Raw genomic sequence first — 72,089 nt, 5'->3', positions numbered from 1 at the left:
AGCATCTAACCAGAGGAACATCATTCAGCACATCTGAAAGGCAACTGTGATGCTTTCATATGGGTTCTTGGGTCAGGAGACCTGGCAATGAAAGGGTGGTTCTTTTCTGCACTGTGTGACCTCCAGGAGCAGGAGTGCTGCCCCATTCCCTCAAGCACGTCTTTGAGGTTTTGCTCTTCGATTGTGGCTTCTCTGTGCATTTGCCAGTAGGCTTCAATAGCCACTCCTAACCCAGATATTTTCTCCAGATTATTGTTAAATGTATCACAAGCCTATGTTGTGGACCAAGAATGATGAAACACAGATCTCATCTGACATGGGCAGGTAGGTGTGTGGAGTGTTTTTAAATGCAGACAAGAGAATAGTTACAGATTTGGTCAAATCACCCAAAATCTCAATGAACCTGTCTTTTTGGCCTTTTGCAAACTTCTCTTCCTCACCTCAGTTGCACAGCACTTTTAGAATCCCCTGAAGAACACCCATCACTATAACTTCAAAGTCAACACCAATTATAATTAAGCTATGTACCATTGAGGACAAAAAAGGTTTTATTAACAGGGGGTTGGAGTTTAAGAGCCGTGGGGTGATGCTGCAACTGTACAGGACCTTGGTGAGACCACATTTGGAATATTGTGTGCAGTTCTGGTCACCTCACTATAAGAAGGATGTGGAAGCGCTGGAAAGAGTGCAGAGGAGATTTACCAGGATGCTGCCTGGTTTGGAGGGTAGATCTTATGAGGAAAGGTTGAGGGAGCTAGGGCTGTTCTCTCTGGAGCGGAGGAGGCTGAGGGGAGACTTAATAGAGGTTTATAAAATGATGAAGGGGATAGATAGAGTGAACGTTCAAAGACTATTTCCTCGGGTGGATGGAGCTATTACAAGGGGGCATAACTATAGGGTTCGTGGTGGGAGATCAGAGGTAGGTTCTTTACGCAGAGAGTGGTTGGGGTGTGGAATGGACTGCCTACAGTGATAGTGGAGTCAGACACACTAGGAACATTTAAGCGGTTATTGGATAGGCACATGGAGCACACCAGGATGATAGGGAGTGGGATAGCTTGATCTCGGTTTCAGATAAAGCTCGGCACAACATCGTGGGCCGAAGGGCCTGTTCTGTGCTGTACTGTTCTATGTTCTATTAATAGATGAAGGAGAAAAGAATATTTCATCAAAATCATACCTTTAAGAAGCCTGACTCAAGAGCAAAATCCTGGAATTACTGGTGCCCATCCTTGGATTTCAAGGGGCAATAATAGCTGAAAAGATTCCTGAAAGATCTTATTTTCATTTGGTGTATTGATGCAAGATAATATTCTAAAGTTCCTGCACAAGTGAAAGGAGAAGAAATATTGGATGACTGAGAAACTGATGGTGACTTTGCTAAAAGTACTCAGAATTGACCTACGAACTGTGATGTGAAAACTAGTACTTTGCCCCTCTGCAAACATCTTGCTTCTATTGAGAAAAGTGCAAATAATTGTATAACGGTTTGCACTTATTACGTAAAGCGCATGACACCTGCAAATGAGCCCTCCATGCCGTATAGTGTGAAGCATCAGTGCAATAAAGGTAATATATGTTTGTATATTGTATTTCTGAAAGTGCAAGGTATTTACCAAGGTGTCATGCCTTTTAAGTGCAGACGTTTATTATGGCACTTTTCCTGGTGGAAGCAAGATGTTCCATATTGCAATGACTTGCTCATGGACCTTCACCTAGATTGCTTGTGCCTCTGATGGGTAGCATCCTCTATTGGTGGGTTTTGTGGGAATCATGTCTAAATACCATAACCTTCCCTAATTTCATTGGTGCACTCTTGAAATCTCATTTAAGCTCTTAGGCTGACCCATTTTGTACTTCCCACCTGACTGTTACACAGACCTGCTTCCGTGTGTGTGTTTTCACGAATACGAGAAAACATGGAAATGGAAAGAAATTTGGCAGTTTCCCCGAAACCCACCCAACTGTTTTGTATCCCCGCACCAGATAAGTGCAATACTAATTGTGTTACACTTGTAAAATCTAGGCTGAATAGAAGTTGAGGCATATCCTCTTGCTGCTCGCTGTTAACTGAGCACAATTAACCACAACGTCCCCAGGGTAGGGAGAAAAAGAATCATCCAGCAGTTATGTCACAGATGACTATCCAGTGACCGCTACTGAAAGTGCATAGACTATGTTGGGTGAGAGCAGGACAAGGTTCAGAAAAACATCACCACTTCGGCAAGTGACTACAGGAATTCAATTGAAGCATGATTCACTACTTACGTATCAAATTAATGGACTGAAAATCATGTCATGCTAAATTTCGAACATGCACTTCTGATGTTTGAAGCTCTGTGCAGGAAACACTGAAGATGAAAAATAACCTCAGGAAATGTTGAAAGTAATCGTGAAGGTCTCTCTGATTATGTGACAAAATTAGATGAATATAGTTCTCCTCTATGTCACTTGCCTTTAGCAAAACACCATTTGGCAGTGTATACAGTACTGCTTCAATTCACATATGTGGTATCATTGACAGAAAGGATGTACAGCTTTGTGGATATAGTTAATCCCCTTCAGCATATTTTCAATAACTCCATGAATCACTTTGTCTGTCTATCTTTCACTGAGAATCTTCCTGAGATGGAGATTTAATAAAATAGACTGGCAAGTGCATTGCAAAAAGTACTAACTTTCCAACCACTAGATTCTAGAAGATTAAGAATGCAATGTCACCTCTCCCTGAAAAATCCCTAAATGTTAAAAAAAAGACTTAGCAGCTGGTATAATTCAGACTTCTGCTCTGCTATTTTTTTTCCAATGGACAAGACAGACTGTGTTCCAGGAAAGGTTGGTAATGTTTCCTTTTAAAAAAAGAATCATCTCAATGCTGAGGGCATAGGTAATTAGACAGGCAGCAAGGGTCCTTCACCTTTCTGGTAGTGATGCATTCTTCATTAATCCTTTTATAATTGACTACCTCTATAAAGATGAATCCTCATAACTAAATATTAAATATAACTGGACCTTTTCTTCCAAAGTTTCCTGTTTCTTCTCATTCGTCATTGGAGCACTGTAGAAACAACAAATGTAACCCTTCCTATCAGTTAAGCAACCCTGCAAACTGAGGGAGAATGAACAGGTGCCTAAGATTATAATGGGAAATTTGCAAGAAAAAGTCTCACTAAAATATACTTGACTTTCAATTCCATATTTATCAAAGCTTACTGAATTCATCAAATTTAGATGGATAAGCTGTATTATTTCATAGAGATCAGTTATCCTAACTAAACGTGCTTCCCTGAAGAGCATTCCTACTGGCATTTTAGCAATTGTATTAGCTCACATATTATAATCCAAAATGAGTTTCATTTTGCTGCATATAGGCTAGGCCATAGCAGATTCTGTATTCAGAATCTATCCTTTTATTTGAATGGGCTGATGACATAGTTCAGTTACTGGGCAAAACACAAAACCTGGTAAGGCAGCAACTTTAAAGGCATGCAGTTTGCCATTTAAGGGAAACGTGGTATTGGTCTAATAGTTCACAATCACATTATGAAGATGCATAGGCACCACTGTCATGAATGTGCCAGCAGGTTAGAAGCCACGAGCATTTCAAAAGGTATTCCACAGGATGCAACAAGGTTAGCAGTTATAGACAGCCTAAAACAAAATACATGATCCTACTAAAAGGAAATACTTTGAGGTAGACAATGGTAACATTCAAGGAAGACATACATATGTTAATGTTGGGAATCTTAGCAAAAAATGGCACAGTGTTGTTTCCAGCAAGAAACCGGCATGTTTCTCTCCAGAGAAACCAGTCAGATTTCTCTCCAGATCTTAAGACACTCTGCCATAAAAAAGAGGGGCAAGTTTCACACTGTCATGGGGTTGAGGCCTAAACAGACCAACAAAACTCAACTGCACAGAGATCAGGGCGCCATCTTTAAAGGGCACCCTGATCAGAACCTGGGTAAACTCCTCCCCACAGAGGTATCAGAGGCTCCCCTCCCATTAGAGTTGGCATTCTCTAACCTCCTTCCCCAAATGCCCCCATCGTCAGCCCCTCCATTCTACCCCCCCCCCCCCCCCCCCCCAAACAGTCAGAGCCAGCACCCCCCAATCGCTGGCATTCCTGCTCCTCCATCCATTTCTGGCCCACAACCAAATGTGAATGAATCACAGCCCCCCCCCCCCCCCCCTCATATGATGCTCCCAATGGGTTGACAAAGACAATCTCTTCAAAGGCAAACAATGATGTAGAGTCAGAGTCAGATGTTTACAGCATGGAAACAGGCCCTTCAGCCCAACTTGTCCATGCCGTCCTTTTTTTTAAACCCCTAAGCTAATCCCAATTGCCTGCATTTGGCCCATATCCCTCTTTACCCATCTTACCTATGTAACTGTCTAAATGCTTTTTAAAAAACAAAATTGTACCCATCTCTAGCAGCTTGTTCCAGACATTCACCACCCTCTGTGCGAAAAAAGTGTCCCTCTGGACCCTTTTGTATCTCTCCCCTTAAACCTATGCCCTCTAGTTTTAGACTCCTTTGGGCAAAGATATTGACTATCTAGCTGATCTGTGCCCCTCATTATTTTATAGACCTCTATAAGATCACCCCTCAGCCTTCTACGCCAGGAAAAAAAAGTCCCAGTCTATCCAGCCTCTCATAACTCAAACCATCAAGTCCCAGAAGTAAATCTTTTCTGCACTCTTTCCAGTTTAATAATATCCTTTCTATAATAGGGTGACCAGAACTGTTCACAGTATTCCAAGTACGGCCTTACCAATGTCTTGTACAACTTCAACAAGACGTCCTAACTGAAATCCAGGTGTTATTAAGGATTGATAAATCTTTTGGGTTGCTCACAATTTTACTGCTTTCACTGTGCTGAGGTAGCAGATGGAAAGAGAGCAACACTCAACTGCAATTAGAAGCCAGTTAAAACATCGCAAATAGCTCTGGGAAGTCAAAACCAACCGCTTCCTCCACATTCTTGTAAAATTAGTCGCTGTTTTGCAGGTCACATTCTGTGAAATCTTACTGAGGACTCGGGGGGTGGGGGGTCATCAAAGAGACTAAAGGCTGAAAGGAGAGAGCGTCATCTCCAGGTGAGAGAAGGTGATAGGACAGGTTAATCACTGCAGGATATAAAACTCGAAGCAGCTAACAGCAGCCAGGCTGTACACATCCACTCATTAGCAAATGTCAGGTTGTACTTTAAACTCCACCAGTCATCCACTAGCACAAAGTGAGAAACAGCAAGGCAAGACAACGCACAAATATCACTCACACATCACAATGAATCCGAGAGTCGGCAAGAGTTAACCTGTACATTCAACTAAAAATGTCTTTGTGCTGATGAACACTGATGGCGGTGAAGGAAGAGGTTTGGACCATATTCTTGGGTACGAGTGCATTTGTTAAAGGGCGAACCTGTGCGACAGCTCCTTCCTGTTTGCTGAGACAGATTGAGGCCAGGATTGCGTCAAGCTGTGTGTTGTGTACATCAGGAAACTCAAAGTGAATGTGCAGTTTACTGATGTCATGTCAGGATACCCAGGCAAGAGAGAGTGGAGTTCATGAAGGGTTAAGATACAGGGAATGACTCCCAATACATCAGGCACATGCTGCCACCCACCTCCTTGGAGATCAGAGGGCTAACCCGGCGACACGGCTGTTTCTGTGCATTTGGATACCTGGAGTTGAAGTTAACCATTCCTGTGCAAGTTTTCTGGGAGTCAGAAAGCTCAGGAAAGGGAGGCAGGAGCTGTTTCCACACTCCTTGTGGGTCAGGGGAGTGGGAATGTTGACCCCCACCATCACCAATTACCCCCCAAGTCTCAATTGCCAGGGACTTGTCCGCAAGGGCCCTTGACTGCAGCCGTGTGCCGCTGCTGTATCTTCCTGACCATTGGCTAAGTTGTCCATTTGCCAGATGGAAACATCTGCCTGCCCTTGGTCCATATCCCTCTATCACTTGCATATTCATGTGCTTATCTAAAAGCCCCTTGAATGCCCCGATCGTATCTGCCTCCACCACTACCCCTGGCAGTGTGTTCCAGACACCTACTACTCTGTGTAAAACACTTGTCCCGCACATCTCCTCTGAACTTCCCCCTCTCACCTTAAGTGCATGGCCCCTAGTATTAGACATTTCAACTCTGGGAAAAGGATTCTGACTGCCAGCCCTATCTATGCCTCTCATAATTTTATAGACTTCTATCAGGTTTCCCCCCAGCCTCCGCTGCTCCAGAGAAAACAACCCTAGTTTGTCCAGTCTCTCCTTTATAGCTCATACTCTCTAATGATATTTGGCAACCTTTTTGTGGAAGGCAGTGTCCATCTAGTACCTTGAGACGGAATACAGCTCGCAGCCTGTAAGCCGGGCTGGTTAGCAGACCAGAAGCAAGTGTGCAGATTACCATCGTGAAGACAGTTAAAACCCATATCTTCGCTGAACCAAAAAGAGATTTTCCCCAGAATAACTGCTCGATCGTATACAGGGTGGTAACTATAAGCTGGCCTTTACTTTTAGAACGATTGGATTTGATGTTGTTTGGGAAGAAGGAAGCCCTATAAGAGTTCAGATCTCGTAAATGTACTTTGGATCAGTAGAGTAATTCCTACATAAACTGTATGTATATGGGAAGGTGACTGTTCATGTATATTTGTCTTTTCTTTACTGTAATAAATAGTCTTTAATAAATGTTATACTATGACTGGGCTGGTTACTGTTCTCACTGGTTATCACACAGTTCCTGTAGACAAAACTATACATCACCACAAACTAAACTCGTGTTTCCAACTTGAGACACCCTTGCAGTTAATATCTGCAGGTCTGTGACAGAAAATTGGGGGCTCAAGTCTGGGATTTGAAAAAGCTAAAATCTCTTGGGTGTAGGAGATTTTTGACTTTGAACTCGATGAGGGTGAGGACCACATGCAACCAAGTGAGAACATGCTATTTAAAATAGGAAGGCTGCACAATGGCTGTGGAGGTAGTTTGAGCTTACCTGGAAGTGAACAATGTAACCGTAGCAAGTTTAAAGTGTCAAAAACTAAACTGATGGAGTTGGCAAATAAAAGGGGTGGTACAATGGTTAGCACTGCTGCCTCAGCGCCTGGGTTCAATTCCCGGCTTGGGTCACTGTGTGGAGTCTGCATGTTCTCTGTGTCTGCGTGGGTTTCCTCCTGGTGCTCCGGTTTCCTCCCACAGTCCAAAAGGCATGCTGGTTAGATGCATTGGCCGTGCTACATTCTCCCTCAGCGTACCCGAACAGATGCCAGAGTGTGGCCACTAAGCGATTTTCATAATAACTTCATTGCAGTGTTAATGTAAGCCTACTTATGACATTAATAAGTAAATACACTTTTAATAAACTTAAAATTGGACATGGCTTATCTACAATGGCTAAGGCTGAGAAAATTGAAAGTCTAGCAATGCATTTAAATATACAAGAGGGGTTAGCCAGAACCAACATTGAGAGAGAGAAAAAAATTAAAATGCAACAAAGGGTAGCAGGTACAGAGCTGAACGAGAAAGAAAGTGGTTCTCGACAGGAAACCTGTGGGGAAATGTTGAGATATGCACAAGCTCTTCCAACATTCGATGAAAAGGAAGCCAACACTTTTTTTTGTGCTTCTGAAAAAAAAGTTAAACAAATGAGATGGCCACAAGACATTTGGACCCTGCTCATACAGACTAAATTTGTAGGTCAGGCTATAAAAGTATATGCGTCTCTGTCTGAGGATAGGTCTGGAGACAGCGAAGGCGGCTATACCGAGTGCTTATGAATGACCAGACAATAGTTCACAATTGTAAGAGGAGAGTCTGGGGAGACACCTTGAATTTGAAAGGATCATACAAAATCAGTTTGATAAATGGATACAGCACTGAAAATAGTCGAAAGCTATGAAGCACTGAGAGGGATAATTCTGCTGGAGGAAATTCATGCTGGAATCTCACTGCCACACAGTCCATGCTGGAATCTGCTCACCTCTTCCAAACAAACAGTCAGCCTTCAAAGATCATGGTTGTTGGTGACTGGGTCCCACTTGTCAGTCCATCATCTTCATGTTTCACTTTCAGGTGTCCTTGTAGCAGATATATAGATACCCAGCAGGTTGTGACTCAGTGGCCAGTTAACTGAAGGTTTACAGAAGGTCTTTGGGTCATCCATCCAAAGAACATGGCCAAGTCAATATAGATTGTTGCATGCTGATGGAGTTAGCATGAATTTGTCCTGTCAAGAGATGTTGAGGATTCGTCTGAGACAATGAAGTTAGAAACTGTTCAGCCTTTTCTCTTGCCTAACAAACATTGTCCAGGTCTAACTACTGTAGAGAAATGGACGCAGGCTTGGTACACACTCAGTTTAATGTTATCAGTCATGTTGCTGTTGTTGCACACACACTTAACTTGGACAAAACTGCTGCAACTTTTGCTGTTGAGTTTGGCATCGGGGATTGATGGCATAGTGGTAATGTCAGTGGGTTAATAATTCTGGGGATGTGTTCAAATCCCACCATGGCCAGCTGGTGGAATTTCAATTCAACTAATAAAAATCTGGAATATGAAGCTAATGATCATCAATTGTTGTAAAAACCTTTCTGGTTCAATGCTCTCCGTTTGGGAAGGAAATTTGCCATCCTTACCCATTATGGGCTACATGTGATTTCAAACCCACAACAATATAGTTGACTCTTAATTGCTAAGTGCAATTAGCGATAGGCAACAAATGCTGGCCGTCCCAGTGACACTTGCACCCCATGAAAGAGAATCTACAAAAGTGACTGCTTGCTGCTGATTGTGGAGCATAAATATTTGAAGCTATCAACAACCTCCAGCAGTGCCATATCCTAGACCATGGCATTTGTCTTCCTGTGCTGATGATAAAGCCAAACTCTCTGCAGTCATGGGAGTCCATCCATTTGCTCAAGGTGTTGTGTGTTACAGAATGTATTTTGAATGTCTTGAAAGCGATTCATGCATTTTAGGATTTAACATTTAGTTGGAGGTTAAAAGTATCAAATATAAAATTCTGATTGAGAAACTGGTATTAACCTTGAAGTAAATGCAATTCCAACAAGCTTGGAGTTCATTCCACTTAAAAGGCTAGGGCCATGTTAACTTAAGAGTTTATCAGCCAGAAAGATTATATTATAAAACAGCAGTTGGGCTTACTTAGCTCAAGAAGTGGAGACATGACACTTGCAATTCCATAAAGGATATTATTCATGTGGGTTGCCCAGAATTAAGGGAAGCTTTGGAATTTCTACCTTGGAACTGAGAATGTGTGTCACATTGCCAAGGAAATAGGTGGAACTTAGATCCTGTGCGGGTCAGCTGGTGGAGGTATTCACAGACATCTTCAACCTCTCTTTACAACAATCTGAGGTCCCTATCTGCTTCAAGATGACGACCATCATCCCGCTACCTAAGAAAAACTAAACAGTGTGCCTTAATGACTATCGGCTGGTGGCTCTGACATCCATCAGTATGAAGTGCTTCGAAAGGTTAGTCGTGGCATGAATCAATTCCAGCCTCCCGGACTACCTGGATTCACTACAGTTTGCCTACTGCCGCAACAGGTCCACAGCAGATGCTATTTCCCTGGCCCGGCACTCAACTCTGGAACACCTAGATGAAAAGGACACCTATGTCAGACTCCTATTTATTAACTACAGCTCAGCTTTCAACACTATTATTCCCACAAAACTCATCTCCAAACTCTGTGACCTGGACCTCGGCACCTCCCTCTGCGACTGGATCCTGAACTTCCTAACTCACCGACCTAAGGATAGGCAACAATATCTCCTCCATGATCATCCTCAACACTGGTGCCCCACAGACTGTGTTCTCAGCCCCCTACCATACTCCTTATACACGTATGACTGTGTGGACAAATTCCCCTCCAATTCGATTTTCAAGTTTGCTGACGACACCACCGTAGTGGGTCGGATCTCAAACAAACAATGATGAGACAGAGTACAGGAATGAGATAGAGAATCTGGTGAACTGGTGCAGCAACAATAATCTCTCCCTCAATGTCAACAAAATGAAAGAGATTGTCATCGACTTCAGGAAGCGTAAAGGAGAACATGCTCCTGTCTACATCAATGGGGACGAAGTGGAAAGGGTCGAGAGCTTCAAGTTTTTAGGTGTCCAGATCACCAACAACCTGTCCTGGTCCCTCCATGCTGACACTATAGTTATGAAAGCCCACCAATCCCTCCACTTTCTCAGAAGACTAAGGAAATTTGGCAAGTCAGCTACGAATCTCACCAACTTTTACAGATAGAAAGCATTCTTTCTGGTTGTATCACAGCTTGGTATGACTCCTGCTCTGCCCAAGACCGCAAGAAACTACAAAAGGTTGTGCATGTAGCCCAATCCATCACGCAAACCAGCCTCCCATCCATTGACTCCGTTTACAGTTCCCGCTGCGTCGACAAAGCAGCCAGCATAATTAAGGACCCACACACCCCGGACATTCTCTCTTCCACCTTCTTCTTTCGGGAAAAAGATACAGAAGTCTGAGGTCACGTACCAACCGACTCGAGAACAGCTTCTTCCCTGCTACTGTCAGACTTTTGAATGGACCTTGCATTAAGTTGATCTTTCTCTGCACCCTAGCTATGACTGTAACATGTTTCCTTCTCTATGAACAGTATGTTTTGTCTGTATAGCACGCAAGAAACAATACTTTTCACTGTATGTTAATACATGTGACAATAATAAAGCAAATTTTTAAAAATCAAAACTTAGTGAGATTTTTTATTGTTGAGTTGATCTCTGGGAATTCAGATAGGGCATAACCATCTAGGGAAGATTGGTTGAGAGAAGAAGCTAAGAGACTGTGTCACCTTTGGGTCTTATGTAGCTCATAGTTCCTTGTAAGTGATAAAATAAAACCTAGTAAATGCTACATCTATCATCCATAAGGCAGCCTGCAATTGGGAGCTATTATTCAGTGGAAGACAAGTTGGAAGCAGAAAAATAACTGGAAAATTCACTTAGCTGGAAGTTAAAGGAAGAAGTCTGCAACAATCTGCAATAAAAGGCAGTCAGTCTTGGTGTCCAATCAAGTTGGTCGCAGTTTCAAACCATAGCAGCAGGCTCTTGAAAATCAAAGTGTTTTCTGATGTTTTAACACAGTACACAGTGGTCACAGAGAGGCTCGAGCTGTGGAATTCAGACTCATGGAGTGGAATTTTATGGCCTTGCTCATCCCAAAACCGTAAAATCCTGCCCGAGGTCAATAGACTTTTCCGTGGTCCGCCCCTCACCTACTCAGATTCCTGTGCCAGGCAAGACGGCAAAATTCCAGCGCTGAAGTATGGAAAGAAAGTTGGAGCTTCACTTTGCTAAAAGCTAATGGAAAGACCCCACCCCTCCATGAAATCATGTACTTGGAGAATAGCTGTAGAGAAATCATAGTGAATTCTAGAGAGTGGTGATCTAACTTTTGAGTTGATCCCAGGAAAATAAATGAACCTTAAAGGTTTCATAACACAAAGGAACTCTTGCTGGAGAGTGGGGAAAGAGCGGTGGGGAGTGAACAGTAGAACTGAATTTATAACATATGTCTTTATAAGCTATAGTTTAAAGTTAATAATGCTTAATTATGTATCAAAAGGATTAAATGAAGTATGTTTTTGGTTTAAAAAGATGAACTCCAGTGGTGTAGTTTTGTCAGTTAATTGCTAATTGCACCGATTTCTTCATTAAATGTTAACAGTCCCTAATGAATATACCAAAGTGTGGCATCATCAGTGTAAGATGAGGACTTGGCACACCTTTGTCTTGAATATCTGGCATGCATTGCCAAACAGCTTCCCTTCAGTTCTAATATCCAAGTAGACAACAACTGAAGGCATGTAAAAATAAAGGGAAGAATATAATCAGCTGTTGATGACAGAACACACCATGTTTGACCCCACTGAGGATCTTAAAGGGTTCTGATGTTGCCCCATCATTGCTGATTTTATCAATCATGTTGTTACTGAAAGAGAAAAATCATATTGAACAACTTATTGGGCAGATAATTTTCTCCGGCAGCTTATGTAGACCACCTCTGCTCAAATGGCTGAATGCCTTGGATCAAATCAATGAAGGCAGTTTATACTGCTCTCCTTTGTTTCATGACATTTCTCTTGCAGCTGCTGATCTGAAGATTATGTCAGTTGTGAATCTTCCAGTTCTGAAATTAGACTGGGATTTGACATAGATGCATTCAGCCAAGATCTGCAGTCTGACCAGGGCAACACGGGCTAATGCTTTTGCAATGATGCTTAGCAGGGAGATGGCTTGGTTTGCTCTCATTGGATGTGGTCACAATCTTTGCACCATGCATATCCTGGGGCTCTACGCCTCTACCAGCAGAGACAGAGAAGTTTGTGTATATTCTGCAGGAATACTGGTTTCCTATTCTTGATGCATTCAGGTGGTATTGCATTAGCTCTTGGAATTTTGCCTACGACAAGCAGGTCAATAGCATTGCTTAGCTCCTCCACAGTGTTCCTCTAGGACAGAAAGCTCTCTATGATGTCTAAGCGTCCTCTGTGACAGGGTTTCCCCTAGAATACAACTCAAGATAGTGCTCCTATCCATCTCTCCAATTGTTTATTGGTGTTGACGTCCCCTATCTTTGTTTTCAATGGTTCTGGTTTCTTTGCTGATGGACCTGTTGCCTTTTAATCCCATCATACATGCCTCTAGCATTCCTTATTGTGAAGGACATGCAGAGACTCTGGAAAAAATGTAACCAAGAGTGATTGATGCACTGCCAGCAATTTGTTGGACATCAAGGATTCATAATCTCTTTTGTAATTGAAAACAGACTGCTTGGCTTTAATGAAAAGTTTGAGTTATGTTAGCCTTAAATCAGCCAGCATTTTTCTGCTCTCACTTCCCACATGTTGGGTGTGCAGTATTGTAGATGTAGTTTCTCCCATTTTATTTCTGCGAGATAAACCTGTTCAATGGTTTTTATCTGGGTACTCAGTATGGTTGATGATGATATGAGAATGGCATTTCTGCTTTGAATGAAAAAGCTTTAAGGATTACATCCTAACTCTGGTGCACACCGGGGAGTGATTGATATCATAGTCAGCCCTGTGGTAGCTGTTTGTGTTGAGGGAATTAAGTCTGCTGATAATCAAGTCCAGCTAATGCCAATGTCCCAATCTTGGATATCTCCACGACACCTTGTGGCATAGTTTTGTTCTGAAGGTACGTGTTAATTACACAAAGCTTGCGGTAGCAACAAAGCTCAAGTAGTCTCTGCCCATTCTCATTTATCTTTCCCAGGCCATGATGTCTGAAGCAGCAGTGCCAGGCTTCCTGGTCCACATTCACTCTTGCTTTGAAATCTCTCAATAGGTAAAGGTGTTTTGACTTCTGCTGATAAGAGTGTCAAGCTCCTCGTAGTATTGGTCTTTCACCTCTGTAATAGAACAATGTTAAACCATGGATACTCACGTGGACAACTGCCCTGTTTGAGTTGAGAGACAGATGGAGAGAACATCTGAACCATTTGCGGGAGTTTCAATCATTGCAGAGTTCCTTCCAGCAAAACCTAAGCTTTGCTCACACGATTCATCTGAACTCTTTCCCCACCAGATGAACATGCAATGTTTTAATTTCAGTGATTCACTGAGTAAGCCTCGTCTCTCAAAGGAAGCTATGTCAATGTTCAGGCTATCAATTTCAATGTTGATCACAGCCATCTTGTTTGCATTATCGACCATCTGCTGTCAGCTGTCAAACCTGTGCAATGATTCTAATGTTCCAGCTTGCAAACTGAAATATTGGCAGCATCTCCTTTTTTGTTCCTTTGTTTGCCTGGTGCGATAGATTGGGTCTGTTTTGTTGAGCTCCAAGCATCCGCTGAAGTAGATGGACCATGACAGGTCAGCTCCTTACTAATTGAAGGCTCCCTGTCTTGAAGTATATGGTGGCTGACCACTGTGACACAATGGTTCCCCCTCATCTTCAGACACTGGCTGTAGGACCCATTCTCGATGTTAATCAAGTAATAACTTAAATTGCTGTCTTCATGTAGTGTTATCTCTGTGGCAAAACTGGAGTGCCCTTTCCAGGGTGCAAGACTGCCCAAATATCAGGGTACCCTTTTTGACTTCCTTAGTTAGATCCAAATGAATGCACAGCATTTAATTTGGCTCCATTCAAAATCTTTTTCTTTGTCAGGATTGACCCTCAGTCTTCAATCTCCCAAGGTAACCACAAGGCAGCTGAGCTATTCACCCATAGCTATTCACCCATAGCTGGTACTTTGATTCATAAGTGTCAGAGTGTGACCACATGCCAATGGACCCGCACACTGCATGTCTGGGGGCCAAACCTCCTTTGAGTTCTTCTGAAGTTTTAGCCTGGAGCTGTAAGGGACCCAGTTGCCTTGTGTCACCATGAGCAGGCACAGTAGAGGCCTTTGGAAAGGCTTACAGGGAGACTTACACTTTTGGCTCTGTTTATTGCGTTGCTGCTAGCCAGCTGTGTTAGTTAAAATGAGAATCAAACTAACAAACAAAAAAGTGGGAAACATGCTAACCCTCTTCATCCATACACACCAGATGCATCACATCGACCTGCTGGATGCATAAGTCAGAGACCTCCCATTGCTGAATTGATGCATGCTGCTTTTGCCATTACAAGAGATGTGTCAAGATAAATGACGCTGTTTTAGATAATAATACAGCCAAGAGAAATAGTATGAAACATTGTTAATAGTTGGATAAAGTTTTTTGGACTGTTAATTTTAGTAATCTCTGCTGTTTGATGCTTTCACTCTGACCTCTTCAGGGCTAAGCTTTCTTCTAGTACTATTTTGGGAATTCTCACTCCAAGCATTAGGTGATGATCTGGTAAATTGATGGCCAGCACATTGAGAAAGATCAACCAGACCAGCCCCTCTCATGGAACCTCATTATTGTAAGACTTAGCAAGCAGCCTGGACCATTGAACTGGGCCAATCTCTTAAAAACAAAATTTCCTGGTTTGGCCTCAGGGGCTAACTGGAATTGTGTTGAAGGCAAACAATAAGGGGTATTTCTGCCCTCCTGCACCATGCAAGTAAGCTCCTTTGTCTGACCCACAAACTGACAGGGAGGGAACAGTTTTGGAAGGTACCGATAGCTGTAACCACATGGCCTGCAACTTGCGGGATTCCTGCATGCTGAAAAGGGGCAGCTCGCCCTCCCTCACCTCACAGGCAATTCGAATAGTGTGAAAAAAAATCGCAAATTTTAGTTACAATAATTGCAGTGCAACTTGTGCACCTAATACATTGGCCAGAAGTGTTTTGGCACAGGATGAGGAAATGCTAGAACAGGCATAACAGTTTCCAAATCTCCTCACCGCATTTTAAATGAAGCCCAGGGCTTATGCCAATTTGATATTTTTGTAAATAGATTTTGCAAATTACACCATCACTCTGCAAATCACCAGCTTGTCCATAGAATAAACTAACAATGTAAAATAAACCACGTCAAATCAAGAATGCAAACGTTACAATCACATCTGGATGCCTACCTCTTTTAAAGAGGGGGAAACAACCTTTCGAGGAGGGCTGCAAACTTTACATTGTGTGTGTTTGCTAATTGTGTTTCCGGGGTTGCCGCCCACCATTGTTCTGCACTTGCTCCGGTTCTGGTGTCACGGTGAAGGAAATCTGACTCATCCGCTGGAAGCAGAAGCTTTGTGCTGAGCCTCCCTCAGAATCATTAACGTGGAGCTGTAATGCCCTGACCAATTGCACTATGTGGAGAGCCTGACTGACCTGTAGATCTAACCAGTTGCACCGCGAAGAGAGACTGACTGACTTGACCAGTTGCACTCTGTGGCAAACCTGACTGACCTGTGACCCTGACCAGTTGCCCCGCGAGGGGAGGCTGACTGATTGACTGACCAGCTGCTAGTGGTGGGGCGGTTGACAACGCGAGGAACACCTGTCGCATCGAGACATGGAGTTCGGGCTCCGCTGATAACTCCCTGCAAATCGCTGAGGAACATCGCAGGGCAATGGCGCAAAGTCTGGAGAGCTTTATCGACTTGCTCGACCCCACCACTCTTCCAAGAGTCATTCAGATCCAGTCTGGAATTTACTTCCAAGGTAAATGTTAGATTTTAGGCGCTGTGATTTATCGCTTCACTGAGACTCATTCTTAAGCACACCTTTATTGATTTCTGTTTTATTCATTGTACAATACTTCTGAGTTGACCTTTTTTTTCTGGTGTGTTTGACAGGATGGCGCGTTCCAGTGCCACAGACTTTGCAGTGCAACAAACTCCACTCTACACTGGAGTTTTGCAGACTTGAAAAAGTTTACAACAATCTCAAAGTAGCTTAAAGCTAAACTAAATTCAGTCTGAATGCTCTTTTGTATTTCTAAACTTGTCTCCTTCAGATAGAGTTAATAGGAGAAATTCATGAAAGTTGAGTGAAATGTTACAATACTCAGAACAATTTTACACAAACACGCCTTGTATGATAGACACTATAAGACACGACTTTTTTTTGCAATGCAGTATTTAATTCGATTCCACGTGTTTAACCAGAAAAGCTTTGATCTGAAGTTCAAATGTTTGCTAACTTCTACGGACTTTTATTTAGCAATCAGGTAAACAGTTGGAAAGAGAGCGGCATTGACTTTTATTGTTGTTTTAACTTCTATTATTTGTAAATGCCCGATAATTTCGGTAAATAGTTGAAGAGGGCGATTGTAACATTGAAGCCACATTCACTCACGTTAATGTAATGCGGTCAACGCTGGTTTCAATAGTGGTGTTTTTGCAGCGTCCAGTACAGTTCGATTCAGAAAATCATTCTCTCAAACCCCCAATTCATTTCAATAATGTCACAGAATTTCATTTAACCGAAAATACACACGAATCTCTCGATCCTGAGAGATGTGTCAGTAAGTATTGCTATGCACTACGTATACTGTAAGAAGACTCACAACACCAGGTCTTCTTACTGTGCCCACCCCAGTCCAACGCGGGCATCGCCACATCATACGTATACTGTACATTGGGAGAATGGTTGCCTTGATGTTTTATGTGTAACAAAATTAGAAATCCATGCTCTTTGAGGATCTCGTTAGCCTTTTGTCCAGGGAAATCTCCCTGTATTTATACCTTCACATGTGGATACTATAGTCAACTGGTGTGACCAACCCAGCAGCTCTGAAACTGCCCGGTTTTGCAATTGAGATGCTGCTCTTTCAGGTTCCTGGCTCCTCGCTGTTTCTGTGGGGTGTACTCTGCTAGGAGCCAATATTTATCTGGAGCTGAACCTCAGCTTCTTGAAGATTCCCTGCAGCACTTTGATATTTCCCAGCAGCTGACCTCCAAGCTCTTGATGCAACCATTCTCTTGAGCCGCCAGTATTTCCGTGCAACCCATTTTCCTGGTACAATACGGCATCCAATCTTACTGTGCAGCGAACTCCCAGTGTTGCCATACATTTTGTTGGGAAGCCTTTAATGTTGCTCTCTAGCTTCTTGATATCTCCGCGCAATCTGTTCACCAAATTTCAAATATTGTAATGCATGCAGCTTGCTCCCTACTGTTTTCCTGCAACTTGATCCTTACTTTTCTGATATTTCTTTTACTGTTAATTTGAGAGAACCTGAATCTTAAAATTATCTGATAACATTTCTAGAGTATGGCTGTTGTCTAGATAAGGAAATCAGAGTCCTGAAATAATTTGATTGTGAAGAGGATTTCACTGTTTTAATGGTTTTGTTGGCTTTGCTGTTGCAACTGTTTTTTAGATTATTTTTGTAAATTGTGCACTGGTTTTATAGTCTGTATCGCAATTATTATCCATTCTTTGAAACAAGCCATTCAATTTTTAAGAGATTTTATTCCGTTAATTATCTATTGCTGAATATATGATATTTATTCAAACTAATGTCAATTTTTAAAATCCTTAAGTTCTACGAAACAAAGGTTAATTGGCACATTATGAAAAACAATTCTCTAACTTTCTGTTGCATCTGAAAATGTCAAGTTTTTTTTGTAGCAATATCAATATTTGTTTTCAGATTATTAGTAATTTGTTTAATGTTATGCAATAAAAATATTTTGGAAGAAATTTTGCATGCGTGCAAACGGAAAGAGGTAGATTTCACAGTTTAAAAGCAAAATAAATATTAATGAAACATTACTACTTTCTGTTGGGCTTTACGTCAGGTTTCTCCTTCCCCACCATTCTGACTGGAAAACAATAAGTTAATGAGAAAAATAAGAAATAAAATTCCCTTCCCCACCCACACAACTCTTTTATGTTTCTGTATTGAATCTTAAATGCATTTGTTTATCTGCTAAAACAACTGAGTTCTATTCCATGATTTACTTATTGATGTTTCACAGTGGAAAAAACTGTTCCGTTGTACTTGACGTGACAGTGATATTTGACTATCGCGCGTGATGTCACATTTGAAAATAGTTTTAAAGTGGTTGAAAAGCATAAACAAATGTATATCAAGCCTTTCTACCAAAGAAACCCAAACTGCTAATAAACTCCTGCCATTTGCTCATGGCCGACTGCTAGGCCCAATGATCTCTGATTTCTGGCAGGTTTTCTTTCCTAAACTCAAGATACCGACACCAACTATACTGGAATCTGCTAAGACAGAGATTTGATCCTAGGATCTTCCAGGCATGCGCTGCCAAACTACCGATTGGATGAACTTGAAGAGCTCTATTTATTCTATTGGAAAACTTGTAGTTTGCAAAAAGAATTCTGCATTTAAGTTTTACTAAATGGTTTAGCAATGTCATTTTTTTTGCAACTGACTTACACTTAACGTTTACAAACCATTTGGAGGCGATTATACTTTCAACAGACTTGTACCTACATTATTGCACTATTTAACTCTGGGGACAATTTAGCTCTCCTCAGCAGTATGGGCTTTGTAAACTTGTGACCCCAGCATGGAGCCTCAGGCACTAAAAGTGCACATCAGGAATTGGGGCACCGAGTTCAGCAAGTCGCACAGAATCTTTTATGCCACTCAAATTCCACATGTGTCTGTGACAATGGAGCCTCTTGCTTGGGGTCCAAGATCATTCGATAACAGTTCCATGTCAGTAACCTTTATTTTTTTCAAAATTACTTTGACTAAAAATACTTCATTGCGTCAGCTGACATTGGGGCAGTTACTTTGGAATTGCTTCTTTAAACATATAGAAGCATATAACAAACACCTGCTTTAAATTTCAGCTTTCAAGGCCAGAATTTTCTACAATTTATCTTTAAAAGCTAATGTTTCTTTCTCTACAGAATATAGTATGCTGTTTCAAAAGTTATCACTGTTAGCCCCATTCATTGGAAGTCAGTTTTTTTTCCCCCTGGTTTAACAGTTCCTACTGTATATAATGCCACACCTACTCTCCTATAATAAACTATCCCTGCTCCAGTATTTGCTCTTGTAGATTATTTTTTTCCGGCTTTGAATTTCTTTTTCCTTCTTTAGGCATCAGTATCATGCCCATTCTTCAACTAAACAGCAAACTCTCCCCAGAGAGCTCTTGAACAAGCTACTAGAAAGTGCATGGCTTCAACCTTAAGACTGTTGCCTCTTTGTATACAGATAGCTGTACTAGATTTTTAAAAAGTTGAAAATTGACCTTGTGCCATGAACTCTTCCTATAACCCATGTACTTATGCACTGAATTTCCCTGATTTACACATTAGTTCTAAATAGGTTGCAACATAAAGTTCCTTTTTTGGAAATACTTAGAATATTTCCAATCTGATCATCATTGCTTAAAGATCAGAAATGTTCAGTAACTTCTATCCAAACATGACACAACTGATTCCCTCCCAGCTTAAGCCAGGGCTTAAGTTTCTCTGCCGAATGTAGGGGTTGGATGTAAAATTAATTTGATAATTACTGACTTCTAATAGAAAATAATAACCAAATACATTGGCATTGGTTTTTATTTTTTACCTTGTGCATAAATACAGTAGCTTTTTTGCAACCTAGCTCAAGCTGTCATTTTCAATTTCATTTTTAGACCCAATTTCTGTGTCACAAGAATCAGTTGTGTGAAACTTGCCATGATTCACAAATTGGCACTGAATTAGCAATAAAAGCAGAAAAAATGCAATGTTTCTATACAATTTGCCAAGCATCCCTATACTAAGTATGGAAAAAATATCAACCTACTTTCCATTCATGATCCACCGCCTTGTTGAGACCAGACCTGGAGCAGTGATACAGTTTTAGTCTCCTATGTACTTGCCTTAGAGATGGTGCAATGAAGGTTACCTACATTGATCAGCGTTCAATAGATTTTTGGATTTTAAATAAATCAGAGGATTATTGGGATACTGTGGAAAGGTGAATTTGAGGCAGCAGGTCAGCCATGATCTTATTGAATAGCAGTGTAGGCTCAAAGGGCTAAATGGTCTACTTGTGTTCCTATTTTTTATGGTGAAAGAGTGAACTTTATTGGAAATGGTGGTTTGAGGCTGTTAACGTGTCCCTCAGATTGGCCTCAACTATGATGTTGTATGGTAGAATAGTCTATAATCACTATCACTTTTGGGAGATTTGTTGACCCACCATATAATTGTAATGGCAGAAAATGTTTTTTAAATTGAGCAGTTACACTAATTATAGTTTTCTTTTTTTTCTTAAGTTAAGTTGGGTTTGATAATTTTGGATACCTGCATAGAAGTAGGATAATACATTTTTACTTTGATTTACTAAAATCTATTAATATGAACATGGTCTTTTGATTAACTCCTGAAGCTTGTTTACCAGGGTATTTGAAGCTATTTTGCCACTGCTAGCTTCCAATGAAAGTTTGGTTAATGAACATACCTGATAGGTGAAAGCTGAACATTTTATTAACCAGGAATCCTTGGTCTTTTGGTTTTGATCCAGTCGATGATTCAGGTACAGATTGTACTCAAAATTGCACGAGTTTGAAGAGCATTTTTTTCTCAACTTTCAGCTTAAACCTGTTTTCATGTTACCAAATGTAAAATCTTTCAAGAACTTCTGCAGTCAGGTGTCTCAGAAAGTAGTCAGAAGGAACCAACAATTATTGAGACTTGATTTAAAGCAGGATGTAATTTATGCTGGAAATTCTTCGATCTTTCGCACTGGTTTGGTCAATTTCAGATAGATTGCTCTGAAAAAAACGCACAGCCTACCAGAAACACTTTCCCTTAAACTGTTTAGTTTTGTACTTATAGTGCTATAATATCAGTTAAAATGAACAGTATAATTCTGTTTCTATTGGGGAGTCACTGCCAAAATAGATGGTGCAATTATATTACAACCCTGATTTTCAGATCTATGCCTTTGAGCATAAGGGATTGCTGAATTAACTATGTAAATTATCACCTTGTTTTGGCAGTTAAGCATTACAATCTAATGGACAGTGATGCTGGACACTGATGTAAATGTAAATGCTAAAATCTGCCTACTCCTGATATGCGCTGGCTATCTGCACCTGCACATTTCTGGCTGTTTGTTAATTCCGAAATCTGGAGCCCCTTATGTCCAGAAAACTCCTGGAAATGTTCTCATCAGTCCCATTTATAAGGTGGGGGTAACATTTAATAAATTATTTTAAAACTTGTTCAGATCTCCTGTGATTCAGCATGTAATCACAGATGGACCGTTCAATAGGTCAAAATGGTTAGTTTCAGTAAGTATGTGAGTTCATCAATTGGCATCCTGCGTAGCTATGGTCCTTCCGACAAAGGTTGTTTTGTTTGGGCCAGGTGGAGGACTTGACTTCTTCAAAGTACTGCAGAAATTGTCAGTGAAACTAGGGCCCAAAGTTTCTGCATGCCAGCCTGGTTCCTTCTGTTGGAGTTATGGGAGGAGAGTGTGAAAAGATTTCAAATTTTAGCCTGAGTATCATTACTTGTATGGAGTTTATTACATGTTTTTAATGTCAGGTGGAGAATGGTATACAATTAGTAATTTAAACTGACTGGCAGAACCTTATTCCCTTTTAATGTGGTATGATAAAATGTATTGGGGGAGGGGAATTGGATGACAGAAGATGTGAGTGCCAGCAACATTTTGATAAATGTACCAGGAGAATGCTTTTTTGTTCACTGCCTTGAGCTTGTAGATGTACATCATCAGTAACATGAGCCAGCCACTTCGAATCAATTTAAAAATGTCATTGAATCATAGAATCACTGCAGTGTAGAAGGAGGCCATTCAGCCCACTGAGTCTGCACTGACAATCCCACCCAGCCCCTATCCCCGTAACCCTATGTATTTACCCTGCTAATTCCTCTGACACTAAGGGACAATTTACATGGCCAATCAACCTAACCCACATACCTTTGGACTGTGGGAGGAAACTGGAGCACCCGGAGGAAACCCACACAGACACAGGGAGAACGTGCAAACTCCACACAGACAGTCACTCCAGATTGGAATTGAACCCAGGTCCCTGGTACTGTGAAGCAGCAGTGCTAACGACTGTGCCATCGCGCCGCCCACAAGAGTACTGTGAGTGGTGGGAATAATGGACCAGACATGGGCTTTTGTTTTAAACTGGTGAAAGTGAATTAGTATACTTGTATCTTTTCCTCTCTTGTTCTAACTGTAATTCCTTGTATGAAATAGGTTTGGACTGTTTCAGTCCTGCTCCTAGTGGGAGGTACGGTGGTAGCACCGAAATCCACACAATTCTGGAGCAATTGGTAGTGTGATTCAGTTCAGGGGTTAATTCACGGCAAGAGAATATTGCTGAATGTCTAGTCATGCTCTGACAGGTGAATGACATATAAATACATTAAGCACTTACCTAAAGGTGTCTCGCACTAACACAGATTGCAGGAATTTATTCTGGTCTCAATGGGCACAAATATTCTCCAAAAAAAAACCCCAAATCTATTAGCTGAGACATATTCTAACATCAAAAAATGATTGATTGTGAATGAAAAAAGTCAAAAATGAATATAATAGACCAGTAAGAATAGGTTATAAAATGATATTTTAAAAAAACAATACTGTGTGAAGAAATGATGTAGAATATGAAGGAAAATATATCTTATCATATGGAATAGTTACTGAACAGCCGAGAGATTATAGTTTGTGATATAAGCTCAACATTGCATTAAAATAACTGACATGCGAATGTCACATGATTACATTAAACACTTGTTTGCTTATGTGCCAAAGATATTTCTAGTCTCATATTTCAATAAATATGTTATTTGGAAAGGATTTATGTCATTTTAAAGCACCAGTTTCTGAAATCTGATGAATGTTGTCAGAGTAATAAATAAAATGACCCTTTAACTGAAATTTTATTTAACTAGTTTAAATTGAAGCCTTAATTTGAAAATTATGTGAAGTTGATGAGAAAAGAGCTTTAAGTGTTAGTAGTAAAATATATACATTGAGAAAAGATTTACATTGTTATAACAGTCTCTTTAATTGTCACAGCTTTTTTACTTTAGCCAAGAGAGCAAAATTCTTGTTCAGGGCATTTTGTATTCTCACAACCCTCTAACTGTGAAACTAGACTGGATCAATTTTCTGTGCCCTTCATCTTGAGGAATGTTCAGTTCCTTAAATGCAAAGATTAGGAAAAAGGATGGTGACTTTCCTTTTGTTCTTCACTGGGTTTCCTTGGGTATAAAGCTTGGCTGACAGAGCTATTGAAAAGAGGTATTCCAGGTCTCTCACCTCATTCTCCAATCTGACTATTGGCCAGAGACCCGAGGGAAAGGTTGCACATAGAACCTACTCCCATTAACTGGAGGGTTTGCAGAATTCAAATCAACCAGCCTGACAAAAGCGTAGGACCAGGTTTAAAAAACTTCAGTTCTATGGAACAAGTGCGGCGACAATAATCTCTCCCTCAGTGTCAACAAAGCGAAGGAGATTGTCATCTACTTGAGGAAGCGTAGTGGAGAACGTGTCCCTGTCTACATCAATGGGGATGAAATAGAAATAGTCGAGAGCTTCAAGTTTTTAGGTGTCCAGATTACCAACAACCTGTCCTGGTCCCCTCATGCCAACACTATGGTTAAGAAAGCCCACCAATACCTCTACTTTCTCAGGAAGGAAACTAAGGAAATTTGGCATGCCAACTACAACTCTCTCCAACTTTTACAGATGCACCATAGAAAGCATTCTTTTTGGTTGTATCACAGCTTGGTATGGTTACTGCTCTGCCCAAGACCACAAGAAACTACAAAAGGTCGTGGATGTAGCCCAATCCATCACACAAACTGGCCTCCCATCCATTGTCTATACTTCCCGCTGCCTCGGCAATGCAGTCAGCATAATTATGGACCCCACGTACCACGGACATTCTCTCTCTCCCACCTTCTTCTGTCAGGAAAAAGATACGTACCAACCAACTTAAGAATAGCTTCTTTCCTGCTGATGTCAGACTTTTGAATGGACATGCATTGCATTAAGTTGATCTTTCTCTATACCCTAGCTATGACTGTAACATTACTCTCTCATATGGACGGTATGCTTTGTCTGTATACCGTGCAAGAAACAATACTTTTCACTGTATACTAATACATGTGACAATAATAAATCAGACAAAATAAATAACTAAGGTCAAGGATGCAGTGGCTCCTAAATTTGCCAGTGTCTCCAGCACTCCAGTCTCCACCAGTACTACTTCCTGCTAGAGGATAGGCCTGTGCTGGAGCTGCCCTCCCAGGTCATAGAGTCATAGAGGTTTACAGCATGGAAACAGGCCCTTCGGCCCAACTTGTCCATGCCGCCCCTTTTTTTAAAAAATCCCTAAGCTAATCCCAATTGCCCGCATTTGGCCCATATCCCTGCATTTGGTCCATATCCCTCTATACCCATCGTACCCATGTAACTAACTAAATGCTTTTTAAAAGATAAAATTGTACCCGCCTCTACTACTGCCTCTGGCAGCTTGTTCCAGACAGTCACCACCCTCTGATAAAACTGTCCTTCTGGACACTTTTGTATCTCTCCCCTCTCACCTTAAACCTATGCCCTCTAGTTTTAGACTTCCCTACCTTTGGGAAAATATATTGAATATCTACCTTGTCTATGCCCCTCATTATTTTATAGACCTCTATAAGGTCACCTCTCCGCCTCCTACGCTCCAGAGAAAGAAGTCCCAGTCTATTTAGCCTCCTTATAACTCAATCCATCAACTCCCGGTAGCATCCTAGTAAATCTTTTCTGCACTCTTTCTAGTTTAATAATATCCTTTCTATAATAGGGTGACCAGAATTGCACACAGTATTCCAAGTGTGACCTCACCAATGTCTTGTACAACTTCAACAAGACGTCCCAACTCTTGTGTTCAATGTTCTGACCGATGAAACCAAGCATGCCGAATGCCGCCTTCACCATTCTGTCCATCTGTGACTCCACTTTCAAGGAGCTATGAACATGTACCCCTAGATCTTTTAAATAGTTCGGTCCATATTAAAATTTCAGTGATTCTGAAGCAGATCAGGAGCGATACTCTTTTTTAATTCTTTATTCTTTCATGGGATGTTGGTGTTGCTGGCAAAGGCAGCACTTGTTGCCCATCCCTAATTGCCCTTGAACATTTCTGAGGACTGTTAAGAGTCAACCACATTGCTGTAGGTTCTGGAGTCACATGTAGGCCAGGCTAGGTAAGGATGACAGATCTCTCTCCCTAAAGGGCATTAGTGAACCAGGTGGGGTTTTACAACAATTGATAAGTTTCATGGTCACCATTATCGAAACTAGCTTTATATTCTAGACTTATCAATTGAACTTAAATTCCACCAACTGCCTTGGTTGATTTGAACCCATGTCCCCAAAGCATTAGTCTAGCCATTAGATTACAACATTACCATATTGCTGAATCTCCCACCATCAACATCCTGTTGACTCGCCACAGCCTGTGCACTATTTACAAGGCAGCAGCCTGGAGTGTGATGGATTGCACTCAATTTGCCTGGATGAGTGCTGCTCCAACAACACTCAAAAAGCTCAACACCATTCAGCACAAAGCCAACCTGCTGGAACAACACCCCATTCACCAATTTAAACTTTCATTCCTTCCACCACCGATGCACAGTGGTAGCAGTATGTACCACAAACAAGATGCACTGCAGCAACTCACCAAGACTTCTTTTACAACATGTTCCAAGCCCGTGACCTCTACTGCCTAGAAACACAAGGGCAGCAGACACAAGAGCACCATCATTTGCAAGTTTGACTCCAAGCCAGACCCATCCTGACTTGGAATTATATCAATGTTCCTTCACTGTCACTGGGTCAAAATCCTGGAACTCCTTTCTTAATTCCACTATGCGTGTGCTTACATCAGATGAACTGCAGTTTACTTTGATTTGATTTATTATTGTCACATGTATTAGTATGCAGTGAAAAGTATTGTTTCTTGCGCATTATACAGACAAAGCATACTGTTCATAGAGAAGGAAACAAGAGAGTGCAGAATGTGGTGTTCAGTTATAGCTATGGTCTAGAGAAATATCAACATAATGCAAGGTAGGTCGTTTCAAAAGTCTGATGGCAGCAAGGAAGAAGCTGTTCTTGAGTCGATTGGTACGTGACCTCAACTTTTGTATCTTTTTCCCGAAGGAAGAAGGTGGAAGAGAGTGTGTCTGGGTTGCATGGGGTCTTAATTATGCTGGCTGCTTTGCCGGGGCAGTGGGAAGTGTAGACAGAGTCAATGGATGGGAGGCTGGTTTGTGCAATGGATTGGGCTACAATCACGAACTTTTGTAGTTTCTTGCAGTCTTAACATAAGAACTAGGAGCAGGAGTAGGCCATCTGGCCCCTCGAGCCTGCTCCGCCGTTCAATAAGATCATGGCTGATCTTTTTGTGGACTCAGCTCCACTTACCCACCCGCTCACCATAACCCTTAATTCCTTTACTGTTCAAAAATGTATCTATCCTTGCCTTAAAAACATTCAATGAGGTAGCCTCAACTGTTTCACCGGGCAGGGAATTCCACAGATTCACAACCCTTTGTGTGAAGAAGTTCCTCCTCAACTCAGTCCTAAATCTGCTTACCCTTACTTTGAGCCTATGCCCCCCGTTCTAGTTTCACCCACCAGTGGAAACAACTTCCTTGCTTCTATCTTACCTATTCCCTTCATAATCTTATGTTTCTATAAGATATCCCCTCATTCTTCTGAATTCCAATGAGAATAGCTCCAGTCTAGTCACTCTCTCCTCATAAGCCAACCCTCTCAACTCCGGAATCAACCTAGTGAATCTCCTCTGCACCCCCTCCAGTGCCAGTATATCCTTTCTCAAGTAAGGAGACCAAAACTGTACACAGTACTCCAGGTTTGGCCTCACCAGTACCTTTATACAGCTGCAACATAACCTCGCAGTTTTAAAACTCCATCCCTCTAGCAATGAAGGACAAAATTCCAATTGCCTTCTTAATTACCTGCTGCTCCTGCAAACAAACTCCTTAAGATTCCTGCACAAGGACACCCAGGTCCCTCTGCACAGCAGCATGCTGCAATTTTTTACTATTTAAATAATAGTCCATTTTGCTATTATTCCTACCAAAATGGATGACCTCACATTTACCAACCTTGTACTCCATCTGCCAAACCCTCGCCCACTCACTTCTCTTGGGCAGAGTAGGAACCATACCAAGCCGTGATACAACCAGAAAGAATGCTTTCTATGGTACACCTGTAAATGTCGGTGAGAGTCGTAGCTGACATACCAAATTTCCTTAGTCTTCTGAGAAAGAGGCATTGATGGGCTTTCTTAACTATAGTTTACCACATCTTCTCGAGGGCAATTAGTGATGGTCAACAAATGCTGATCCTGCCAGTGATACACACATTATGCCACAGATCAGAGAGATCATAAGTAAAGTAAAGCAAACCAAGCACTAGGCTTTATTGCTAAAAGGATAATTTTCCTACTTTCAATTCTATGCGAAACATTTTATCAAAAGTTGATTAAGCCATAATTAAAGTACTGCAAAGTTTTGGCCACTATTATACAAAGGATATAGGGGGTGCAGAGATTTACATTTACAAGGATTATTGCAGAAATGTATACATTTCAGGAAAGGATCAACAGACTGGTTCTCTTCCATTTTGAAAAAGAAGGCGGAGAGGTAACCTAATAAAGGTATTTAAACTTATGAAAGGTTTTGATAGAGTGGATACATAGAGAATGTTTCTAGTTGTGGAGAACAACAAAACTAGAGGCCAACAATATAAGATTGTCACCAAGAGATCCAACTGGAAATCAAAGCCAATGTCTTTATCCAAAGAGTGGAACTCAGTACCACGGAGTGTTTGAAGCAAGTAATTTTGGAAAACTAGACAAATGTGAGGGAGAAGGAAATAAATAGATATTTCAATGGTGGATTTAGCTGAGAACAGATGGGTGATGGCTCAAGTGGACAGGCATGGAGTGATTGGGCCGAATGACCTGCTTCTGTATCGGGTGTTTTTAGAAAAAGAAGCAAATTATATCTAATTAACAGAATATAAAGGGCTAAAAATTTGTTGGTGCCAATGCATGATTACCCAATTCTGGACCAAGATGATGGTTATCCCCATGGTTGTCCTAAAACAGAGGTTCCATCTGGTGGATCTGCCTCCAAAAGCATCTCGGGCAACAGGCCTGAAAGGGGGCTCCCAGGTACTCTGCAGTACTGGGAGACATTAGTTGAGAAGATGGAGAGCTATGTTGTTTACATATGAGTCAGGAGGGCTTTGAAATATACACTCCAAAAGGAAAAGGAGGTAATTCCTAATTACCATGAAGGAATTAAGGGTTATGGTGAGCTGGCGAGTAAGTGGAGCTGAGTGCATGAAATGATCAGCCATGATCTTATTGAATGGCGGAACAGGCTCAAGGAGCCAGATGGTCTACTCCTGCTCCTAGTTCTTGTGTTCTTATGTAAGGTCAATTTATAGAGTCTAGCTCCAAGAACCTGACTGCAGTGCCACAAAAAATTCAGTGACTTTATCTGAGTGCTCAAGGTAGTGAATGCATCTCCAAATTAATCTCCCCCTGTCACACCACCAACCTCACACCATTCAATGTACCCCACCCTCATCAACAATCTCTCGCAGTTAGGACTCATGCTTAAAATTCATTTGGTTACTGTTTACCATTGCAGCTGGCCTCGCATCCGTATCATGCAGCTTCCACACATGCCAGCTAAGGCGGTCATATTATTCAAACATATTGGACAGGAGTTTTCCATCCTGCCATCCAAATACACAGCACAGAATACGCATCTGCTGATCACAGCAGTCTCATGGCCATTTAGCATTCTGACGACTGTTAATTGACTGGAAACGGGACTAATGTGATTGGCCGACAGGTCTGTGGTCCCAGCAGTGGCTAGGACTGGGACCACAAGCAGTCTCCAGATTTTATGTCCCAGAATTCAGGACCAGGTAAGTGCAGGGTGGTATCATGGCGGAGAGGGCAGACATGATTCACAGGGGAGGGAGGTGTGACAGGGAGGCTGAGGTGAGGGGGAGCACCTGTGGCAGGGGAGGTGACCCCCGCACTGGGAACCTTCTGAGACACCAATTTAAATTAGACTTTGGATGGTTCCAATTCTCTTAGCAGAATAGTTACCCATGACAAGTTAGAAAGATTGATGCCACTTCTAATCCCTGGGTTATTACAGTACTGACAACCCCCCCTCCCCTTACTAAACTCCCCACTTCTCCGATTACCATCCCCTCAGTCCACCCTACTCCCCTCAATCCACCCCACCCACTCACCTTCTCCTTGACTTCTCAAAGTGGCCGGGACCTTTTAGATGTACCTGCTTTATGGCAGCTAGTGCTGTAAAAAGGGGCGTGCCTTCACCTCCCCTGCACTGAAGAGTCCCAAGAACCGATACACTGCATGTTTCATAGCAGACCTAAGTCAGAAGGTTGGGTGGGAAATGTGCTGCACCTGACTTAAGGTAACAAGAAGGCTCAAAATGGCAATCTGACTGTGATTATCATTTCTTGGAAGTTCTGATCCATTATCCTGTATTTATTTGAGATTGCCTGAATCTAATATTGAGTTGTATTACTGTTTAAATAATGTTGATGGATGAGACACAAACTCTTACTTAAAGTCTTTGAAATTGGTGCTGTCAGGCTGTTTAAGGAACCTTTTCCTTTGATGTAATCTCTAAGTTTGTCAGGGGGACGTATTTTACACAGAGGGTGGTGGGGGCCCGAAATGCACTGCCAAGCGAGGTGATTGAGGTGGACACGCTAGGATCGTTTAAGACTTATCTAGATAACCACATGAACAGACTGGGAGTAGAGGGATACAAAAGAATGGTCTAGTTGGGCACATGAGCGGCGCAGGCTTGGAGGGCCGAAGGGCCTGTTCCTGTGCTGTATTGTTCTTTGTTCTTTGTAAGGACGAGAAATCAGAAAGAAAATAGGAACAAGACCACCCTGCCACCCGTGCTAACCATGGTGTCACAGTGGTTAGCACTGCTGCCTCACAGCACCAGGGACCCGGGTTTGATTCCCAGCTTAGGCCACTGGCTGTGTGGAGTTTGCACATTCTCTCCTTGTCAGTGTGAGTTTCCTCTGGGTGCACTGGTTTCCTCCCACAGTCCAAAGATGCGTGGGGTAGGTGGATTGGCCATGCTAAATTGCCCCTTAGTGTCAGGGGTACTAGCTAGGGTAAATGCATGGGGTTATGGGGGTAGGGCCTGGGTGGGATTGTGGTTGGTGCAGACTCGATGGGCTGAATGGCCTCCTTCCATACTGTAGGGATTCTATAAAAAATTTAAAGGAAAGCAAAAGCAGATGGAAAATGGGACTCATTCTTCTAATTGCTGCGCAAGTAATTCTTTTGCAGGAAAGATTGTGTACAGGTGACATTTTAAGTAAAAAGTAAAGTTTATTTATTAGTCACAAGTAAGGCTTACATTAACATTGCAATGAAGTTACTGTGAAATTCCCCTAGTCGCCACATTCCGACGCCTGTTTGGGTCAATGCACCTAACCAGCACATCTTTCAGAATGTGGGAGGAAACCGGAGCACCCGGTAGAAACCCACACACACATGGGGAGAACGTGCAAACTCCACACAGACAGTGACCTAAGCTGGGAATTGAACCTGGGTCCCTGGCGCTGTGAAGCAGCAGTGTTAACCACTGTGCTACCATGCCGCCCAAGTAGTTGGAAAATGACTCTGCAAAATATTTCATCTTTTGGGGTTTGCTTCATGGAACATTTTTTGCCACTGGTAATTAATCTTTCCGATAAATGTATGATATGTAGATGATATGATAATGGTCCAACATGCGATACTTACATTTAATAGTCTGTGGATCTATTCCTACAGCTTCTCACATTGGGTCCTTGACCTTGCATAACTTAGGTGTCAACCTCACTTCTGAGTCAGAACTTTGTGGTTTTGAGCCTCACTGTAAAGATCAGAGCATATAATCTAGGCTGATACGCCTGTCTCATTTTGTGATGCCGTCTCTTATATGAGACTGAAGAAGATCAAAATAAGTTTTCCAGTATTCTTCAACCAGTAATATTAAAACAAATGATGTTGTTTTTGCATTGCCATGTTTGTGGTACTGGCTGTTTGCAAATTGGTTGCTGCCTTTCCCTGTAATATAGCAGTGACTAGCTTTGACATAGCAGACTGTGTTCCTTCTCCTCCACTGTGAAGTAGTGACATTCCCTTGAAAGGCAATCCTACAAAAGACAATATGTCAGTTCAATGTATTCCTATGTGAGTGCGCCAGTCATCACCTGAGCACTATTTCCTGTGTGAATCTAACCTCCATCAATAACAAATTGTTACATGAATGTATATTTTTTATTATAATTAACATAATTACATGCAATCAGCCTATTCTCTCCTCATTTTGTCACATACATACAAGAGCCTTTCTCTTAGCTATGGTTTCTCTTAGGTGCAATCTAAAGCCAAAATCATGGGAGATGGTGGGCTCCTTGTGATCGATAAAAACCCAATGGTAGGAAGATGGCCCTCATCTCATGGAGACTTGCTCCTGAGCAGCCTGATCTTGGTTCCATGTGCCAACGATGTAGTGTTCTAAGGGGGATGGCCAGAGCCCTGACATCTGCTGCTCTCCTGAGAAATGACAGTGTCAGGCAATTGGGATTCTTGAGTAGACTGGTGCTCGTTATTTTTGCCTCATTATCATCTTCATAGACTACTAGGATAAATATCCTTTTGGCTGATCCTGCTCTTCATTATCATCGCCTTCCTTGTACTCTTTCCCCTTGTGGTTGTGGTACATCTATAGAAAAAGAGGATAACTATGAATGGATGACCATTACCCTAAGAGGATAGAGAAGGAGTGATAGGTAATGGCTGTATGCTGCTTCTCAGGGATGGCAGAGCGACCACTTAGCTATTCAATCACGAACTTAGCACTGTTGGTAGATTGTGGACATAACCATCACCCTCCATAAGAATTAAGTGCTTTTGCAAAAATTTCATGGCCACCTCCTGAAGGGGATTAGGAGGTTAATGGTAAAGATCTCCCCTCAACTGACCTGCCAGTGATAGGCATGTAGACTAGTTTGTCCTGGAAGAGGATAATGTTAATGAGGGGAAGATTAGCAGTTGAATTTGTGCCTTGTTACATTGGAACGCTAAAGTGAAAGATGAGAGAATATTAGCCTATTAAAGTTATGGGAGAAAAATATTGATCTGTATATGTAAGTAATTGCTGTTGAGCGAGCTGGGAAGCAATACTGCAAGATGTTAAGCTAGAGGCTGCTCTGAACCAGAGTGTAGTATGAGGGATATTTATGGTAAAAGGACATAGCGTAGTATCCAGGCTGGACAAAGGAGATGAACAAGACTGTCCACTATATTATCATGTCTATCCAGGTGAGGTCATTGAACTTTTTCCTGGCACTTGTAGGAGACACAAATGATATTTCTGGGTGACCTTTTGTAGATCCAGCATTCAACTTCCTCCAAATGGGCTTGGAGATGTGAACCAGTGAACTTTCCTGTTCTGGTTTTTGATTTGATGCCAAACCTTGTTGCCTGCTTGGTGCTTATGTTGTCGTAATTCTGAAACTATTGTGAGACTTAGAAGGAAGTTCTGAGTGTTAAATGAATGAGCCAAGCACTGTTCCATACCTCACTATTCCTTTGCTCAAGTGTGTAGACTGAAGTGTCTTATTAAAGGCTTCCATGCACTTCAGTTGCTCATACCCATCCCATTTTGCATGGGATTTATACCAATTATTATTCCCTTCCAGTGGTTATGTATATAAGTTCACCCAGGTAAATCTTGTGTAAGTGCCTCTCTGGCACACCAGTAGTGCAAATCTTTTACATTGGGGTAAAAGAAGTGTAACATTCTGCATGGAAATTTGGGGCCACTTTCTTGTTCCACACTTTTCTATATCCTGATAAAAATAAAGGATGGGCACTGCCCATTCGGGCTTAAGTCCTTCAATGTTGAAAAAGAGACTGAAAATGAAGTAATGGGAAAAGGAACTTAGGGGGTGATTCTCTGGGGCCGCTCGCCCCAGTCGGGATTCAGTTGGGGGACCAGGTACCATGGATTACGAGGTTGGGGGGACGGTAGGGCAAGGAAGTAAGTATTGCCTCCAACTGCGCCCAGTGGCTCCTTTGCCACTGTTTGGCTGCCAGGGGAGAGGAAGGGGGGAAGCCCTTGAGGAACCTGAGGGTTGGGGAGGCTCAAGCTGGCATATCCATTCGGATAGAGCTGAACTTCTCTTTGAATCCCTGGCAAACATGAAAACCAATCTTGGGGATGGTGATTTCGGGCATATTTCTGGTTAAAAAAAAAATCTTTATTATTGTCTGTGTTCTGTAAAATCTTTGAAGTGATCTGGTCTCATAAAAATCCATGCCCCCTGAACACCTGGAAATGTTCAATTCATAGCAGCATTCTATTCTACAGTAGGCATTGCTCTTAGTTGATTTTAGAAGCCCGATGTGTTACCAGACCTCTATGAGGTGCTTTGAGTGAAAGGAGCTGTCAGTTTCACAGGGGACATCCCCTTGCTTTCTCTCATAAGGCCCAGCTGTTCTGAAACCTCCTTTGAAGTTCTTTGATGGAAACTATTTGCCGAAGGAGGCCATTCAGCCCATCGGGCCTGCACTGATTCTCCAAAAGAGCATCTTACCCAGGCCCGCCCCTTACCCCACTCCCATAACCTCATGCATTTACCATGGCTAATCCACCCAACCTACACATGTTTGGACACTAAGGGGTAATTTAGCATGGCCAATCCACCTAACCTACACGCCTTTAGACTGTAGGAGGAAACCGGAGTACCCGGAGGAAACCCATGCAGTCATGGGGAGAATATGCAAACTCCACACAGTCAGTCATCCAAGGCTGGAATAGAACCCAGGTCCCTGGCATTGTGAAGCAGCAGTGCTAGCCACTGTGCAGCCCAAAGCAAGATCCCCTTTTTCAGCCTAAATGAGCTGCCGGCTGCTTTGATGGACAGCTCCAGAGCAGATCAATCAGTTCATGCTCCATTAAGCATGAAGTGCTTCCTCATTAAGAACTGTTCTTAATATTTCAATGTAATTCACAGGCACTTTGGGACGTTATGAGGACACGATGTGGTGCTATTCCAGAATGCAAGTCTTTTTATGATGGTTTTCCTCATCGTTTTCAGCATCTGAGTGAGATAGTGGGAAGCTGATCACTAGGAGATATGCAAGGGCTGGTATTGGGCTAACTCTCTCATTGTGTGTGGGGAGTGTTTGTCTTTCAATAATTAGATGAGGTTGGAAACTCGTGAGACTTTATACGTGCGAGTCTAGAGATCTCTACTTTATTGTATACAAGCTCAAACCCTAGTGTGCAGTGCCACCCTGATGCTCCTGCATTAGGTACAATTTCAGAACTACATCTCCTAGAAAGGCAGAACCATTGAGATGCGGTTGTCATGGGGAAAACTACAGGTTTGAATCAGTTATATTGCATATTTTAAGTGGACGTTGCGTGCAGCATCTAATTAGTCTCGTGATTAACTGAATTTTTGGGGGGCGGTTAAGTTACAGGCTTCAATGAATTTTTTCCATGTTCTTGTTGTGGTAGAGACTGTTGGAGGTAAATCCACAGTTATAACTCAAAAATATTGGTCTCATAAAAGGTCTTGCATGAAATGCTTCCTACGTTAATATGAAACTGGGTTATTCTTCATTCAGTTATTCTGAGAGAAGGAAAAGCAGGAAGTGTTCTTGAGTGTCAGCTGAACAGCTGATTGCCAATTCGGGAGCCTCATATACCTGATGTGTTTAGCCTGGTGTGATTCACGTGGGGACTTTTTAAAGTAATTAAATCCTATCTTACTAGCACTGTCAGTGCCAGCGGGAAATGCACCAAATTACCCGTTGGCGGCAGCATTTGAATTTCATTCGGGAGAATCGCAGCCTTGATGTTTTTAAAATCATCATAGGACACGGGTCAGAAAGGTTTGTTCAATGGAAGCAAGAAGCAATCTGAGGGACATAATTGCATTAAAAAAGTATACAGAAATCAGACTTTGTAATTAACAGATGATTTATGAAACAGACTGACCAAGTGCATAAAGACTCTGTAAAACCACTAAAAAGAAACAGATAACTCACTCGGAGAATAGAGCATATGCACGAGCAGCAGTGAGCTAGGCAAAATTAGAAATGGTCTGTGTTGCATAAATTATTTTCCTGTAGCTATTTTATTGTTTGAATTTGGAATTGCTAGATTAAATAATCAGAGAAATGAGGGTTTAGTTGTTCAGCTGAAGTCTAAAATAACTAGTGGCCTGAGTGAAAAATATTCAGATCTGATCATTTGTTCTCGGAAATATTGTCTCATTTTGTATGTTTCTTTAAACCTAATCTACAAAAAACGATATTCAAATTTCATAATGCTAGTGATGGATATTACTTGTGCTCAGCTGAGGAATTCAGTACTCAAATAGTTAAATGGAAGAGCACAAAACTGAAGTGTTTTAGGAAGGAAATGCAGAATATAAATTAATGCTTCCTTTGTTTTTGAATGCCAGAAGGCAGTATCAGAAGATCAAAGGAGCGCTTGAGATTAAACCAATAGTAGCATTATTAACCAAGATAAGTGGTGTAATTGAAAATCTTTATAATGACGGATGGGCTTTCGTGGTAAAGTGAAAAAGCTAATGCATAAATTGGATAAGAAACCCTTTGAAAAAGGCATTTATCAATGAGAATATAGGAATGAAAAAATGTCACCCAGCTCTTCCAACTTGTTCCAACATCAAGTCCTTTGTCGAGAACTAATCTGACCACACGTTATCATTTTGCTACCCAAAACGACGTGCCTCCACTTCAAATCAATCAGAAGCTGAAAGTCAGTATTTCATGCATTAAACAGAATTTTTTTTCTATTCATTATGTGAACATAAGCTTGCTGGTCCGACCAGAATTTGTTGCCCATCCCTAGTTTGAATCACCAGAAACCATCAGCACAGAAGGAGGCCATTTGACCTACCATGCCTGTGCTGCCCCTTTGAAAGAAGCATTCTATTTAGTCCCACATCCCAACTTTATCCCCATAACAGTGCATATTTCTGCAGGTTAATGTCCAATTGTCATTTGAAAATTCCTATGGAATCTGATCCTACCATTCTTTCAAGAAGTGTATTCCATAACCTCAGTATGGAGAAATTTCTACTCATTTTCCCTTTTAGTTCCTTCACTAATTATCTTAAATCTCTAGTTACTTATTAGAAAATGATTTTTTTCCTTTTTGGCTCTTATGAAACTCATCTTAATTTTGAATACCGTGATTAGAGGGAGAACGGTCCTTAGAGCAATGAAGGTTAAGGGGAGAGCTCATAGTTAGCGTGGGTAAGGTGGTGTGCTGCCCTGTTAAACCACTTTGGTATCCATAGGGTGAAGATATCCCCACAATGCCATCAGGTAGGAAGTTATAGGATTTTGATTCAGTGATCATGAAAGGATGGTGATATATATCCAAGTCAGGTACAACTTGGAAGGGGTTGTGGAGGTAATGTTGTTCTCATCCACCTGCTGCCCTTATTGTGAACAGTCCCTTGTAAAATTAAGATAATAAAAACTATATTTTCAGTACATATATTCTGACTGTTTAAGTTTCATACCCAAGTTCCTGTACTGCATTAAAGAAGTAACGGTCATTAGCAAGGTGTAGAAAAACTCGGCAAGAACAGAAAATGTCAAATTCAAAATGTATGTAGCCACCTAATTAATCTTTCTCCTGTCTGAATGTCTTCATTAACATTTTTACTCTGTGATCTCAGCTCCTTTTGAAAAGTCTGGGGAGTCAATTGATGTTCTTTGCAGAAGCTATCATTCTGCAACTAAAGAGGTGGCATTTTATATCTATGCCTTATGATTCTCAAAGGTCTGAGTATGTGCACTGTGGAGAATTCAAATAATTGCAAAAGAAGCTGCAACAGAAACCTTTTTTGATCTAAGTTATGGCAGGAAACAATTTACTTGCACCCACCCAGAGGAAGTGGGAGGGATTTAGTAAGCGGCAAATAAGATGAAAGATTACACCTTAATTTGATGAGCTGACACATGTGAACAATAGGCTGATGGGCTTCTGTGGTATAACATTTTTGGTTCTATAACTAGGAATTTCCTTCAAAATACACCCGAACTACAATTGTAACTTGTACAATTGTACCATGCCGGGCGGCACGGTAGCACGGTGGTTAGCACTGCTGTTTCACAGCTCCAGGGACCTGGGTTCGATTCCCGGCTTGGGTCACTGTCTGTGTGGAGTTTGCATATTCTCCTCGTGTCTGCGTGGGTTTCCTCCGGGTGCTCCGGTTTCCTCCCACAGTCCAAAGATGTGCGGGTTGGTTGATTGGCCATGCTAAAAAAAAAATTGCCCTTAGTGTCCTGAAATGCATAGGTTAGAGGGATTAGTGGGGAAATCTGTAGGGATATGGGGGTAGGGCCTGGGTGGGATTGTGGTCGGTGCAGACTCGATGGGCCGAATGGCCTCTTTCTGTACTGTAGGGTTTCTATGTAACTTCACCCAAAATGGAGAGGCAGCCCAGTTTACCCAAAGCGTATGCTGCTTTTCCTGCAAAGTTACGGTGGTGACCAAGAGGGCCATAATTTGCTGTCAAAATAACAATTAGGTATTGGCACTTATTACTATTTGTACAGAAATGTCACAGCATCTTCAAGGGAAAGGAAGATGTGCTGTTAAATACATAAATCCAAAAGTTGCCGTCTGAGAGGTTTTGCAAAATTATCATTTTTCTGTCTGGATCCTTATTGAAAAACATTGAACAAAGAACAGTACAGCACAGGAAACAGGCCCTTCGGCCCTCCAAACCTGTGCCGCTCCTTGGTCCAACTAGACCAATCGTTTGTATCCCTCCATTCCCAGGCTCCTCATGTGACTATCCAGGTAAGTCTTAAACGATGTCAGCGTGCCTGCCTCCACCACCCTACTTGGCAGCGCATTCCAGGCCCCCACCACCCTCTGTGTAAAAAACATCCCTCTAATATCTGAGTTATACTTCGCCCCTCTCACCTTGAGCCCGTGACCCCTCGTGAACGTCACTTCTGATCTGGGATAAAGCTTCCCACCGTTCACCCTATCTATACCCTTCATAATCTTGTACACTTCTATTAGATCTCCCCTCATTCTCCGTCTTTCCGGGAGAACAACCCCAGTTTACCCAATCTCTCCTCATAGCTAAGACCCTCCATACCAGGCAACATCCTGGTAAACCTTCTCTGCACTCTCTCTAACGCCTCCAAGTCCTTCTGGTAGTGCGGCGACCAGAACTGGACGCAGTACTCCAAATGTGGCCTAACCAGCGTTCTATACAGCTGCATCATCAGACTCCAGCTTTTATACTCTATACCCCGTCCTATAAAGGCAAGCATACCATATGCCTTCTTCACCACCTTCTCCACCTGTGTTGCCACCTTCAAGGATTTGTGGCACACCTAGGTCCCTCTGTGCTTCTATACTCCTGATGACTCTGCCATTTATTGTATAACTCCTCCCTACATTATTTCTTCCAAAATGCATCACTTCGCATTTATCTGGATTAAACTCCATCTGCCACCTCTCCGCCCAATTTTCCAGCCTATCTATATCCTGCTGTATTGCCCGACAATGCTCATCGCTATCTGCAAGTCCAGCCATCTTCGTGTCATCCGCAAACTTGCTGATTACACCAGTTACACTTTCTTCCAAATCATTTATATATATCACAAATAGCAGAGGTCCCAGTACAGAGCCCTGCGGAACACCACTGGTCACAGACCTCCAGCCGGAAAAAGACCCTTCGACCACTACCTCTGTCTCCTATGGCCAAGCCAGTTCTCCATCCATCTAGCCACTTCTCCTTGTATCCCATCCCTTGTATTGAATGCTGATATTGCTGCCTTTTCACAGTGAATACAGTTAGACTTTCCATAGAAAGTTAAGTCATGCCTGTTTCAATCTACATATCCTTTTAATGTCAAGAAGTGTTATTTACTGTCAGTCAAGCTTTCTGGCACTGAAACTTGGCTATTATAAAGCTGGAGTTTCATTCCCTCAGGTTATTAATTGTTGATGGAGATTTTAAAAATGTAAAATTTAATTTTAAGAAATACTTTTCCATTGGCACTTTACAATTTGCTCCTGATCTAATCGTTTTAGCACACACTTTATTTCTGTTTCTGTATCCGATGTGACATTTAGTTCTAATTTATAGTTCCTTCTCAGTCCTCCTGTTACTAATTTCACAATCCTGATAAAGGAGACGCACAATTACTTGTTCGCTCAGGTCTTAGATGCCTGGTTTCCTTCACTGCAACACTATCAGCTTGCCTTTGCAGCAGATAGTGATTCAAAACATTAACACATGAAATGGCAAGAGCAAGTCCAGCTATAGGTGAATGGAGTTCTTTGCCCTTCTGCAACAAATTATAACCCAGCGTTTACTTATTTTTCTAATTGGTAAGTGAGGTCATATATTTTAAAATCAATAAATATATAATTAAAGTTTAACCAATTGCATCATGACCTATTCACTGTCCGGTTTAAGTAATTGTATGAAACTACAGAAATGCTTCTGAACTTCCATGTGATGTTTTGTATGGCATAAGTAAATTTGTGACAGTAAATTAGCTATAGTACAAGACTGCAGAAAATACCTGCTTTAAACTGATTAGCCAAGAGCTTTGTACTAGCTAATGAATATTATTAAGGATCTAGTGCAGTCTTCCTTTTCAGCAGTTTTGAAGCATGTCCTGTATACAGTACATTGCCAAAATTAAATAGTTTATCATGAATTACCAAGTATGAATTGCTGCAAATAGTATATACAAAATAGATGCCAAAATTCAAAAGCAATTCAAACCACTTTAAACTGTACAATTCTTGTGGTTTATGGGAAGGGATTTTTAATTATTTTAAAATTGTATGAGAAGATCAACTGCATTTCATGTATCCTTTCGACATTGCCAACATATTATTGTGTACATCAAAAGTATTGAAATGCCACGAGAGAGAATATTTTTATTTAGTATATGTAAATCTAGGGATGACATAAACTGATCATTGAGGAAACCTAAGACATTTAACTTTTTGTCTCATGCATTCTGGGGAGACTCTAAGGCATCCAGAAAAAAGTTATAAAATTCATTAAGGTATATGAGAGTGACTAAGATCAGTCTTAGTCACTCTTCTTTGTGGGGGAATGCTTGGTCTTGTTAAGCACTCCTTTCTCTGCAGCTTTTATTGCAATTATAGTGAACCTGAACAATCTTAATCCTCTGCTAACTTTATGAGCATGATATTGTTTACAAATCTGTGTTGCCTGCTTTCAAGTTTATAAAGTATTATTAATGATGCACATTGAGAACTATTGATGTATAATCATTGGAACACAGAATTTGACTAAATGACTAATGTTATACATTAGAAGTTCTAGATATAGCTAGAGGTGAAAACCTTGCAATTATTTAACAATAAATTGACAATAAACTATTTTAGTTTCTGTCATAATTATCATGACTATGTTTATAGGGATTGCACAATTGAAATATAATGGGCTATTTGACTGTCTGTCATGATATTACAACATTTTTAAATGACACCAAAGATTATTATCTTCCCATGATTATATATCAGCATTTTAACATATTAGAAAGTTCTGGTATTTATATGATTTACATTTTCTAGATTAAATTTGATTCAGATGCCTATCACAATCTTTAAACTATACATCCAAGCCAATTTTTTCCATTTTCATTGTGCTTTAAGTACATTTTGAGGATTCCCGGAGTTACTTTTAAAACATGTGAAATGTTTTTCCAGGTTCTGTTTATGAAATGCATGGACACGAATGTTGCCTGGCCACAGGAGAAATAATTAAAGTCATTGGATTCAAAATAGATAAAGTTAAAGTGGAGAGTTGTGATGGTATTGAAAACACCAAGTTCAGAAATACAGTGGAACTACCACTGGACTATCCAGGTATTTTTGCATTTACATTATGCGTTGTCTAAGTTCACCCAAAACTCTGCAGTCTGTATCCTTACTCAAAACAGCTCCCTTTCATCTAAAAGCACAGTGCTTGCTGACCTACTTTGGTTGCACAACACATAGATTTTGAAATTATTTTCTTTGTTTTCAAATCCTTTTATAACCTCATCCTGTTCTATCTCTGACACCTCCTTCAACCATACAACGTTCTGAAATATCTGCAGTCCTTCAATTCTGGTCTCCTGCAAGACCCCAGTTTTAATCACTCCGCTATTGGCAACCTCTTTCTTCCTTTAGGGGAGGTATTGTCACTGTACTAGTGATCCAGAGACCCAGGGTAATGATCTGGGTATCCTGGTTCGAATCCCACCATGGCAGATGGTGAAATTTTAATTTGATCTGGAATTAAAAGTCTAATGATGATTATTAAATGATTGTTGTAAACACCCATCTGGTTCACTAATTTATTTTGATTGACTCTTAAATTCCTCTGAAATGGCCTTGTAAGCCACTCAGTTTAATTAGTGATGGGCAATGAATGCTGGCCCAGCCAGCGACACTCGCATCCCGTGAATGAATAAAACAAATGTTTTTGACTAAAGCATCAAATTTGTTTTTAACACTGTAAACGTGCAATATAAACTAAGTTAATTGCTGTGTAGATGTGTTGAGAAATGCATGCCCTACACTAAGTAGATTTGGTGCAGTTTGCATGTATATATGAGCAAGTGCGTCCCATCTTCAAGAAGTAAGTCCCATGTAAGCTATTACATTCCTAATTGATTGTTTCTAACAAACATTAGTAGGCGATTATAAAACATTTTGTAAAACCATTTCCTCACTAACATTTGGACAGAGTGGTCAGATGTAGTTAGTTGAGTGAAGTGTAGCCTGCATAGCAAAAGCTGAATTCAATTGTACTGACTTTGTAACTAGAAGCACAGAATACAGAAGCATAGAAGTAAAATCAAAGACTGAAGTTGGAATATTATGCAAAGTTTTGGGCATGCAATTGTATTTCAGTGAAATCATTGGTGTCATTGTTATATATAATGTGTCAATGTTTTTTGGCAATCTATAATTGGCGATGGAGGTATTGAAATAAATATTATGAGAAAACAACAACTTCTTGAGTTCTCTGCCTGACAGCAGGTCAGACCCACAGTGCCACAACCTCCATCAGGAGTCGGGCAAGGAAACAGGTCCTGCTGTTAGCACCAATTTGATCCACACTGATTGTCCAGTCAACTGGTCTCCAAGGAGTCTGAGTAGCTGTGGCAGCATACAATTTTACACACACTTTTGTAGCCTGGAGCTGAGGATAGTGATAGTAGAGGTTCCAAGGTTCTTTTCGTCACATGGCTGACCAGGAATCTCTTCCACTCTTACCACCTGCTTTGGCATATGTTGGAAGGAATTACAAGTTGATACTCAACTTGTTTGTCCATGTTTGCAAGCACTTTCCTTGACCATCATGTTCCAGAGTGGGACTTAAAACCTTAGTTTCTGGCTCAAAGGCAGAGAGACTGACCACTATGCCGCAACACCTAGAAAACAATTCTAATATTTTGTTTAATCGTTTAAATTTTGTTTTAAATTCTAATTGCCAGTTATGTTGATCTGAACTGGGGCTAAGTGGGAATTTCAGTAAATTTGTACCAGTACGGTCCTTGTGTGTTTGCTGCAACATCCAATGCATGTGAAGGATGACTAAGTTATGCCAATACTTTGAATGTTAGAAATTGAGAAATCATTTCATATATATAATGGTTTTGGATAGGGAAGGATAACGATTAATATTTAACTTAAATTGATTCTTTCATTAGGTTTTTTCAAAGTTCTTGCTGATCCATGCCCCTATGCCAGTATTAGTGATATTACAAAGTCTATAAAAATTGGGCATAACCGTTTGGGTCATCCACACTTTTGGAGCAATATGGATATTCAGGTGAATGACATCTTCATAAAAGAAGGGGAACATATAGTGCTAAACTCTCTGGCTGAAGTGGATGGAGAGCAGTACATGAACTGTACAGTTATCAGAGAAAGTCAAAATGAAACAGTAAGGCTTCCACTGACATATGAAGGTACATTTTATGAATGTGAAGATGACCAGTTTTATACGCTGATGGAGATTATGGAGTGGAAGATCCCTAAACAGAGAAGGCGTGTTGTGAAGCTCGCAAAAACATTAGCTGCTTGGGAACCCAATCTTTTGAATGAGTATCTTCAAAGTGACCTGAGCCTGGTGCCTGTGTATGAAATACAAGCAGTGATGAATCGTAAGCAAAAATTTTTTTTCCATTGCCCACTTTCTTAAGCAAAACTAATGGGTTGAGATTTTCTGCCTTTGCAATTGCCCACCTTTGATTTTCTGCCCAATATAATGAATGGGTGGAAAGCTGTGGATCAGCGAATAGCAAAGAGGAAAATCCTAGCCAATTTGTTAGTGGTTTATCATGGTGGTTCTGTTACAAAATGATAAATGGACACTTACATGGGACAACTGTACAGTAGAAGTGAATGTGAAAGCAAATCCTGCTCTTATAAAACCTAAGAATCTATAAATGTAAAAATGTTAGATGGGATAAATTATGTAGAGACTGTACGCTTTTATTCTTGAGTTAATATAAATAAATTGCTAGTCCAGGGAGCATTAAAAATTTGCACAATTGCTGAAGTGCTTTGCTGAGATAATACCTAATATTTTTATTTATATGTATGTTGGGTTGTCTCTCAATAGTAACTTTCTTTTAACTTATATAAGCAACATCATAAAGAAGGTGCACACCTCAATCCAGCCAGTAACATGAATCTTGATTTATCCATATCTGCTCTCAGACAAACATACAGTCTATCAGCTGCATGATTTCTGGGGCTTCAGTAATACCTAATTACTGGTTTATTTGCGAATAGGATAACTTTCTCTCCTCTGCATTCCTAGCACAAAATATTGTCCACCAGAAAAGGAAACTGAGGAATGTGCTGACATACTTGCCACAATCTTTCATCTGTTTGAACTATGTATGACCCCAAATTCTCATTGGCATCCCTGTACCCCACTATGCTTACTCAGCGCTGCAGAGATCAGAAAATGCATGTTTGATGTTTGCACCCGTAGTCAGTATATGAAGATGAGTAGAAAAGTATAGAAATATTGTTTCAGTATCTCTTCCTTTAGGGATAATTGGAAAACAGAATAATTGCAAGATTTAACTGTAGCTAAAATGTAATACTACAATTGAACAAAGCAATTGCATAGACATTTGGCTAGATTTTCCCTCTTATGCCTGACCCATTTTAAGGTACTTAATTTCCCACTAGTGTCAGGACACTACCACGCCATTTTTGCTCAGTAGGCAGATACAAAATCACCTCCGATGTTTCTTGAGCTGCACATTTTGTCACTTAACGACCTCGAAGAAAGAAAAATTTCAGTTGGACAAAGCGCAACAATGTAACCTGTAATAACATATTAGAGTATTAGTGTTATAAAATAGTGGTACACAGACTTAATTCCCCTCTACAGTGTTGTTTCTTTGAAGCGCTGTTAGGGTGGCTGGGGAAGTGAGGAAGGAAATTCAAATGGAAAACTTTACTTTGCTGATGTTGTGTATCTCCTAGCATCTGCAACAGTTGCTTATTTAGCTTCTGGTGCATAATTCAAAGGGACTAAAAGAAAGAGGTGTTGGGAAGGATGACATTAAATGTAGCATTTTTAAAGGCACTTCTTGATTCCAAACTCTGTAAAAGTAATTCTGTGTGCACTAATGAAAAAAACAATTGATTTTTTTTCTCTCATTTATTTTCCTCAGTACGAAAAGATATTGTACATATACCATCCAACCTTGATGTAGAGGTTGTAGATGTAACAGAGGTTAGCGACATTAACACCTTTGTACAGCCTTTGTCGTTAATTGATCTTTTCAAAAGACCAGATGAAGATTTCCCTCTGTTGGCTGAAATAATTGAGTACCCTGACCAGCAGCATATTTACAATTCTCTGAAAGCAGGAAAGGTTATTGTTATTCATGAGAAGCACTTTGCCAAAACAACAATTGTCTCTGAGAACAGAAGTGATTTAAATAAAAAACATTTTTTAATTCCCAAAAGCTACAAAGGACGCTTTAAAAGAAGGCCAAGAGAGTTCCCAACTGTATATGACTTGGAGCTTGCCATAAAAAGCAACGAGCACTTGCATGTCATTGCAACAAAAGAGTTCAAATCTGATTATGAAGAGTTTTCATCTGTCTGTGTAGGAGACCAGTTTATCGTTTATCAATGCCAGAGTATGGAAGTCAGCTGTGAAGGAGACAAACGGATAGTTGAAGCTCTGGCTTGTGAAAAAATTATGGGTAAAGACTATGAAAAAGTCCTCCTTCCAACATACATAGAAGGGAGCTTTGTGGAAGTCATCCATGATAAAAAGCAGTACAATATTTCTGATATTTGCAAAGATTTTAGCCTTCCCTTTAATGTTAAAGTAAGTGTAAGGGATTTGTCAATCAATGACAATTTAGCAGCCTTGCCTTCATTAAAAATTGAAGAAGAAATTGCTGATCCATGCTTGCTGGTCAGTTTACTGGACAGTCCATCAGAATGTTTCAACATTCCAGTTCAGAGAGTAAATATGTCCATCCAAGTGATGCAGGAACCAGCAAGAAATGTTCCATCTTCTACACCAAAAACCATTGTAGAAGAGATCAACAAAGATTTGTACTACAGGCTGCGAAAGTATGCAAAGTCCACTTTGCATCCTCCTCCTCGTCCTCCAAAGAAACCTCAATCACCTATAACATCAACAACATTGAGGCCATTTGCACCTCAACCTCGGAAATTGAATCCTCCCAAGTCTCCAAAGGTAAGGCAATATCTCCTATCAAATGAGACACAATTATACTTTCATGTCAATTCAGTTTAATATAGAATTTTTGTTATACAATGTAAAAAGAAATAAAAATCCAGATGGCCAGAGGGAAGAACTGCATATTGCTGTGTCAGTGTCTGTCCATAGAAAGGAATTAAAAGAGACAACTTGGCGAAGAAAGTCTGTTCACTGTGTAACTGAGCCATGGAAAGGTCGCAAGTGCTGAGTCAGATGATCACAGCCAGAGATTAAGAGCACCATAGTTAGACTGAGAGTCTCAAGACTTAGGAGAGCAAGAAATGTCAGTAATATTATTTCTGATTGCCACTTAGAAAGTACTTCAGGAAGTGTATCCTGCTGTGGGCGGACGTCCATCTCAAAGTTGCTAGCCAATCAGCCGGCAATACTCCACTACCGGGAGAAGTAGCAAATGCTGGTACTGCAGTGTAACCTGCACCAGAATTGAACATGAAACATGAGGGAAAAGCTGATTGGCGTGGGTTCATTGAGACCTCATAAGGAGACTCTGTCCGGAGGGAGAGACAGGGGGGGTTTCACTTCAAAGGACAGAGGGGGAGCAGAGCCTTACTCGGGGTTTCCCCCCATTCCCAATGCTGGATGCCTTCTTTGTCACACCAGGAGCTATAGTCGTTAACGCTGCTGCCTCACAGCTCCAGGGACATGGGTTGGGTGACTGTGTGTAGTTTGCATATTCTCCTCGTGTCTGTGTGGATTTCCTCTGGATGCTCCAGTTTTCTACCACAGTCCAAAGATGTGCAAATTAGGTGGATTTACCATGCTATATTGCCTCTTTGTGTCCCAAGATATGTAGATTAGATGGATTAGCCATAGTAAATGCGTGGGGATATAGGGATAGGGCCGGGGAGAGTGCGTGGGTTAGATACTCTGTCAGAGACTCGGTGCAATCTTGATGGGCTAAATGGTCTCTTCTTCACTTTAGGGATTCTATGAATCTATAATTGGGCGGCACGGTAGCACAGTGGTTAGCACTGCTGCTTCACAGCTCCAGGGTCCCGGGTTCGATTCCTGGCTTGGGTCACTGTCTGTGTGGAGTTTGCACATTCTCCTCGTGTCTGCGTGGGTTTCCTCCGGGTGCTCCGGTTTCCTCCCACAGTCCAAAGATGTGCGGGTTAGGTTGATTGGCCACGCTAAAATTGCCCCTTAGTGTCCTGGGATGTGTGGATTAGCGGGTAAATATGTAGGGATATGGGGGTAGGGCCTGGGTGGGATTGTGGTCGGTGCAGACTCGATGGGCCGAATGGCCTCTTTCTGTACTGTAGGGTTTCTATGATTTCTTTCTATGATCTGTGGCTAGTTTTATATTCTGATTACATGCTCACTGAGGAATTAAGTTGTATTTCACACAACTGTCATCTTCAGTGGTTTCAGTCTCTACCACATGCTGAGAATTTTAAAACTTGATAGAGATATGAGCCCTCTTTATTAAAAGATGCATGTTGCAAAGGTAAAGTGGGTTGGGCTCATGGATAGATTTGTAAATGAGGGTGGGGATTTTAAGAATAGAGAGCCTAATGAAGTTTACTGAGGACAGGAATAATGGGCAAGTTGACCTTGTCTTGGGTGGGAGTCGCAGAAACGCAACAGTATGCCAAGGAGAGCATTGAAGAAGTGCTTGTAACCAAAACATGGGCAGGAGGGTGATCTTGAGTCCACGCTCTCCGTCCATGGGAATGGCAGCGGAGGTTCAAGATTTGGCAAAACCAGGAAAATGCAAATCTCACCACCGAACTAATGATTGTCTATTTTTGCCATCCCATGCCGGTGACATTATAGGCGTGAACCTGATTACAATACATTTAAATACTTTTGAATGCCATTCATTAAATGCCCCCCTTGCCAGATGATTCCCTCATATTTTCAAACCTCACCAATGTAACATCACGTTGGCGAGGTTTACAACAGGTTCATCTAGATATTAACCTGTGGGATGGGGTGATTTCCCCCAGGAGTAAAAGTGAGTATAGCCACTGGGGGAGAGGGATATGGCCAGGCAGTGCCCTGGCACTGGTCAACACCATGCCACCATTGATTGTTTGGCTGGCGGTTGTGGGGGAAGAGGTCCAATGCCAGCAATGTTCACAGAATCCCTACAATGCAGAAGGGGGCCATTCGGCCCATCGAGTCTGCACCATCCACAATCCCACCCAGACCCTATTTCCGTAACCCCACATATTTACCCTGCTAACCACCCTGACACTAGGTTCAGTTTAGCATGGCCAACCAACCTAACCCGCACATCTTTGGACTGTGGGAGGAAACCGACACAGACACGGAGAGAATGTCCAAACTCCACACAGACAGTGACCCGAGGCCAGAATTGAATCCAGGTCCCTGGCGCTGAGAGGCAGCAGTGCTAACCACTGTGATACCGTGCCGCCCATGGGCGAGATGCTGACAATGACTATTTATTTGAGGGGGGATGATGGAGAATGCTGGCTCTGATTGCCTGGAGCGGGTGTAGGGCAAGAGGTGCCAGCTCTGATCAAGGTGCCCTTTAAGAATGATGTGTTTAGGCGCTCTCTCTCTCTCTCTCTCTCTCTCTCTCTCCTCCTCCTCCTCCTCCTCCTCCTCCTCCTCCCCCCCCCCCTCCCGCCCACTGGAAACATGCCAGTTTCCAGTCTAATTCTGACACTGTCCACTTTTGGCATGGTTTTCAGTTCACTGCTTATATTATGTTATTAATACATATTGGAAAAATGTTTTTGTACTGATTCTCACTGATATTTATTTTTTAAATTAGAATTCACCAACAGAAATGCCAAGAAACAAACCAAACTCTCAGGAACACATCCTAGACATTACTGCCAAAACAGAAAATATTCTTCATAGTGTTACAATTACAGAGCATGTGAAAGAAAGACCTGATCACAGTGCACTAGAAACAGACGTGGCACTGCTTAAAGGTTTGTTATGTGAGATACCTTACCAGTGACAAATTACAACTGTACTTTCAGAAATCAAGGGCAGGATTTTCCGACTGTGCTCGCCCCAAGACTGGAAAATCCTGCCCGAGGTCAACGGATCTTTGCATGGTCCTCCTTCTAAATAGACGGAGAAATTCTGGTGGAAGTGTCAAAACTTGTGGATTTAATTTGTAAGAATATGCACTACCAGGTGAATTCATATCTGGAGTATGGATTAGGTTTCAGGCTTCCTTACATCACAATTGATCTTCTTTCAGGACACATTAATAAAATAACACAATTTATTAAATGAAACTGCAATGGCCAGTTGTAGCTAATTTGGACTAGATGAATTTGGAAATGGATCAGGAGTTGCCCAATTAAGATTCAAAAGGAATGAACTCCAAGAGTTACTGCGTTTGTTGTCATGGGTGTTGATTCTGTGAACAGTGGAATTGCTAATTACTTTCAGGACATAAAATGAAAATCTGCTTGATAATGGTAAAACAAGACACAGGTTCTGCTGGCACATTGATAGCGAAGGTCTTGCCATCACGTGTGATAATCAGTTGAATTCATAAGATACTGATTAATGATACAATTTTACAAAAACATTTGTTCATCAATATTTGGATAGATATGTACTGTATATAGCAATAAGGACTTTCACAGAATAATGCCTTCAATTATTTGCCTAAATTTTAAGTTGTAGGGTGTGATGAGCAACAGATTGAGATGTTTGCATCACTGATCCTATCGTCATGCTCTCTTTTTATGTAGCGATGTGCTAATGTGTCTTGTATGGCAGCTAACCATTACATTAAAATTGCCCTGTGTAATTGTTACTTTTAATTATTCCCTTGAATGACATTGTCACCTTCGCATGGTTGTGTTACCATGTTGTATGGTTTGCTGTTTGTTCTCTAGCAGCAGGTGCTGTGCCACACATTAGTAAGGTTTTATAGGCCACTGCTTCACAGATTGTATAATGTACCCCACTTTTGGGCAGAGAATCATATCCAGGTGGGGGGTGATGGGATAAAATTGCCTTTATATTGGTCTCCTTTGAACTTGGATTCCTGGATAATTCACAAATGCCTAAAAAAAATTATGAATTTAGTCTTGGACCTAATTCAGGACTAAACTTAAACCAATATAGAAATAACCAGAAATGCTGGAAATACTTAGCATGTCAGGCAGTATCTGTGGAGGACGAAACTAGGTTTACATTTTGTGTTCTGATGAAAGGTCACAAACTCCAAACACTAACTGTGTTTGTGGCTCCACATATTTTCCCAGTACTGCTGAGTATTTGAAGCGTTTTCTGTTTCATTTCAGATTTCCAGCATCCACAATATTTTGCTTCTGTAGAATAAGCCAGGAGAGCACCATTGGACAAGATGGGCACAATTGCTCAGCTGAGTCTGTTACTTGCATGTGCATCAATTAACTGTCTCTCTCTAACTATTGTGATGAACAGTTGTACCTATATTTTGTACAGATATCTATTAAGCATTGGACTTGTATTTATTAGTCCTTGAGCAAATTGACAAAAAGTCAGTACAGATTTTCAGTGCTTACGTTTCTGCTTTTACAAATCCATGTGTTGAAGGTACTGGATTGAGTGAGTGACTAAAATCAAATAACCTGCAGTTAATTATGAGGAAGTTTATGTGTAGTGGGCACTAAAATGATAAATGATATTTTAAAACAACTAAATACGAATTGAGACTTGGCATGCTATAATTTGAAAATTATGTTTACTCTTTTTTTTTTGCAAACTTGCACAGTTGAAACATGTGCATAGAATCTCTACAGTGCAGAAGGAGGTCCATCGAGTCTGCACCGATAGCAATCCCACCCAGGCCCTACCCCCGTAACCTCACATATTTACCCCACTAATCCCTCTAACCTATACATCCCGGGACACTAAGAGTCAATTTAGCATGGCCAATCAACCGAATCCACACATTTTTGGACTGTGGGAGGAAACCCACGCAGACACGGGGAGAATCTGCAAACTCCACACAGACAATGAGCCAAGCCGGGAATCGAACCCAGGTCCCTGGAGCTGTGAGGCAGCAGTGCTAACCACTGTGCCACCGTGCCACCCCAGTGTTAAAGTTTATTTTAAAGTTTATTTATTAGTTACAAGTAAGGCTTACATTAACACTGCAATGAAGTTACTGTGAAATTTCCCTAGTCACCACAGTCCATGTCTGTTCAGGTCAATCCAGCTGACCACACCTTTCAGAATGTGGGGAGAAACCGGAGCACCCGGAGGAAACCCACGCAGACATGGAGAATGTGCAAATTCCACACAAACAATGGCCCAAGCCGGGAATCGAACCCTGGTCTCTGGCGCTGTAAGGCAGCAGTGCTAACCATTGTGCTACCATGCCACCCTACCCTAAGCTTCATTTTTGCAAAAATGTGTGCTTGAACTGTCTCTAAGCTGTTGCCCTCCAGTTTTTATAAGCCCCAGAAGCAACCCAACCATCTCTCACTTGGTGGATCATTCCATTTCCACATCGACTAGTTTTTACTTCTGGCATCCATCAGCTCCCTGATCTGCTCTTTAGTTTCACTGATGGCCTTTAGAGGTGCTACCCACCTCTATAGTCCCTCAGTCTCCCATTCGAGAATAAATAGGGCAATGGTTGCAGAAACCAGTGACAGAACGTGAGGTAAATCCACAGAGGAAATTTGGCAGAGAAAAGGGGAAAGTGAAAAGGAGAGAATGAGAGAAAATAAATAATGGGAACAGCGGAAAGAATTTTAAAAGGAGAGACAGAAACGAACCTAACGCGAATATTCATTCATCTAATCAACAATGTATCCCCATTCAGTCAAATCATATCTGATCTGACCTCAACGCCATTTATCCATCTTTGATCCATATTCTTACATATCATTATCAAACAAAAATGAAGAATAAGAAGACAGAAAATTAGAAAAGGGGAGAAACAGAAACGGAGGCAAGAAAGAAAAAGAAATGAGTAAATGAGACAGTGATTTTTTTTTCTCTGCAGATTTACCAGAGTACAGGAGACTTCAGAATTGTGACCCTATCTTGAAAATGTTTGAGAATCACAGCTATTCTCAATTACCAAATGATAGCTATATTAAAATAAATCATTCAGGCAATAACTCCATAATTATCAAATGGCAATCTTGGTATAATTTCCAAATCATTGATATGCGATTCTTGTTTTTTTTTTGTTTAAGCAATCTTTGTTATATCGTCTTTGTAAGCCACACCTTTAAATCCTTTCTTTAGCTGCAAGCCTCGCGATAGATGTGGAAAACTTGAATTTGTCTGACAAACATGACTATGAATATATTGATGAAGATAAAATTGAAGATTTAAGAAAACAATTAAATAAAAATGACCATCAAAACAAGAAAAACTGCAAGAAAAAGAGGGGTGAGTGGTTAACTTTCTCACCTTCATAATGCATGGTTTATGTTTGAAACAGAAACAGAAATGAGGCTTTATAAAGCACTGGTTAGGCCCCATTTGGAGTACTGTGAGCAATTTTGGGCCCCACACCTCAGGAAGGACATACTGGCACTGGAGCGGGTCCAGCGGAGATTCACACGGATGATCCCAGGAATGGTGGGCCTGACATACGATGAACGTCTGAGGATCGTGGGATTATATTCATTGGAGTTTAGGAGGTTGAGGGGAGATCTAATAGAAACTTACAAGATAATGAACGGCTTAGATAGGATGGACGTAGGGAAGTTGTTTCCATTAGCAGGGGAGACTAGGACGCGGGGGCACAGCCTTAGAATAAAAGGGAGTCACTTTAGAACAGAGATGAGGAGAAATTTCTTCAGCCAGAGAGTGGTAGGTCTGTGGAATTCATTGCCACAGAGGGCTGTGGAGGCCGAGACGTTGAGCGTCTTCAAGACAGAAATTGATAAATTCTTGATTTCTCGAGGAATTAAGGGCTATGGGGAGAGAGCGGGTAAATGGAGTTGAAATCAACCATGATTGAATCGTGGAGTGGACTCGATGGGCCGAATGGCCTTACTTCCGCTCCTATGTCTTATGGTAATTCATGTCAAACTTCAAAATAAAGTGAGTTCAGCATTGAAAGAAATAGATGGGCTCAGAATTTGATATCAATTGTTGAGGCTAATGATGTTTACCAGTAATGGTTGCAGAAATAAGCAGAAAAATATGAGCTAAAGCCAAATAATAAGAACATGGAAGAGAAAAGGGGAAAGTGAAAAGAAGTAAAAAGGTAGGATGAGAGAAAATAAATAAAGATCAGGGGAAATAATTTTAAAAGAAGAGACAGAAATGAACATAATAGGTTGTTGAACTTATCAACCATGTATCCCCATCAGTCAAATCATATCTGATATATACCTCCATATCATTTATCCATATTCTTAGATATTATTTTCAAACAAAATGAAGAGTGAGAAGATAAATGGAATGGGAGAGAAAGAGAAATCAATCCAAGTGAGAAAGAGAAGTGAGAGAGATATAAGGGTGAAAACAGCACCCCTCCCTGTATTGAATAGTGTGAAGCTGCTGTACTCGAATGATAGATACAAATTAAACTTTCATAATTTCAAGCACAAGTCCAATTTAATAACTTGAAAAGTGTTGACTACTGCTAGTCATCCTCTCCAGCACTGAAACTTATTTATTACAAATATGTGTCTCATTCCATCAGGTTCTATATTTTGTTGGAGATCTTAAAATTCAGGACCCAGATGTCCTGTCTCACTCACTGTTGTCATTATCAACTTGCATCTTGCTTGTAGCGCAAAATATTTCAAAACCTAATCAAGACTAACCACAGACACTGTTAGACATCCTCGCACACAGTTATGGCTCAGCTTTTAATCTGATGTCTGTGATTTTGAGTGCTGGAACACTCTGCCACTCAAACTTACCCACTGAAGCAAGTTTCTCTCTCCTAACATCATTAGATTGAACTGTGTGGGTAATTATTCAAGTTAGGCAATCATGACGCATTGTAGGCAACATTTCTTTGCACTCGGTGTCTAAAAGCATCCTATTCTGTCTGTTCTCAAGAATTGAGATCATGCTGTGAAAAGTGCGTAACAAATACATTAATGGATTCATTAAAGTCCACCTTATCAAAGGCATGTACCAACTGGGCACTTTTATTGTTAATGTCACACAGCATGAGTTCAACCTTGTGCGTCAATGTATTTTGTGAGAAAGGAGTGTGCAAGAACTTAACAAATAATAATCGTCAATGGAGATAACTTGATCTGGTACTTAATTCTGAACACTGAAGTCCTGTTTTTATGGAAAGGCAGGGAATGTGCAGATGAATGCTGTAACTAATAGAAAATCTAGCAAGGCTAAGGACATGGGGTCCTGCTCAATTGAATCACCGGGCCTTCTTTTTTAAAAAAGGTTTCTGTCCCACCTGGCTGCCTGTCAAATTGGCAGATCAGTTACTGGGTATTAAAACAACAACAGGAAACCATAGTTGGAGTTGGTCCTGGAAATCTGGTTGGAAGGGAGCAGGAGATCGGGGCTTAGGGAAATGGGAGTTGTTAGGCTTGTAGAGTTTAGTCACAATAACTATAAGCAGAGACAATGCAGGCTTGGGGAGCATAGGAGGGATCTGGGTGGTAAAGCATCCTTGATTGACAGAGGTAGGCCATACACTTCCTTTTGGTGCAAGGGGACTATTTCTATTCCTCCTGGGCCACAAGGAGTGCTGTAAAAGGCAGTTAACTTCATGAGCCCGAATTCTGCATCCCTTTCATTCCTGGGTGTCCGAAGCCCATAAAACCCAGCCAGCAGCAGCTAATATAAGTTGCTCTGTGAGAGCCTCATTTAAATAAACCTTTCTAAAGCAGGGGAACCTCGCATTGTTCAAACCCACTGCCACAATAATGGCAACAGGCACATCGGCAGAGTATTGAAATGTGTTCCTTATCTTTTAGTTTCAATTTCCCCTCCCTAACCACCACCTACTGCCCTGGTGGGGTAGGGTTGGTGGCGGAGGTAATGTTGTGGGTGGTGTCCCTTCTGCAGGAATTCTAAATTCTGTTCTGATTGCACAATGAAACCCTGATTTTAAATCTATTATTGAAGTGTTTCCACCTCTCCAAGGCAGGGCATTTACACAACATGAAATCTGCTTACATGGCAGGTTAGTGAAATTTTAACCTACCATTTCCCTCTCATTGTAATGGGGGTTGTTATTATCGAGGTCTGAGTGTTTTCTGAATGCTTTAGTTTGGAGCTGTATACAGTTTAGATGCCCATAGTTGGAGCCCTCTAGTGTGCAAAATATATATTAATTGCAAATAAAATTTCTCCAGTTTTTATACATTAAACTGGTGAAAGGTTAGTGCCTTATCACAGATGGGGCATCACCCTGATTTACAGTAATCGACACTGACGAAAATAACTGTTTAAATTAATTCTTAATTGCTTTTATTGCACGATACCAAAAGGAGGCAGTCTGACGAACACAAGTTTATGTTTCACTGATTGTTAGAATTCAGCCAGAATGCTTTGCACAGCTGGGTTTAAAATAAGTAGTGATAAACAAAACACTGGTTAGAATAAAAGGACCCTCCAGAAAATCTGAGGAGATAGAAGCGTGTCGGGTAGCCTGTCTAACTTTTTGTGTCTAATTTTCTGCTGCCCACCCCTTATCCAAAGCTGCTCCAGAGCTGGGGAAATTCTGCCCCAAAAGCTTGGGCTCTGAAGAATGAACACAGTTTGGTGAATAGTTTAAGTTGTCCAGTCAGCAAATTTTTAAATTGAGCTGTGGATTGCACATTATACAGTTACTGTAACAATGAGTGGAATTTTAATCCACAAGGATTATTGCATTTGGGTCGGGTGTTTCAGACTGGGCCTCAGTCAGCCCGCTTCTGGCTTTGAAGAGTGAGAGACGGGGGACAGGGAACCCAGCAGGTGGTTTTGACATTTAAATATTACAATGAGGCTATGTGCCTCAAAATTAACTTTTCTTCCATGGTTAAACTTGGGTTTCCCAAGCCTCAGCAAACCATGCAACGGAAGGGAAGTGAGGATTACTTAGTGGAAAAGGTGAAAATAATTGCAAAAGTGTACAATGAGAAATGTAAACTGTAGTCATTCTTAGTTCCTTGTTACCCAAAAATGTTGCAGAATGAATAACTGAGGTAAACTCTGCTTGTTGACCATGAGGAGCTGGGTTGCTCTCCACATGACCACATCTGTCTCCCCCTCACCCTACCACAAACCCAATTGCATACACCTGACGCTGCTTTTGATCTCTTCTGGTCACTACTGTCAAAACCCACACAAGTGACTTTCCATGCCAATGTACTTAAACGATTGTTTTAGGTCCCCCCACAGAAACTGAGCAGCAATGAATGAATGAGGCAGGTGTTGGTCCGCATGCTCTATTCAACTTTCTGCAGTGATCGCTATATCCCAAAGAACCACTGCTGACTTAAAGGTACATTTTTGTCTTAATCTTTCCTGGGTTGTAGGAGTTCCCCACCTCCTCTGACTCTCGCAATCTTCCTGACTCCCTCGGCTGCCTGTTCTAGTCCCTTCCGAAGACTTGCATTCGGGCCAAAAATAAGGCCAGATGATTTTTAATTCCAAAGTATATGTTCTATTTTGACAATCTCCCATTTGTATCTCAATTTTAGAAAACCATTAAGAAGCACGAATGAGAAAAATGTCTTCAAGAACACAAGTGAGCATCTGGTTGGGAATTGGCAGTCTTCTGACCAAATGTTTGGATTATTTCTTTCCTCGAGGACTAGATTTGTAAATGTAATCAATATCTCTATTAAGCTTAGAGCCACTGAAATTGCCTGGAACAAATATTTTAATTCACCACTTAACCTGGTGGGCACCATTATCTGGTGTTAAGATCCTGGAGGTGAAAAATTGTTCTACATTACTGAGACAAGAACAGATTAATTTTGTATATTTGTTTTTGATTGTCAGTCTTTTTATATTTTTATGATCCAGAAGTGTTGAAGTAATTTGAATTTTTCAAAAAATGACGTGGATTTTACCAAATAGCACTAGTTGCAATGAGTGTTTTTGTACCTAGGGATTAATTTATTTGTTTCTGTTTGGTAATGCTGAACTATTTATTTTGTTTGCATAAATATAACCTACCAAGGACCAACAGTGAGATGTTGCAGAATTTGTCTTTCCTAATAAATCTATACATTTTAATGTTTGCAAATGCTTGAATAATATATTTCTGTAAAAGCAATTAAAATTAAACCAATTTTGTAAAGTCAAACTAGTTGCCAACATCTAAGTTAACAAAATGTTTGTGTTTATTTAATATTACATCCTTTATGATTGCAGATTTTCTCCATTGTTTTTGAGTAAACCAAGGTGATTGTTTCACCATGGATCAATCGTGCTCCATTTCATTTAATAATTCTTGCCCCATTACTAGGCCTCAGTTGACTCTGCCACCTGTGTCTGCCCCAAACTTGCCCTTTGCTCCATGGACATCTGGATGCTAAAGTTCAGCTGTTTCCGCCTCTGCCTCACTTCTAAATCACTGGATATCTCCCCTCAAGCTTTAGCATAGCATGGATATCAACAATGGACTGGATTCAGAAAATTAAGCCTGAAAAGTGATTTAAAATAGCATTTTGGAAACTGATTTCACAAGAAAGTACAGAGTGAGTTGATAAAGTATGTCATAAAAGCAAAATGAATTGAAAATATGCAAAATACAGAAAATAAGTAGTTTCATTTGTGTAGCACCTTTTACATCCTCAGTAAATCACAAAGTACTTCACAGCCAACGAAATATGATGATTTTGTTGAGCAATGTATTTTTCAGGCAAACATTTCATCTAGTTTGTGCAAAAACAACACTGAGATAATTTATCAGTTGCTTAAGGGTTAAGTGTTGGCCATGATTCTAGGAGAACTTGATGCTCCTCTTCGAGAGGTTCCATATAGTATCTGTTACTGAGGGAGCTTTGGTTTAAAATCTTTATGCCAGGTTTCCTCATAACTCAGTCCTTTGATACCATGGGAAGCACTTTCTGAGACCTTTGCTAAATACTATGATCCCCGTGAAAGCCAGTAACATGAAAGAGATGAATTTCCCGACAGAAAAGTCCAATGGGTAAGATTTCATGTATTTAAAAACTTTAACTGTAACGATCCAACCCCAAGTCAATATAAACATGAATTAACAGACAAATTATGGTCAAGATAAATTATAAATTGCATGTTATGCAGCACAAACAACTGATTTCCATTGGGCGGTGCAGCAGGTGAGCACATGATCTGCTTTTCAGCTCATTAATTTTGCATCAATGAGGAGTTCGGTAAATTACATGATGGGACGGGCAGAAAGTCACCTGCCTAATAAGGTCAAAGGTCCTGGTGCAATATTGAAAGGGCTCCTGGACAAACATTCACTCATTGAGCCAGGAGCTCCACTTCACTCTTCCAGAATCCTTATGACTACAACTCGTTCTGGAGAAGCTGACAGATGTGAGCAACCACACGCTTAGGCATACAAGGGTGCCTCTGGCATTGCTTTTACTTATCTCTAGATTAGAGCTGGCAACACATCCATGGTAGGGTTGGTGCTCACCTTTGCAATGGTCCATATTTGCCCATTAACTCTTACTCCTCATGGCTCAATGACAACCAGCCACAGGCTCTCCATTGCCTCATCTAGATGAGAGCTATTACCAAGACAGTGTTGCCTGGAGCCTGCATCATTGAAATCTCAGTGAATGTATGAATAAATTGAAGTGATACATTTAGAAAGCATGTCCTTTACAGGCTTCTTTCTATCTCAAAACCAGCAGGCTAGTGCACATCCCTCTGCCTGGCATACATCAAGCTATGTTCTCCCCACCCCACCCCTTTCAAGTAAAAGACATCCTGGAGGACCAGAGATGGGCATTCCTTCCATTCATACAAGATTGCACATTGATGACAGTCATGTGCTAGAAGTCTCATGTGGATACTATTCTGTTTGTCTCCACTACCCTTGAGTGTATAGTGAGACTATTGCCTTGGCAGCATAGAAAGACTAACTGCGTGATCCCTTGTTAACCATGACTATTCTCCTGGACGTATAGACGTTTGGAGTTGCAAGTTGGCTATCCTCCACCAGTTATGTCCCTTGTAGGAATCAGCCTCTTTCCCTCCTTTCATCCCGCCTCTGACTGCAGCTAATGGCAAATGGCACAGCATGAATGGCAACTCCAAAACCTGCTGTGGTCTCAATGTTATGAGACTCGTGAGTTGGGAACAAATCTGCTGCAAAGTGGTCTTCACAACAGAGTAAAACACACATGAGAATCGTTGACATTAGTTGCCTCATCATTATTATGGTGTGGCTTTCGTTGGCCATTTTTGCTGACCTTGAACACAACCCATCCCAAAAGACTCTTCTCCATCTTCAAGGATTCGCACATCCAGAGTAACTGTGTTTTCAAGAACAACTTTGAGAAAATGGTGCGTGTAGGTTTTCAGACAAACTCCACCATCATGTCACCCAACTCCCCCAGCCCCCCATCATTATCGATCCACCTAATATCTCCTCCTGTCACCCTTGAACCTATCACAATCCATCGCCACACGCCTTTTCTCCCCTTAGAACCAACACACATTACTGTCCTCATGCCCACCCTGCATTCACCCTCCCCCTGTTTTGTCCCCCTCTGTGACTCACCCAATAAAATTTTCACCTTCCAGACTCTCACCCTGAACCTCACACCCTATTGCATCCCATTTTCCCCCTCATTCTGACTGTTTGCTCCTCACATCTCTACCACTGACTCTGAAACTCTTTTGCTTTGCTCTCCCCAATCATCTGGACACTTTTATTTGCTCCTCTCTTCCTTTATAAGCCTGTGACCCCATCCAGTTGTGCTGCAGCTTTTGAGTCAAGCACCCAAAATCTTGCAGCACCACTCTTAAAGGTAGGAGAAAGCAGCATCTGTGTACCTCAAGACGCAGTGAAGTTCAGCAGGTGCACACCACTTTTTATATAGAGTCAGTAAACCAATTATCCTAATAATCCACTGTCAGGGACCTCAATTTGGAGGGGGAATGTAATTCCAGCAAGTTGGCCTTTTAATGAGCATTCATGAATGCAAATCTGGTTCCTAATATAGATAACAGGAAATTCAAGCTGCTTTTAACCCCCCACGAATGTTGGGAGAACAAAATTCCAAACTAGTTCCCACCGATGGGCAATAGATTTTTTTCCATTATGCCACTTAGTGTCCCCACCTGCTGCAATTCTCACCATTTGTGGGAATGGAAAATTCCACCCAAAGTCTTTCAAAACACTCATCTTTCTCCAGTAGAATTTTAAATCCTTTTCTTTGAGGAATTGGTCTGATCCCCAGGGGAAGCAGCACCCAACCAACCCAGGATTAACAGACACCGTCTTTACTAGAATGGCACACAGTGATAGAACCTCTTCAACATCAGTCTCGATGGCAAAGATCCATCAATCGTATCTTAAGGTAACAGAAACAGCTGCAACAACTGTGTATTTCCTGTTCCCAGTGCCGACACCAGTTACCATATTCTTCAGCCAACCTGTATTGCTGCACTGGGATCTCTGAGCTCAAATGGCTCTGTGGTTTTCTTTAAATCTGGTATCAACCAGCTTCAGTTTCTCCAGCAACCTGAAGTTTCCATCTCTGTTTCCACTTCAGTTTTACGTTTCCCAAAAGCCTAACGATTCAGTTTCCCATTCAGTTAGCTGACATTTCCGTTTCAGTTCCAGTTAGCGTCTGTGCCAAAAATACATTTAATATTTGAAACCACAGTCATTGTAGATAGCAGGTTTCAAACTATGGATTTCATCACATTTTGTACAGCTGTCAGATGATCAGGTAATACAGGATATGTGCCCATGATTTTTCATCCATTGGATGGCAACCTTGACTCTGACTCAGAAGCTGAAATAAATCTCAATCTCAAGACATGCATACCTAATTTAGATTGATCCTTCAAACAGCACTAAGAGAAGAATATTGCACTATTGGAGGTGCTCTCTTATAGATTAAAAATGTTAAACTGAGGCCCTTTTGCTTGCTCGTTGGATGTGTAAGATCTTACAACATTATTTGAAGAGTAAAGAGTCCTCTAGGTATTCAAGCTTTTTTTTTATACATTGGCCAAATTTCTAAAAATAGATTAGCCATTTATTTATCGCATTGTTGTTTGTGAGAATATGGGTGGAATGTTATCAATGGCACACCATTCCTGACAGCAGAACCAGAGGTGTACGCCACTTTTGCTCTTTCGCTTTTTCTCATTTCCCTTACGGTAACTATTTAAATTTCAAGTGTCGGTGACATGCACAGGAAATGTGTATGATTCCACAACCGGGGTAGCTTCTCGGTGGTGAAACCTGCCAATGCTGCAGGTGCAGCTGGTGTATAAAAGAACCTTCTGGCCAAACAGGGAGGCTGTGCATCCTCACCAAACCCTTCCTGACCAACTCCTTTGCTATGAACATACGATTAGTTGAGAGCACAAAGTTGTCATGGGTAATTTTTCAAATTTAAATTTCACTTGTAAATATTTCATATTAAATTGGTTTCATTTTGTTCATGTTTATATCTTCATTATTTGTTGAGACTAGCGTAGTCAGAGAGCTAATTGTACTGGCATATGGCATGCCTTGTGTTTGGCTCACATTATTGGTGGTGATGACGTAGTTAGAGACATTTCATTTATTGTGGAAGAAGTGACATTGAATGTTCATGTCCGGTGTTGTACCCGCACCCCTACCCCCCACCCTCCACACCATTAGTGCATTACAAAGGAACAATGATTGAGATCAATCCCTGCAAGGATAATTAAAATGTGGGTGAAATCAACGCCCTAAGGACTATGCCAGCTAACACCCTGTGATGGACCCACATGGACAGTATGACACTGCCCTTGAGGCTGCTTATTTTCTTATCTCAATGACTGTGCTGACCACCCTCCACCCCACCTAGGACACTCTTTCACAGCTTCTGTCCTCCCTTTCATCCCTTTTCCATTTAGCATGTCTTTGCCAGTCCCAAGCCTCCGGAAAGCTGGCAGTCTCCTGCACTCAACCTTTGTACCATAGAGTTAAATAAGGAAAACCACTGACCTTAGACACAAGAGCATAAAGCTGCCTGGTGCACTGGTGTAAGGAAACAAGGGGTGGGATTCTCCGACCATTCACACCAGCAGGAATCTCCCATCCCACTGCATTGCATGAAGGTTTGGCTGAGCACCAAATATTCCATCCTCTCTGGCAGTGGCGGCAGGGCCTGAATGGCCAGAGAATTCCGGCCATGAACTGCATGTGGCAAGATCCTTGTGTGCTGCTGACTTTTCCTTAAAGGTAGGAATTTATTTTTAAAAACATTGTATTACTAATGAGTATTCATAGCATGTGTATTACAACTATGAACCAGCCTCAGGATAGGCCCCACACACCACAAACACGCTGCTGATTTATCTTTGAATCTCAAGTCGCCATCGAGAAATTGAAATTTCACATCCTGTCTAATTTATCTTGCTTCATAAAATCCTCCCCCCTTCACCCCCTTGTGTGCAAATTGACTGCTATATTTACATGTATAGCAACAGTGCGTGGAATTTTCTCCAAAAAAAATGAAGTGTCATAACGGCAAGAAACCCGGAGCGATCCGCACCGGTCCATCAGGGACGCTCCACTCCACAATTGTCCCACTCTCAGTCACTTTTCGGGAGAATGATGTGTTACGCACCAGTACTGAAGTGGGGGGAGGTGGGGCCTAAACGTATTGGTGAGCCGAGCTCCAGTGCGCTCAGGCGTTGCTTCACAAGAGCTCCCCGGATCCTCCCTCTCCCCACAGTCATCAGGACCTCCCCGCCCCCAAACCCTCATTGGCAGTGTTCTCCTCTCCCTGGCATGGGTAGCCAGCATAGGGGCCCTTCTGTTGAGTCCCCCTGCCTGACCCCAAAGATGACCCACCACCATGACCCCCTTCATGCTCCACCCCTGCCCGACCCCTTTCATGCTCCACCCCTGCATGACCGCCCCACTCCCTTAGCACTACTCAGCATGCTGGTGGCGCTGCCAGGGTGTCTGGTGGGCACTGCCTGATGTGCACTGTCTGGCCTTGCCAGAGGTTTCGATGGCCTATGAGCCCCCTGGTGTAGCCATTGCACCCGGTTTCCGCTAGTGGAGACCAGTAGTGATTCTCACTCATTTATCGTCCCATCAGAGAGGTGGGAACATTCCAGAAGGGGGGACAATTCGTGTGCTGAACTCACCAATGAGATTGGGATTCAGTCAATCTCATGCTAAGCAACCTCACATCCTTTATGGGTGTGATCGGGTTTGCGCCAGTGGAAAAGGGCCAACATGATTACAAACCATTTGGCACTGGGTGCAGAACCAATTTTTGGGCCCATACGTTATTTTCTGGGATTGACGTGCTCTGTGCCAATGCATAGCGAGGTTGGGAAATCACCCCCAATGTCTGCACTTCAAACATATGTAATCAGGACAAAGATTTGAGACATTGTGAGTTAATTCTTTGATATTAAGTTACTTGATGTTGGAGGTCGATCATCTCAGGAAATCACTGCAGCAGTTCCTTAGGGCAGTGGGGATATTCAGTGATGATCGCAGAATGTTCAACACCATTTCTGACTCCTCAGATACTGAAGCAGTCCATGTGCATATGCAGCAAAACCCGAACAATATTCAAACTTGGGCTGCTAAGTGGCAAGTAACAATAGTGCCACACAACTGCTAGGCAATAACCAACTCCAATAAGTCTGAATCCAACCATCTCCCCATGACATTCAATGGCACTATCAACATTAAATCCACCAATATCAACATCTTGGAGGTTACCTTTGATCAGAAACTGAACTGAACTAGCCATATAAATACTGTCGCTACAAGAGTAGGGCGGGAACTGGGAATTCTGCTGAGAGTAACTCAGCTCTTGACTCCCCAAAGCCCGTCCACCATCTAGAAGGCACAGGTCAGGAGTGTGATGGAATACTTTCCACTTGCCTGGATGAATGCATCTCCACCAAAACTCAAGGAGGTCGATACAATCTAGGACAAAGCAGCCTGCTTGATTAACACCCCAACTGCCACTGATGCATAGTGGCAGCAGCGTGTACCATCTGCAGGACGCATTGGCACTTTCAATAACACCTTCCAAACCCACATCGTCAACCATCTAGAAGGAAAAAGGAAAGCAGTTCCCCTCCAAGCCACACACAATTCTAGCTTGCAACTATATTGCCATTCCTTTATTGTTGCTGGGTCACAATCCTGCAACTCCCTATCAGCATTGTGGGTGGACCTACACCACATGGATTGCAAGAAGCTGGCTCACCACCACCTTCTCAAGGGCAATTGGGGATGGGCCATACATGCTGGCCTAACCAGCGATGTCTACATCCAGTGAAAGAACAAAAAAATGATTAAGCTTGCATAATTCCTTAGTGCCTCAGTGTCCAGCACTGTGTGCTATTTTCATAGTATATTAGTGTAACCAGAGTACCTTGTAGGTTTAAAATAGCAGCATCAGCAGTATACTTCATTGATAGAAACATAGAAACATAGAAAACTACAGCACAAAACAGGCCCTTCGGCCCCACAAGTTGCGCCGAACATATCCCTACCTTCTAGGCCTACCTATAACCCTCCATCCTATTAAGTCCCATGTACTCATCCAGGAGTCTCTTAAAAGACCCTATTGAGTTTGCCTCCACCACCACTGACGGCAGCCGATTCCACTCGTCCACCACCCTCTGTGTGAAAAACTTACCCCTAACATTTCCCCTGTACCTACCCCGCAGCACCTTAAACCTGTGTCCTCTCGTAGCAGCCATTTCCATCCTGGGAAAAAGGCTCTGAGAGTCCACCCGATCTATACCTCTCAGCATCTTATATACCTCTATTAGGTCTCCTCTCATCCTACGTCTCTCCAGGGAGAAAAGACCGAGCTTCCTCAGCCTATCCTCATAAAGCATGCCACTCAATCCAGGCAACATCCTTGTAAATCTCCTCTGCACCCTTTCAATCTTTTCCACATCCAAAGGTCACGGCACTATAATCCAGTATTCTGCAATGACTGGACATGGCCAATGTTGCCTCTATTATCATTCACAGGAGCTTCCAGAGCAAGTTCGGCATTGTTCAGTAAGTATGCCCCAATTTTTCTTTCCAGTCTGCAAGACCTTACAGTTAGCTATAATTGCTCCAGATCTTCATTAAGACAAAATCAAGAACTCCACTTCCAGAACTAGGGGGCACTATTTTAAAATTAAGGGTTGCCCCTTTAGGACAGAGAGGAAGAGAAATTGTTTCTCTCAGAGGGTTATGTGACTTTGGCACTATCTGGCCCAGAAGGTAGTGCAGACAGGGTCACTAAATAATTTTAAGGTGGAGGTAGATAGATTCTTGTTAGGGTAATGGGAATGTGGAATTCAAAACACAAACAGATCAGCCATGACCTTATTGAGTGGTGGAGCAGCAGTTCATATGATTGTTTGCCAAGCTAGTTAATACACAGTAGTCAATTCAACAACTTTAAAATTGTATAACACCTTAAAAGTACTAAAACACCCCAAGGCACTTCACAGGAACATCATCAAACAAAATGTGACACTGAGCTACATAGCGATTAGGGCAGGTGGTCAAAAGCTTGGTGTAAGTATCTTTGATTTCATTTGATTTGATTTATTATTGTTACATGTATTAGCATACAGTGAAAAGTATTGTTTCTTGCGCGCTATACAGATAAAGCATACCATTCATAGAGAAGGAAATGAGAGAGTGCAGAATGTAGTGTTACAGTCATAACTAGGGTGTAGAGAAAGATCAACTTAATGCAAGGTAGATCCATTCAAAAGTCTGACAGCAGCAGGGAAGAAGCTATTCTTGAGTCAGTTGGTACGTGACCTCAGACTCTTATATCTTTTTCCCGACAGAAGAAGGTGGAAGAGAGAATGTCCGTGGTGTGCGGGGTCCTTAATTATGCTGGCTGCTTTGCCAAGGCAGCGGGAAGTGTGGACAGAGTCAATGGATGGGAGGCTGGAAGAGGAAGAAATGAAAGCTTTAGGGAGTGAATTCCAGGACTTAAGGCCATGGCAGCTGAGTCAAACCTGGGATGAAGGCAGAGAGTTGGGAGGCCCAGGGGCACTGAAGGGTTGAGTGGGGAGTTGCGAGGCAGAGTACCCAAAAGTACAGAAATTAAAGAAGTTATAGAGGGGGACCAAGGAGAAGAAAAAGAGGAAGTTAAAGTGATGGACTCAAGACCCGTGTAGTTTAGGATTAGACTTTTAAACTTAATTTAATATTTGGTTAAAAATGTATCTTTTTAATTTTGTGCATTGATGCTCTGCAACAACCAAATGAAGCAAAGCAAATTCTATATTGTGCTGAATGTCATTACAGACAGTGAATCTCATTCACTGGTAATTTGTCACTTTTTAACGTGTTATCCATTGATAAGTTCTCATCTAATTTTCAAAAGCATCCTTTCAATTTCTCTCTGATGTTTCCATGCACCATTTTCACTGTTGGATCCCAATTATCTTTTTAACATAGCCGTTTCCTGAGCACATGCACCGTATGCAATTTTCTCTCCACTTCAGGTTAACTGCAAATTAGGTACCTGTCAGTTTTCAAGACTTATCAAAGTTCTACAAAGAGCGTTTTGTAAGTGTTACTTTAAATACAAAACAAACTGCAATCATATGCGCTTTAAAGAAGACACTGAGATAATAGGTGATTTAAACACTAACGAGCTAAGCTTTGATGTTTCTCAATAGGCTGCAAGTAATAAGCTGTTTGTTAGCCTGTTTCAATCATTGATTAAAAAATAACTCACACCATTGTATTGAGAAGTCTATTTTTGTCTAACTGTGAGCAGGAGGAGATTTTAATAAAGTACTGAGCCACAGGCAGTAGTCAAGTTCAGCAAAGGCTGCAAATTCAGTCAGATCTTCAAACAGAAAACTGGGAGTGCAGGTTTAACCCATTTATTGGAGTTCCTCAAATGAGTCTCAAGTGCTGTGGATGAAGGGGAACCAGTGGATGTATTGTACTTAGGTTTCCAGCAGGCATTTGATAAGGTACGGCATCAAAGGTTATTGCAGAAAATAAAAGCTCATGGTGTATGGGGCAACACATTCGCGTGGATCAAAGATTGGCGAGCTAACAGGAAACAGAGTGTTGGCATAAAGAGGTCTTTTTCTGGGCAGGATGTGATGAGTGGTGTACCACAGTGATCAGTGGTGGGGCTTCAACTTTTTACAATTTATATAAATAACTTAGATGAAGTGACTGAGGTATAGTTGCTAAATTTGCTGATCTCACAATGATAGGTAGGAAAGTAAATTGTGAAGATGGCATAAGGAAACTACTGAGGGACATAGATAGATAAAGTGAGTAGGCAAAAATCTGGCAAATGGCGTATAATGTCCTCCCCAGAACTCCGGCCATTTGAGAGTTGAGAAAATGGGACATGGTGGGGAAATGTTTTTTGGCCATCCAGACACCAGTCAATGAAGATCTCTGCAAGTCAACAAAAGTCCTAATGTACAGAGCAGTTATCAATACCACACTGCCGTACTGCAATGAAACCTAAACTATAGATCAGCAACATATGAGATTGCTAGAGAAATTCCATTGGCAATTTTTCCACCGCATTGTCCGGATTCAGTGGGAGAACCATTGGGCAAATGCTAATATCCCTCTGAAAGTCAGATCCCCAAACATTCAGGGAAAACTCTTGCAAAATAAGCAATGATGGACTGGACACTGTGTTAGACCATAAGACATAGGAGCGGAAGTAAGGCCATTCGGCCCATCGAGTCCACTCCACCATTCAATCATGGTTGATTTCAGTTGCAGTGCATCTTGTGGATGTGCACACTACAGCCATGGTGTGCTGGTGGAGCAGGGAGTAAATGCTTAGGCTGGTGGTTGGGATGCCAATTTAAGCATGTTTCTTTGTTCTTTATGGTATTGCGTTTTGTGAGTGTTTTTGGAGCTGCACTCCTGACTTGTGTCTTGTAGATGTTGAAAAGACTTTGATGAGTCAGGAGGTGAGTTACTCATCACAGATTACCCAGCTTCTGACCTGCTCTTATAACCATAGTGTTGATTTGGTTGGTCCAGATAAGTGTGTGTTCAATGGTAACTGCAAGGATGTTAATGGTGGGGTATTCAGTAAACGTTCTGTAGTTGAATGCCAAGGGGCGATGTTTAGATTGGAGATAGCCATTGCTTGGTACTTATATGGAACAAATGTTTCTTGCAACTTAGCAACACAAGCCTGGATATTAATCTGGTTGCTGCATGCAGGCATGAACTGCTTCATTATCTGAGGAGTTACTATGACAAATGAATACTGTGCAATCATCAATGAACATCCACACTTCTAACATTATGATGGAGAGAAGGTCATTGATGAAGGAGCCAAAAAGGCTGGGCTGAGGACACTATCCTGAGGAACTCCTGTAGCAATGTCCTGGAGCTAAGATACGCCTAAGACGATGAAATAAAAATTTTGCCCAACACACTCTACTGATGGAAGGTGAAAGAGCAGAAAGAGCTCCTGCCATCCACATGCTCATCTGCTGACTATTGCAAGTTGTAGACAGGATCCCTTATGTGATCAGGGCAGGCTAGTGGCATCTCAAGAGCACAAGCCCAATTGTAGGGTGAAGTGGCTCACAACTGTTCCACCTGATGGGTATAAAAAATAAGCCATTTTTCTCTCAAGACAGAAGGTAATTGATCTCCACCAGGATTAATGACTTCAGTCTAGATAAGATTTGCAGCCTTTCTAAAGAAATGTGTCGGTGGGTTGGGGTGGGGTGGTGTGAGAATTCAAAACATCTGCCCTCTACTGCCTCTAAACCATATTTGTTCAGACCTTTATTTATATCCTGCGTTTCATTACTGCAGTTTAATTGCACCTTTACGAAGACTAATGTTCTAATCAAGTAGCATGGTGTTTCTAGTTAGTCAGGGCACACCCATAATCCCTTGCATCACTAATTCCCATGGTCAATAGAGTCACCAGAGCTGCTGTCAAAGTTCTTTATCCCCTGATATGAAATCACCATGATCAGACATCTAAGGCAGAGAAAATGGTTGTCTGTGGGAGAGGTGAGGGATGACAAAATAAAATACTGTAATTTTACTACACAAAATAAAAATTGCAATCCTGCCATACCAGTGGTACAGAGAACTATAATTTTATTTAGTGTACGACATGGAAATTAGATTTTTTTGTGCTTTTTGTCATTTTTTTATTTGATGTCCCTGAGATGTGAAAGTATATTCTTAGTTGAGAAGGTAAAATTTTCACGGACTTAATTATAAAAAATTCTTGTATCATTTACTGCTAACCAAAGATATCTAGGTGCAGACTGTCCTTTCAGAAGTCTAGACACTCAGGTTTCATTGCTTTTTTGTCCTTGAGCAAGTAGTAAATGTGTGCAGCATAGTGTAATTATAAAGTGCCAATGGCTTGAGATCAGTTTTTAGAATGTCACAGAAGTGCATCATATTCTGCTGATGGATCTGTCAACCAGAACTGTATTTTGTTCCGTCTTGTCATTTATAAGAGATGAATAATTTATTCCCCAGTGACATACATAACCATACAAAAATGCAAAATAAAGTGTTCCATGAGCAGATTTTTTAAAAAGGAGGAATTTGATCACATGCTCTTGAGTGAATGCACTAATCTCAAAACAAGTCAAAGACTCCCTCATCTTACAGGCCAATTCACTGCGCTTAATACATGGTATGGGGACCCAATGCAAGTTATGCAATTGACAGAAAGACAGACACCATGAGGCCAAAAATGCCCACTGTCATAGGTGTGGTGCAGAGTTGGGAACTTTTGCACTTGGTCAAACCTTAGACCATAAGACCATAAGACGCAGGTGCAGAATTAGGCCATTCGGCCCATTGAATCTGCTCCACCATTTGATTATGGCTGATATGTTTCTCAACCCCATTCTCTTTTCTTTTCCCCGTAACCTTTGATCCCCTTACCAATCAAGAACCTATCTATCTCTGTCACAGATACACTCAATAACCTGGCATCCACAGCCTTCTGTGGCAATGACTTCCATAGATTCACCACCCTCTGGCTGAAGAACTTCCTCCTTTTTGAGGTACTTTGGTTCAGCTGAACTGAGTGAGCTGCAAACCTTGACCGTATGTTAGTGGGGAGTCTTTAGATTCACCAACAGTCCTCAACCCTTTCACATACAGGTTTCTAGGCCCACATTTATAATTGATCTTACCAATGTTCTAAAAACAAATAAAACTTACTTAATGACCAGGGGCCTGAAATTAACCTGCACCTTCCAACCTCTCATTCAGATGCATTATTTCTGAGCAGGCACTTCACTAACCATTTGCCTTAAAGGGAAGCCTCAGCAACAGAAAGGGCATTGTGCATTACATGGTATAATACTCCCATCCACACAAAAGAGCATGTCATTCAACTTACTGAGAGAAATAACTTAGCAACTAAAATTACTGAACTAATGGTGGATAGTATGTCAGATTGAAAGGCAGTGCCTTCACATGCAGGGGAAGTCTTGTGCTGCAGTGGTTAATGTCTCTGCTTCTGATCCAGAAGCTCCGGGTTCTAATACCACCCTAGAACTTCCTGGTCAAGGAAGGTGTGTTCATAACATGGCCCAACAGGCCGAATATTAACCTGAAAATCCTTCCAACATATGCCAATAGCAGATGGTAAGATTGGGAGAAATTCCTGGTCAGCCACGTGATGGAAAGAAATTTGGTGCCTCAGCCATCACTATCCATAGATCCTGACTACAACATGAATGTAAAAGTATGTGTTGCCACAGCAACTTGGACTCCCTGGGTGCTCTATTTCTGACCAACTGAACTGCTCTTGCAGGGAGAGCAAGAATGGATACCACAGTCTGAATGACTTCTTATGTCATAATATCCTTTCTGGGGGAACGAAAATTATGATGCGGTTAGGCGAGATTTAGGTGGCATAGGCTGGGGAAGGAAACTGCAGGGGATGGGCACAATTGTAATGTGGAGCTTGTTCAAGGAACAGCTACTATGCGTCCTTGATAAATATGTACCTGTCAGGCAGGGAGGAAGCAGTCGTGTGAGGGAACCTTGGTTTACTAAAGAGGTTGAATCTCTTGTGAAGAGGAAGAAGGAGACTTACGTAAGATGAGACGTGAAGGCTCAGTTAGGGTGCTTGAGAGTTACAAGTTAGCCAGGAAGGACCTAAAGAAGGAGTTAAATAGAGCCAGGAGGGGACATGAGAAGTCTTTGGCAGGTAGGATCAAGGAAAACCCTAAAGCTTTCTATTGGTATGTCAGGAGTAAAAGAATGACTAGGGTAAGATTAGGGCCAGTCAAGGACAGGAGTGGGAAGTTGTGCATGGAGTCTGAAGAGATAGGAGAGGCACTAAATGAATATTTTTCGTCGGTATTCACACTGGAGAGGGACAGTGTTGTCGAGGGGAGTACTGAGATGCAGGTTGTTGGACTGGACGGGAATGCGGTTCATAAAGAGAAGGTGTTAGCAATTCTGGAAAGGGTAAAAATAGATTAGTTCCCTGGGCCAGATGGGATTTATCCTAGGATTCTCTGGGAGGCTAGAGAGGAGATTGCAGAGCCTTTGGCTTTGATCTTTGGGTCGTCATTGTCTACAGGAACAGTGCCAGAAGACTGGAGGATAGCAAATGTTGTCCCCTTGTTCAAGAAGGGGAGTAGGGACAACCCTGGTAATTATAGACTGGTGAG

At 41.5% G+C, this 72,089-nt stretch overlaps 1 protein-coding gene across 1 annotated transcript; it reads left to right on the top strand.

Moving 5' to 3' along the window:
- Window positions 1-15,472: 15,472 nt before the first annotated feature.
- themis (thymocyte selection associated) lies at window positions 15,473-57,498 on the top strand. The gene is made up of 7 exons (XM_078213716.1): window positions 15,473-16,129; window positions 41,312-41,470; window positions 43,306-43,761; window positions 45,295-46,340; window positions 49,129-49,291; window positions 52,572-52,718; window positions 56,954-57,498. The coding sequence occupies exons 1-7, from the start codon at window positions 16,039-16,041 to the stop codon at window positions 56,962-56,964; spliced, it is 2,073 nt and encodes a 690-aa protein (XP_078069842.1). The 5' UTR covers window positions 15,473-16,038; the 3' UTR covers window positions 56,965-57,498.
- The last annotated feature ends 14,591 nt before the right edge of the window (window positions 57,499-72,089 follow it).

Source organism: Mustelus asterias, chromosome 5, assembly GCF_964213995.1.
Source record: "Mustelus asterias chromosome 5, sMusAst1.hap1.1, whole genome shotgun sequence".
Taxonomy (NCBI): Eukaryota; Metazoa; Chordata; class Chondrichthyes; order Carcharhiniformes; family Triakidae; genus Mustelus; species Mustelus asterias.
The sequence above is the reverse complement of the archived record's forward strand: the minus strand, read 5'-3'. Positions and strand labels throughout refer to the sequence as shown.

Bases quoted from the DNA above. Each gene is read 5' to 3' on its own strand.
- themis (XM_078213716.1), top strand. From the start codon at position 16,039: ATGGCGCAAAGTCTGGAGAGCTTTATCGACTTGCTCGACCCCACCACT. The intron at 41,471-43,305 runs GTATTTTTGCAT...TTCTTTCATTAG, and splicing joins ACTACCACTGGACTATCCAG to GTTTTTTCAAAGTTCTTGCT. The intron at 46,341-49,128 runs GTAAGGCAATAT...TTTTTAAATTAG, and splicing joins ATCCTCCCAAGTCTCCAAAG to AATTCACCAACAGAAATGCC.